The sequence below is a fragment of the Phocoena phocoena genome, chromosome 5 (genome assembly GCF_963924675.1).
Source record: "Phocoena phocoena chromosome 5, mPhoPho1.1, whole genome shotgun sequence".
In the NCBI taxonomy this organism is placed as follows: domain Eukaryota; kingdom Metazoa; phylum Chordata; class Mammalia; order Artiodactyla; family Phocoenidae; genus Phocoena; species Phocoena phocoena.
Window position 1 is genome coordinate 108,371,951 of NC_089223.1, and position 72,089 is coordinate 108,444,039.

Here is a 72,089-nt window from a genome sequence, read left to right on the forward strand (position 1 = left end):
GAGTGACAGATGATGGCCATAAACTGTCTCTTTTACTTGTGAAAAGTAGCATATCTTTAAGCTTTAGCTGACTGTTAACCTTGAGACAGCCTCTAGCTGCAACTGGGAAACAACAACGATCTTGCTGGCTTTCTGATCCAGTCTGTTTTGAGTTCTCATGTACTTACCGAGATGGTTTTAGCCAGTGGTATGCTGTTGTCTTCAGAAGTTCATGATGTACAGAACCTTGGAAGGCAATTCAAGTGTTCCCTGTTCCTCTTCCCAGGCAAGAACAGCTGTGTTATAGCAAATCCATCAGGCTTTGGATGGACCTCCAGGGTTGGCCTCTCTTTCCAAGCAAATTTGAGCCTTCTTTCTCCTCTTTGGCTATCTATGACTAAGGAGTGGGTTCAGAGCTGTGTGGTCCAGCAGGGATATTTTGTGCTTTGAAACTTACATTTGTATGCACCACAAGAAAGTTCCTGGGTAGAATTTGCTCGTCTGTGTTAAAAACATCAGCAGAGAGAGAGGTTGTGTCTAAAACACAGTGTGGAGCAGCGAGGCAGCTAAGAGTCTGAGATGCGTGACTTACCTTTATTGTTTAAGGTCTGACCTTAAAAATATCATGAAGACAGAAACCAAGAAACAAATGTCACATAGCTAATCTTCATTCCCAAGCAAATTAAATCTTCTCCTTTACCTTTCCTTTATCAGAGTGGTTCATGAGCAAAAACTTGGCAATTAAAGAAAAAGTAATGCTTTCTCTAAGTTTGTCATGTGAGATCACTTATTATATCATTTAGATTTGATTTCCTAGGGTGGAAATATTTGGCTGTGCAAGCATATACACACCAGGGCCAGTGGTAGGTCTCTGTGTTTAAATGATTTTAGTAGACGTGGCTTTTGGCCTCCAGAAGCATGAAATCTGTTTTCGTTTGGTTTGTATGCTAATATCCAGCAAATCCTTCTCTTCTCTCCTTGCATTTAGAAACTGTTGATGGAATTTGATTTGATGGCTGGGTCTCTTTCAATGTTGTATATATTTTTACTTAATGATGCAAAAAGTTGATTGATTAATCAGACTGCTTGAATGTTAGACTGAATAACTATTACCATTTTTAATCATTAAGGTTCACTTGTCCAGAAAATCCTTTTTGCTTCAACCCTTATAAATAGAATCATTTAAAAAATATATTGGTTGATCTTGGTTTGTTTTCTTAAAATGGGAGGTATAATTTTTGTTTAGTGTGTTACTGCTCTATTAAGGATATTGCAGGGTATGGGAACCAGATTCTAAACATATTTGGACATTGTACAGCATGGATTGAAGATTGGGATGGATATGTACTAATGTCCACTGTAGCTATTACTTTTTATTAAATGACTGATACTGCATCCTTTTTCCTGAAAGCCAAATGAAGAAGCTAATTCCAGTTAATTTATGGTTTCATTTCACTGAGTTCCACTTAAATGAGATATTACTGTAACATGGTCAATTATTATAAATAATGAGATTTGGGGCAAAGTTAACACTTGCAAGCAGGAAGAAAATTAATGTCTTCAAAACTTGAAAGATAAGGCTTCTTAGAACTTATTTTTCTGCATGCCACACAGGTCTACCTTTTTCTAGTGAAACCTAATTCCAAGCACCTCTTTTCATCTCTAAGAACTCTGGCTCTGATTGTGTCTTTGCTTTGGTGACACATTGGCGGCTTCTTTCTTTTGCTCAGAACTTGTCCCCAAAAATGCGGACCATCCTGACGAGCTCAGTCTCTCTCATCCATCTGTAGGTCAAGTCTCCCTCTCTGAAGAGTTCTTTTGATCCTTATGCCTCCTGCCCAAGGTGGTGGGCTTGACTTTGAAGCAGGACTTAATTTTGCTTCATTTTGAATTTAAAATTTTTCTCAGGTAGTGAAAAGCCACCAAAGAATAGTTTAATGCATAAGGAAAAACAAAGAGGGGCGGGGGTTGGGGGAGGGATGGAGTGGGAGGCTGGGGTGAGCAGATGTGAGCTATTATACATGGAATGCATAAACAGCGAGGTCCTACTGTATAGCACAGGGACTATATTCAATATCCTATGATAAACCGTATTGGAAAAGAATATTTTAAAAAAGTACATATATGTATAACTGAATTCCCTTGCTGTACAGCAGAAATTAACACAACATTGTAAATCAACTATACTTCCATTTTTAAAAAAAGAAAAAAAACAAATTAAGGGAAATGATCCGCCTGCTTGTAAATAACAGGTTCTCCTAAATGAGGTAGCTAATTCTACACAATTTCAGGCACTCCTTTAGTAAAAGCAAGAGAAATGAAAACATCCTAGGATTTCTTTGTCATGCTTAAAATTCTCCTCTGCTCCCATCGCCTAGTTTTTTAGAAGGGGTATTTGTTCTCTTTTATAATCTGGAAATGCATGTGCCTAATTGAAGTAAGATGTACTTCTTAAATGATGAAAATAAAAAGTGATCAAAATAGATTTTTGTTATCCTTTGGGCATTGGGAGTTTAAATGCAAACTGCATGGCTTGCAGTGTAGGGAATTAATTATTGGTAATTGAAGTTGTAAGCTTAATTCCCTGCTTGCTTCAATGAAAATGAATCCTTTTATTTAATACTGAAATAAGCACCACTAACCTCATGATCTCGGACAGCACACACATTCAGCTACTGAGCAATAGTGAATGCTAAGAAAAGCATTATCTTTTATTTATTTTTTTAAAAAGCTTTATCCTTTAAACACTGAATTGTGATTAAAACAAAACAAAACAAAAACATTGGGAGGTAGACACATTAGCAGAAAACATAATAGATGGTGTTGGGTATTCTTAATAGATCCTGTTCGTGTTCACCCATTAGAAAACCCATTTTGTAGTCTAATAAAAGTCTAAACAATTCAAAATATATATACACATATACCTTTTGAAAACTTGTCCTCAGTAAAATTTTTTCATTGAAATGTATTGTCATATTGAAGCTGGATGACCATTTAAACTGTTGAGCAAGTCAACTCCCTGCCTGATGTTTCTGCTGTAAGGGATTATTTTTATTTTTATTTTTTTTAGATGTTGGGGGTAGGAGTTTATTAATTAATTTATTTATTTTTGCTGTGTTGGGTCTTCGTTTCTGTGCGAGGGCTTTCTCTAGTTGCGGCAAGTGGGGGCCACTCTTCATCGTGGTGCGCGGGCCTCTCACTATCACGGCCTCTCTTCTTGCGGAACACAGGCTCCAGACGTGCAGGCTCAGTAGTTGTGGCTCATGGGCCTATTTGCTCCGTGGCATGTGGGATCCTCCCAGACCAGGGCTCGAACCCGTGTCCCCTGCATTAGCAGGCAGACTCCCAACCACTGCGCCACCAGGGAAGCCCAGGGGTTATTTTTTTTCTGAGGGAATATTGCAGCCAAACATGATGTGGACTTGGCTTTCTGCCCAGCCTCATCTCTGATCTCTCTCTGTCTCTGTCACCCTCTGTCACTAGGTTCTGGCCATCCAGAAGTGCCTCTGGGAATTTATTTATACTTACTGTTACTTAGGTCTGGTACTGCTTTCCCGGGCTCCCTACGTGTGCTCTTTGCCTAAGCAAGCATCTTTTACTCCTTTCAGATATCAGCTCAAATACTACACCTGGGCTTGGCGGGCGTCCTCCTCTTTTATATTCTTATCGCAGTAAGTCATGTTGTAGTCACTTGTTTCACACTTGTCCCTTCTGCCAGAGCATAGTTTCAAGAAGGCAGGGACAGTGTCTGCCTTGTTCATAGCTAGAGCTCCCGAAACAAGTTCAGAGCCCTGCACACACTGAGGATCAAGAAACATGTTTGAGGGAAGGAAGGAGAGGATAAAGGAAAAAAGGGAGACAGCTAAATGTTATTTAAGGTCAGCCAGAGAGGTTGTTGTCAAATTTCCCATTTCAGAGTGCTGAAGTATCCATAACAGTTATAATACAATTAATGATTTGTTTTTCTCATTTCTATGGGAAATGAATGGAATCAATATTTTCCAACTTTTTATTTATTATTGTACTACATACTAAGCCCCGAGTGCCCCTTCCCGGAAGACAATTTATCCATATTTCAATAATTAACACGTAATTGTGTGATAAGTAACACAAGAAAAGCTTCTTGTTCAGAAATTAAACTTGCATGCTATTTAATGTGTTTATATTAGAGGAAAATTGGACACTATATTTCCTTCAAATGAGACAGAATAGTTTGAATTTGCTCTCAGAGGAACCAACCATTTCTGACCTGGGAGAGGTAATAAAATGAATGCCTCTGTTCCTTAAGTAACCAGCTACTGTGTGCACAAAGTTTAGTCACGGGTTGTGGAAAAAGCCCTACGAGTCGGCTTCAAAGACCAAATGTGGTTGCTCAGACTGTTCAAACTTTCAAAACTAGTTTTCTCAACAGCAGAGAGCTTAAATGAATACGTACTTGTTCGATCTAAATATTGTTTCACCCTGTCACAGAAAGAGAATAAAGGAGACGGAAGAACCCCTTGATTGGTCTTTATCTCAATAACCTGCAACTTCTGCCTCATTGCTTATTTTAAAAGAAGCACAAGTGACGTAAATGGTTTTCTGGGTGAAGATGGCAGAGTAAACCACACCCCTAATTTCACTTCCCTGCAAAATTCCACTAAAACTAGAGTGAAGAGTTTCTTTAAAAGGCCTAAACCCACATGAACATGAAGACAAGAGAATACAAGAGCAGTGAAACTTTGGAATCCAGAAAGCAGATTGACAACTGGCAGCGCTCTGTACCTCTGCTTGGTTTCGAAGGTGTAAAGGGGAGGCTGAAATAACTAGGTGGCTAAAAAAGGGAGGACTCGGAGGAAGCTGTTCCACCAGGCTAGTTCTTTATCTCTGCCCACATTGCACACTGCTATAATATATATGGCATTTATATTAAATTATACACATATAAACCCTATAGTATAGTTTATTCTCAGAAGTAGGTACAGAAGGCCTCTGGATTATGAGACATTACACATAATTGAAGGTATGTTATTATTATCATACCAAACACAGAGAGATGTCATGACTGAATGCTGAGCACCAACAATATCTATCTCTTCCCTGACTTGGCTCCCAGAATGCCAGCAGCATGACCATTTCCCTCTAGGCGAGACAGTGGAAGATTCATTTCTGCTAAACATAACCAACCAAAGAGGAAAGATTTGAAAATACTGACATCAGGAGTTCACCAACAAACAGCCCATTCACATCACCTGACAGTGTCATTCAAAGGAAACCAGCTGCACAAAAGTAGTCAGAGAAACTAATTATATTTCAGCCCTTCATTCTTTTTTTTTTTTTCCAATCCCAATCTCCCAATTCATCCCACCACCACAACCGTCCCCACGCCGCCACCTTTCCGCCTTGGTGGCCATACGTTTATTCTCTACATCTGTGTCTCTATTTCTGCCCTGCAAACCGGTTCATCTGTATCCATTTTCTAGGTTCCACATACATGCATTAATATACGATTTTTGTTTTTCTCTTTCTTACTTCACTCTGTATGACAGTCTCTAGATCCATCCATGTCTCAACAAATGACCCAATTTCATTCCTTTTTATGGCTGAGTAATATTCCATTGTATATATGTACCACATCTTCTTTATCCATTCGTCTCTTGATGGGCATTTACGTTACTTCCATGACCTGGCTATTGTAAATAGTGCTGCAATGAACATTGGGGTGCATGTATCTTTTTGAATGATGGTTTTCTCTGGGTATACGCCCAGTAGGGGGATTACTGGGTCATACGGTATTCTATTTTTAGTTTTTTAAGGAACCTCCATACTGTTCTCCATAGTGGCTGTATCAATTTACATTCCCATCAACAGTGCAAGAGGGTTCCCTTTTCTCCACACCCTCTCCAGCATTTCTTGTTTGTAGATTTTATGATGATGCCCATTCTAACCAGTGTGAGGTGATATCTTATTAGAGTTTTGATTTGCATTTCTCTAATAATTAGTGATGTTGAGCAGCTTTTCATGTGCTTCTTGGCCATCCGTATGTCTTCTTTGGATAAATGTCTATTTAGGTCTTCTGCCCATTTTTGGATTGGGTTGTTTGTTTTTGTAATATTGAGCTGCATAACCTGTTTATATATTTTGGAGATTAATCCTTTGTCACTTGATTCATTTGCAAATATTTTCTCCCATTCTGAGGGCTGTCTTTTCATCTTGTTTATAGTTTCCTTTGCTGTGCAAAACTTTGAAGTTTCCTAAGGTCCCATTTGTTTATTTTTGTTTTTATTTCCATTACTCTAGGAGATGGATGAAAAAATATCTTGCTGTAATTTATGTCAAAGACGGTTCTTCCTATGTTTTCCTCTAAGACTTTTATAGTGTCTGGTCTTACATTTAGGTCTCTAATCCATTTTGAGTTTATTCTAGTGTATGGTGGTAGGGAGTGTTCTATTTTAATTCTTTTACATGTAGCTGTCCAGTTTTCCCAGCACCACTTATTGAAGAGACTGTCTTTTCTCCATTGTATATCCTTGCCTCCTTTGCCATAGATTAGTTGACCATAGGTGCATGGGTTTATCTCTGGGCTTTCTATCTTGTTCCATTGATCAATGTTTTTGTTTTCGTGCCAGTACCATATTGTCTTGATTACTGTAGCTTTGTAGTATATTCTGAAGTCAGGGCGTCTGATTCCTCCAGCTCCATTTATTTCCCTCAATACTACTTTTGCTATTCAGGGTCTTTTGTGTCTCCATAAAAATTTTAAGATTTTTTTGTTCTAGTTCTGTAAAAAGTGCCACTGGTAATTTGATAGGGATTGCACTGAATCTGTGGATTGCTTTGGGTAGTACAGTCATTTTCACAATATTGACTCTTCCAATCCAAGAACATGGTATATCTCTCCATCTGTTTGTATCATCTTTAATTTCTTTCATCAGTGTCTTACAGTTTTCTGCATACAAGTCTTTTGTCTCCCTAGGTAGGTTTATTCCTAGATATTTTAATCTTTCTGTTGCAATGGTAAACGGGAGTGTTTCCTTAATTTCTCTTTCAGATTTTCAGCAGTAGTGTATAGGAATGCAAGAGATTTCTGTGCATTAATTTTGTATCCTGCAACTTTACCAAATTCATTGATTAGCTCTAGTAGTTTTCTGGTGGCAACTTTAGGATTCTCTATGTATAGTATCATGTCATCTGCAAACAGTGACAGTTTTACTTCTTCTTTTCCAATTTGTATTCCTTTTATTTCTTTTTCTTCTCCAATGGCTGTGGCTAGGACTTCCAAAACTATGTTGAATAACAGTGGTGAGAGTGGACATCCTTGTCTTCTTCCTGATCTTAGAGGAAATTCTTTCAGTTTTTCACCATTGAGAATGATGTTTGCTGTGGGTTTGTCATACATGGCTTTATTATGTTGAAGTAGGTTCTCTGTATGCCCACTTTCTGGAGAGTTTTTATCATAAATGGGTGTTGAATTTTGTCAAAAGGTTTTTCTGCATCTATTGAGATGATCATATGGTTTTTATTCTTCAGTTTGTTAATATGGTATATCACATTGATTGATTTGCATATACTGAAGTATCCTTGCATCTCTGGGATGAATCCCACTTGATCATGGTGTATGATCCTTTTAATGTGTTGTTGGATTCTGTTTGCTAGTATTTTGTTGAGGATTTTTGTGTCTATATTCATCAGTGATATTGGTCTGCAATTTTCCTTTTTTGTAGTATCTTTGTCTGGTTTTGGTATCAGGGTGATGGTGGCCTCATACAATGAGTTTTGGAGTTTTCCTTCCTCTGCAATGTTTTGGAAGAGTTTGAGAAGGATGAGTATTAGCTCTTCTCTAAATGTTTGATACAATTCACCTGTGAAGCCATCTGGTCCTGGACTTTTGTTTGTTGCAAGATTTTAAATCATAGTTTCAATTTCATTACTTGTGATTGGTCTGTTCATATTTTCTATATCTTCCTGGTTCAGTCTTAGAAGGTTATACCTTTCTAAGAATTTGTCAGTTTCTTCCAGGTTGTCCATTTTATTGGCATAGAGTTGTTTGTAGTAGTCTCTTAGGATGCTTTGTATTTCTGCGGTGTCTGTTGTAACTTCTCCTTTTTCATTTCTAATTTTACTGATTTGAGTCCTCTCCCACTTTTTCTTGATCAGTCTGGCTAATGGTTTATCAATTTTGCTTATCTTCTCAAAGAGCCGGCTTTTAGTTTTATTGATCTTTGCCATTGTTTTCTTTGTTTCTATTTCATTTATTTCTGCTCTGATCTTGATGTATTCTTTCTTCTGCTAACTTTGGGCTTTGTTTGTTTTTCTTTCTGTAGTTCCTTTAGGTGTAACGTTAGATTATTTGAGATTTTTCTTGTTTCTTGAGGTAGGCTTCTATAGCTATAAACTTCTTGCTTAGAACTGCTTTTGCTGCATCCCATAGGTTTTAGATTGTCGTGTTTTCATTGTCATTTGTCTCTAGGTAATTTTTGATTTTCTCTTTGATTTCTTCAGTGATCTCTTGGTTATTTAGTAATGTATTGTTTAGCCCCCATGTGTTTGTATTTCTTAAGTTTTTTTCCCTATAATTGATTTCTAATCTCATAGCATTGTGGTCAGAAAAGATGCTTGATTTGATTTCAATTTTCTTAAATTTACTGAGGCTTGATTTGTGACCCAAGATGTGATCTATCCTGGAAAATGTTCCATGCGCACTTGAGAAGAAAGTGTAATCTGCTGTTTTTGGATGGAATGTCCTATAAATATCAATTAAATCTATCTGGTCTATTGTGTCATTTAAAGCTTCTGTTTCCTTATTTATTTTCATTTTGGATGACCTGTCCATTGCTGTAAGTGAGGTGTTAACATCCCCCACTATTATTGTGTTACTGTCAGTTTCCTCTTTTATAGCTGTTAGCAGTTACCTTATGTGTTGAGGTGCTCCTATGTTGGGTGTATATATATTTATAATTGTTATATCTTCTTCTTGGATTGATCCCTTGACCATTATATAGTGTCCTTCCTTGTTTCTTGTAACATTCTTTATTTTAAAGTCTATTTTATCTGATAGGAGTATTGCTACTCTAGCTTTCTTTTGATTTCCATTTGCATGTAATATCTTTTTCCAACCTTTCACTTTCAGTCTGTATGTGTCCCTAGGTCGGAAGTGGGTCTCTTGTAGACAGCATATAGATGGCTCTTCCTTTTTTATCCATTCAGCAAGCCTGTGTCTTTTGGTTGGAGCATTTAATCCATTCACGTTTAAGGTAATTATTGATTTGTATGTTCGTATTACCATTTTCTTAATTATTTTGGGTTTGTTACTGTAGATCCCTTTCTTCTCTTGTGTTTCCTACTTAGAGAAGTTCCTTTAGCATTTGTTGTAGAGCTGGTTTGGTGGTGCTGAATTCTCTTAGCTTTTGCTTGTCTGTAAAGCTTTTGATTTCTCCATCAAATCTGAATGAGATCCTTGCTGGGTAGAGTAATCTTGGTTGTAGGTTCTTCCCTTTCATCACTTTAGGTATATCATGCCACTCCCTTCTGGCTTGTAGAGTTTCTGCTGAGAAATCAGCTGTTAACCTTATGGGAGTTACCTTGTATGTTATTTGGCGTTTCTCCCTTGCTGCTTTCAATAATTTTTCTTTGTCTTTAATTTTTGCCAATGTGATTATTATGTGTCTCGGCATGTTTCTCCTTGGGTTTATCCTGTATGGGACTCTCTGCGCTTCCTGGACTTGGGTGGCTATTTCCCTTCCCATGTTAGGGAAGTTTTCGACTATAATCTATTCTAATATTTTCTCGGGTCCTTTCTCTGTCTCTTCTCCTTCTGGGACCCCTATAATGTGAATGTTGTTGCATTTAATGTTGTCCCAGAGGTCTCTTAGGCTGTTTTCATTTCTTTTCATTACTTTTTCTTTATTCTGTTCCACAGCATTGAATTCCACCATTCTGTCTTCCAGGTCACTTATCTGTTCTTCTGCCTCAGTTATTCTGCTATTGATTCCTTCTAGTGTAGTTTTCATTTCAGTTATTGTGTTGTTCAGCTCTGTTTGTTTGTTCTTTAATTCTTCTATATCTTCGTTATACATTTCTTGCATCTTCTCGATCTTTGCCCCCATTCTTTTGCCGAGGTCCTGGATCATCTTCACTATCATTATTCTGAATTCTTTTTCTGGAAGGTTGCCAATCTCCACTTCATTTAGTTGTTTTTCTGGGGTTTTATCTTGTTCCTTCAGCTGATACATAGCCCTCTGCCTTTTCATCTTGTCTATCTTTCTGTGAATGTGGTTTTTGTTCCACTGGCTACAGGATTGTACTTCTTTCTGCTTCTGCTGTCTGCCCTCTGGTGGATGAGGCTATCTAAGATGCTTGTGGAAGTTTCCTGATGGGAGGGACTGATGGTGGATAGAGCTGGCTGTTGCTCTGGTGGGCAGAGCTCAGTCAGCCCTTCATCCTTAATCATGAACATATAAGAGAGGACAACCAGATCCTTGTGGAAGACCTCTACCATAGAAGACAGAAGCCAAAACCAATGATCAAAAGAAGGTAACTTGGAGAAAACAGAGAGTATATAGAGAGAAGAACACTTCAACGAAACTACTAGTATCTTCTGAGAAATCAGAAGAAAAGATTACCCTTGTGAAAACTTAAAAAAAGAAAAAAAAAAGCACTACATAAAAGGAAAATTCAGAGAGTAAAAAGAGCTCTTGAAAATTACAAAATAGCTGAAATTTAAAAATTTCAATTGAAGAGTTGGAAGATAAAGTTGAAGTAAGATCTGAGAAAGCAGAGCAATAAGACAAAAGAGAAAAGAAAATAGGAGAAAAGATGTAAGAAAAATAAAAGGGCCCGACCTGAGGGTTCAACATCTTAATAATGGATATTTTTTTCCTAGAACAGAGCACAGATAAAACAAAATGGAAAAATCGTCATAAAATAAGTCAACAAAAATTTCTCAGAACTAAAGACATCAGTTGCCAGGTGAAAAGGGCCCACTGAGTGCCCCCTGCCAAAAAAGGTAGACTGGAGTAGATCTATATCAAGGTACATCATTGTGAAATTTCAGAACACTGGGGACCAAGAGAAGATCCTATAAGCTTTCAGAGAGGAAAACAGGTTATATACAAGGGATCAGGAATCAATATAACTTCAGACATCTCAATTGCAATAAGACAAGGGAGAAAGACCTTCCAAAATCCCGAGGAAAAGTGTTCCTACTGCAATTCTAGGTTCAGCCAAACTATCGAATACATATGAGGGGAACAAAGACGTTTTCAGGTATGCAAGATTTCAAAAACTTAATTCCTATGTACTTTTTCTCAAGAAGATAGTGAGGATATGCTCCCTCCAAAATAAAAAAGTCAAGAAAGGGGAAGACGTGGTGTGCTGAAGAGTGTTTCTGCACTCTAACCTGTCAGTGAGGCTGACCTTTATGCCCCATGGCTGTGTTCAGCCAGAAAGTCGCCAGCAAGAAACCTGGAAGATAGGAGGGCAAAGACAGCTTAGGGCCCTGATGGGATTAAGACACCTACAAGGTAACCACAGCACCCATTCTATCACTCATTTCTCATGGGTTGAAAATTAAATTTGTGGTGCAGATATTTTTTACTCTTTTATAGCCATCAAAGAATTTCAACTATATAAAAAAAAATGTGTTTCTAACATGACACATGGTGGTCCATTTCTATTAGGTTAAAAATCCAGATTTATTGGAACTTTTATAAAAGAGATTTCTGTTTCCCTTAATCCTTCGTTCAAAGTATAGAAATTGAAAGTATTTGTGCTCAGGTTTGTGAAGCAGACTCTATGAAAAGTGCTATGGGTGCAGCTGTTTAAAAGTCATTTGGAATATATGTACAAATGCTGTGAACAACTGCCAACTTATGGAACTTGTTCAAAGAAGTAGAAGACAATGATTTTAGTGATTTTTTTCAGTGCTCATTGCCAATGCCCATTGATAATAGTCATGGAAGGAATTAAGTCCAACTTAAAATTTTCCTGAAATGAAAGGGATGTATGTTAAATATTTGATAATCAAAGATAGAAAATAATGGTGTGGTTTTCATTTTCTTACAGGTATCAAACTAAATATGAACAAACTAAATTTAAAACTCCACAAAGAGGTAATTTTGACCTAACTAGACAGGTATAAGAATTTATGTTGCGATTGGAACTCTTTATAATACAAATCAATAATAATGACTTTACACATTTTTCTAACATGAATTAAAGTGCAGGAGATTTTATCAATGACATTATTTGATTGTAAAAAGAAAAAAACACAAGAAAAATTTGAAGACTGTTTTGTTAATATTGGTAAGTTTAGAGTTGCTTTTCAAATACAATACCCTTTTGAACTCAACATTTAATACTAAGTGACACAAGAGTTAGTGGGGGCTTCCCTGGTGGCACAGTGGTTGAGAGTCCACCTGCCGATGCAGGGGACATGGGTTCATGACCTGGTCCGGGAAGATCCCACATGCTGCGGAGTGGCTAGGCCCGTGAGCCATGGCCACTGTGCCTACACGTCCGTGCTCCACAATGGGAGAGGCCACAACAGTGAGAGGCCTGTGTACCACAAAAAAAAAAAAAAGAAAAAAGAGTTAGTGAATGTACTTACCTTGAATTAATTTAGTTTTAAAATTGATATGCTTTTGCTTCAAAGTCAAATCAATTCTTCTAAAAAAGATGAACAAGTTTTGTCAACATGGATAAATATTAAAGGAAAATATTTGGGGGGATTTAATATCTTTATTGGAAAATATTTAAGTATGTTGGAACAACTGGGGCATATTAGTCTACTTTTTATGAAATATAATATTTCCAATAAAAATGTATTGTCTAAATTGAAATGTGCTGCTAAGCGTAAAACATATACCAGATTACAAGTACTTAGTATAAAGTTTTTTAAAAACATCTCATTGAGATTAGGAACCAAGATGGCAGAGTAGAAGGACGTGCTCTCACTCTCTCTTGCAAGAACACCAGAATTACAACTAGCTGCTGGACAATCATCGACAGGAAGACACTGGAACTCACCAAAAAAGATACCCCACATCCAAAGACAAAAGAGAAGCCACAATGAGATGGTAGGAAGGGTGCAATCACAGTAAAATCAAATCCCATAACTGCTGGGTGGGTGACTCATACACTGGAGAACACTTATATCACAGAAGTCCATCCACTGGAGTGAAGGTTCTGAGCACATCAGGTTCACAACCTGGGGGTCCAGCAAGGGGAGGAGGAATTCCTAGAGAATCAGACTTTGAAGGCTAGTAGGATTTGATTGCAGGATTTCGACAGGACTGAGGGAAACAGACTCCATTCTTGGAGGGCACAAAGTAGTGTGCACATCGGGACTCAGGGGAAGGAGCAGTGACCCCATAGGAGACTGAACCAGACCTACCTGCTAGTGTTGGAGGGTCTACTGCACAGGCGGGTGGTGGCTGTGGCTCACACTGGCAGCAGAACTTCTGGGAAGTACTCCTTGGCGTGAGCCCTCCCAGATTCTGCCATTGGCCTCACCAAAGAGCCCAGGTAGGCTCCAGTGTTGGGTTGCCTCAGGCCAAACAACCAACAGGGAGGGAAGCCAGCCCCACCCATCAGCAGTCAAGTGGATTAAAGTTTTACTGAGCTCTGCCCACCACAGCAACAGTCAGCTCTACCCACCACCAGTCCCTCCCATCAGGAAACATGCACAAGCCTCTTAGATAGCCTCATCCACCAGAGGGCAACAGCAGAAGAAAGAAGAACTACAATCCTACAACCTCTGGACAAAAATCACAGAGAGATAGACAAGATGAAAAGGCAGAGGGCTATGTACCAGATGAAGGAACAAGATAAAACCGCAGAGCAACAACTGAATGAAGTGGAGATTGGCAACATTCCAGAAAAAGAATTCAGAATAATGATAGTGAAGATGATCCAGGACCTCGGGAAAAGAATGGAGGCAAAGTTCAAGAAGATGCAAGAAATGTTTAACAAAGACCTAGAAGAATTAAAGAACAAACGAACAGAGATGAACAATACAATATCTGAAATGAAAACTACACTAGAAGGAATCAATAGCAGAATAACTGAGGCAGAAGAACAGATAAGTGACCTGGAAGACAGAATGGTGGAATTCAATGCTGTGGAACAGAATAAAGAAAAAATAATGAAAAGAAACGAAAACAGCCTAAGAGACCTCTGGGACAATATTAAATGCAACAACATTCACATTATAGGGGTCCCAGAAGGAGAAGAGACAGAGAAAGGACCCGAGAAAATATTAGAATAGATTATAGTCGAAAACTTCCCTAACATGGGAAGGGAAATAGCCACCCAAGTCCAGGAAGTGCAGAGATACACCCATACAGGATAAACCCAAGGAGAAACATGCCGAGACACATAGCAATCAAATTGGCAAAAATTAAAGACAAAGAAAAATTATTGAAAGCAGCAAGGGAGAAACGCCAAATAACATACAAGGTAACTCCCATAAGGTTAACAGCTGATTTCTCAGCAGAAACTCTACAAGCCAGAAGGGAGTGGCATGATATACCTAAAGTGATGAAAGGGAAGAACCTACAACCAAGATTACTCTACCCAGCAAGGATCTCATTCAGATTTGATGGAGAAATCAAAAGCTTTACAGACAAGCAAAAGCTAAGAGAATTCAGCACCACCAAACCAGCTCTACAACAAATGCTAAAGGAACTTCTCTAAGTAGGAAACACAAGAGAAGAAAAGGACCTACAAAACAAACCAAAAACAATTAAGAAAATGATCATAGGAACATACATATTAATAATCACCTTAAACGTGAATGGATTAAATGCTCCAACAAAAAGACACAGGCCTGCTGAATGGATACAAAAAGAAGACCCATCTATATGCTGTCTACAAGAGACCAACTTCAGACCTAGCGACACATACAGACTGAAATTGAGGGGATGGGAAAAGATATTCTGTGTAAATGGAAATCAAAAAAAAGCTGGAGTAGCAATACTCCTATCAGATAAAATAGACTTTAAAATAAAGAATGTTACAAGAGGCAAGGAAGGACACTATATAATGATCAAGGGATCAATCCATGAAGAAGATATAACAATTATAAATATATATGCACCCAACATAGGAGCACCTCAATACATAAGGCAATGGCCAACAGCTGTAAAAGAGGAAACCGACAGTAACACAGTAATAGTGGGGGATGCTAACACCTCACTTACACCAATGAACAGATCATCCAAAATGAAAATAAATAAGGAAACAGAAGCTTTAAATGACACAATAGACCAGATAGATTTAATTGATATTTATAGGACATTCCATCCAAAAACAGCAGATTACACTTTATCTCAAGTGTGCATGGAACATTCTACAGGATAGATCATATCTTGGATCACAAATTAGGCCACAGCATATTTAAGAAAATTGAAATCATATCAAGTATCTTTTCTGACCACAATGCTATGAGATTAGAAATCAATTATAGGGAAAAAAGGTAAAAAACACAAACACATGGAGGCTAAACAATACGTTACTAAATAACCAAGAGATCACTGAAGAAATCAAAGAGAAAATCAAAAAATATCTAGAGACAAATGACAATGAAAACACGACAATCTAAAACCTATGGGATGCAGCAAAAGCAGTTCTAAGAGGGAATTTTATAGCTATAGAAGCCTACCTCAAGAAACAAGAAAAATCTCAAATAATCTAACGTTACACCTAAAGGAACTACAGAAAGAAAAACAAACAAAGCCCAAAGTTAGCAGAAGAAAGAATACATCAAGATCAGAGCAGAAATAAATGAAATAAAAACAAGAAAACAATGGCAAAGATCAATAAAACTAAAAGCTTGTTCTTTGAGAAGATAAGCAAAATTGATAAACCATTAGCCAGACTGATCAAGAAAAAGAGGAAGAGGACTCAAATCAATAAATTTAGAAATGAAAAAGGAGAAGTTACAACAGACACCGCAGAAATACAAAGCATCCTAAGAGACTACTACAAACAACTCTATGCCAATAAAATGGACAACCTGGAAGAAACTGACAAATTCTTAGAAAGGTATAACCTTCTAAGACTGAACCAGGAAGATATAGAAAATATGAACAGACCAATCACAAGTAATGAAATTGAAACTATGATTTAAAATCTTGCAACAAACAAAAGTCCAGGACCAGATGGCTTCACAGGTGAATTGTATCAAACATTTAGAGAAGAGCTAATACCCATCCTTTTCAAACTCTTCCAAAACATTGCAGAGGAAGGAAAACTCCAAAACTCATTGTATGAGGCCACCATCACCCTGATACCAAAACCAGACAAAGATACTACAAAAAAGGAAAATTGCAGACCAATATCACTGATGAATATAGACACAAAAATCCTCAACAAAATACTAGCAAACAGAATCCAACAACACATTAAAAGGATCATACACCATGATCAAGTGGGATTTATCCCAGAGATGCAAGGATACTTCAGTATATGCAAATCAATCAATGTGATATACCATATTAACAAACTGAAGAATAAAAACCATATGATCATCTCAATAGATGCAGAAAAACCTTTTGACAAAATTCAACACCCATTTATGATAAAAACTCTCCAGAAAGTGGGCATAGAGGGAACCTACCTCAACATAATAAAGACCATATATGACAAACCCACAGCAAACATCATTCTCAATGGTAAAAAACTGAAAGTATTTCCTCAAAGATCAGGAAGAAGACAAGGATGTCCACTCTCACCACTATTATTCAACATAGTTTTGGAAGTCCTAGCCACGGCAATCAGAGAAGAAAAAGAAATAAAAGGAATACAAATTGGAAAAGACGAAGTAAAACTCACTGCAGATGACATGATACTATACATAGAGAATCCTAAAGTTGCCACCAGAAACCTACTAGATCTAATCAATGAATTTGGTAAAGTTGCAGGATACAAAGTTAATGCACAGAAATATCTTGCATTCCTGTATACCAATGATGAAAAATCTGAAAGAGAAATTAAGGAAACATTCCCATTTACCGATGCAACAGATTAAAATATCTAGGAATAAACCTACCTAGGGAGACAAAAGACTTGTATGCAGAAAACTATAAGACGCTGATGAAAGAAATTAAAGATGATACCAACAGATGGAGAGATATACCATGTTCTTGGATTGGAAGAATCGATAATGTGAAAATGACTATACTACCCAAAGCAATCTACAGATTCAATGCAATCCCTATCAAATTACCAGTGTTAATTTTTACGGAGCTAGAACAAAAAATCTTAAAATTTTTATGGAGACATAAAAGATCCTGAAGAGCCAAAGCAGTCTTGAGGGAAAAAAATGGAGCTGGAGGAATCAGACTCCCTGACTTCAGACTATACTACAAAGATACAGTAAGCAAGACAATATGGTACTGGCACAAAAACAAAAACATTGATCAATGGAACAAGATAGAAAGCCCAGAGATAAACCCATGCACCTATGGTCAACTAATCTATGGCAAAGGAGGCAAGGATATACAATGGAGAAAAGACAGTCTCTTCAATAAGTGGTGCTGGGAAAACTGGACAGCTACATGTAAAAGAATTAAAATAGAACACTCCCTACCACCATACACTAGAATAAACTCAAAATGGATTAGAGACCTAAATGTAAGACCAGGCACTATAAAACTCTTAGAGGAAAACATAGGAAGAACACTGTTTGACATAAATCACAGCAAGATATTTTTGATCCGTCTCCTAGAGTAATGGAAATGAAAACAAAAATAAACAAATGGGACTAATGAAACTTCAAAGCTTTTGCACAGCAAAGGAAACTATAAACAAGACCAAAAGACAACCCTCAGAATGGGAGAAAATATTTGCAAATGAATCAACGGACAAAGGATTAATCTCCAAAATATATAAACAGGTCACACAGCTCAATATTACAAAAACAAACAACCCAATCCAAAAATGGGCAGAAGACCTAAATAGACATTTCTCCAAAGAAGACATACAGATGGCCACGAAGCACATGAAAAGCTGCTCAACATCACTAATTATTAGAGAAATGCAAATCAAAACTACAATAAGGTATCACCTCACACCAGTTAGAATGGGTATCATCAGAAAATCTACAAACAACAAATTCTGGAGAGGGTGTGGAGAAAAGGGAACCCTCTTGCACTGTTGGTGGGAATATAAATTGATACAGCCACTATGGAGAACAGTATGGAGGTTCCTTAAAAAACTAAAAATAGAATTACCGTATGACCCAGCAATCCCCGTACTGGGCATATACCCAGAGAAAACCATAATTCAAAAAGACACATGCACCCCAATGTTCATTGCAGCACTATTTACAATAGCCAGGTCTCAGAAGCAACCTAAATGCCCATCGACAGTTGAATGAATAAAGATGTGGCACGTATATACAATGGAATATTACTCAGCCATAAAAAGGAATGAAATTGGGTCATTTGTAGAGATGTGGATGGATCTAGAGACTGTCATACAGAGTGAAGTAAGTCAGAAAGAGAAAAACAAAAATCGTATATTAATGCATATATGTGGAACCTAGAAAAGTGGTATAGATGAAACAGTTTGCAGGGCAGAAATTGAGACACAGATGTAGAGAACAAACGTTATGGACACCAAGGTGGGGAAAGCAGCGGGGGTGGTGGGGGGATGGTGGTAGTGGTGGGATGAATTGGGCGAATGGGATTGACATGTATACACTGATGTGTATAAAATTGATGACTAATAAGGACCTGCTGTGTAAAAAAATAAATAAAATAAATTAAAAAAAATTTTTTTAAATCTCAATAATTTTCTTTTTGGAGTTCATGTTAAAATGCTAATATTTTGGGGAAATTGGGTAAAATACATTATTAAAACTAATTTCACTTTTTTATTTTTTAATGTGATTACTAGAATATTTTAAGTAATTTATGGGGTTCGCATTATATTTTTAATGGACAGCATTTATCTAGATATTAATCTGTTGTTAGTTTTCAATGCTGCAACTATTCTCTCTATCCGTTAACTTTGTTTTTCGTATCCTTCACTGAACAAAAAGTCTTAATTCTGATGCAGTTAAATCATCAATTTTTCAATCATGATTTGTGCTTTCATGGTTTAATAAACGTCACAAAGATATTCTTCTTTTTCGTCTACTGGCTCTGTAGTTTTACCTTTCTCACTTAGGGTTTTAATCCACTTAGAGTTCATCTTTGTATAGTGTTAAGTCAGAAGTTTAGCTTTTCTCCCGGTGAAGAGCCAGTTTTCTTAATATCATATACCACAACAAGGTATCCTTGTCCATCTTTTATGGTACACTTATATCAAATTCCCATAAACACAGATTTATTTCTGAACTCTCCATTCTGTTCCATTGGTCTGTTTCTACCCCAGAACCATACTGTAATATTTCTTAATAACTAATAATTTGAATCACTTCTCATTCCTATGCTGATATCGGTTATAAACATCCCACCAAATGAGGTTCTATATTCTCCCTTTGCTTTCTCTAGTCAGCTATAGGTTTTGACCATTTAAATATTATTAATACATACCGCCATTGGAACTCCCTTTGACTGCCTTTTCTTTTTTGTTTTTTTTTTAACATCTTTATTAGCGTATAATTGCTTTACAATGGTGTATTAGTTTCTGCTTTATAACAAAGTGTGACTGCCTTTTCTTTAAGGAGGTTGTTCTCAGTGAGTGTTTTAGAACTGTTAATGAGTAAAAATCTGCCTATCCATTCTAGACAGAGTTATCTGGTCTCATGAGCTGAACACGTTGGATAATACTTGAACAACATAACTCAGAACCCAGTAAAATAACCCTCTCAGTATAAGACTTGTATAGGGGCTTGACCAATATGAATGACTGGATCTTTAGGAATACCCTCCAGACTTCACTATTTCAAGTGGTGCAGCTCCCAGCTATTTGAAACTGTGGTTCCAAAGGTCAGTGAAAACAGTCTATGACCAATGAGTAAATTCAAAATTATTTCATTCACTGATAGACCATTCTGAGGCATGGAGCAGCTAGGGCTCATAATTCCTTATAAAGAATCTTTCATAAGCTGGACATTGGAGTTTCAAATATAAATGAAATGCATTTTATTTATATATTTATATCTTGCTTCTTTCCCCAGAGAGAACTTAAAGAAAATAAAGTTAATAAAATAACAACCATCCCTTTAAGGAGTTCACCATCTAGCAAGGAAAACATGTCAACACTATTACCTTAATACAGAGTAGAAGTATTACAATACACATATATCACTAACAAAGTAAGGGATATTTAATACATAAGGGGAAGAGATTAAAGTATCACATTTGATTGGAAGATTAAAAAAATAGTCAGTGGGGCCCTGGTGGCGCAGTGGTTGAGAGTCCGCCTGCCGATTCAGGGGACACGGGTTCGTGCCCCGGTCTGGGAAGATCCCACATGCCGCGGAGCGGCTGGGCCCGTGAGCTATGGCCGCTGAGCCTGCGCCTCTGGAGCCTGTGTACCGCAAAAAAAAAAAAAAAAAGATAGTGCATTATTCTATATGAAAAGTGACTAAAGAAACCCAGCAACCAAATACGAGTGAACAACTTTATTCGATCTTGTTTTTTAAAAACGATATAAAAGACATTCTTGAAACAATTGGATTAATTCAGTACGGAATTACTATTAATTTTCTGAGGCATAATAATGGAATTGTGTTATACAGGAGTATATCTTTATTCTTAGGAGTTGCATGGTGAGTGTTTAGCAGGGAATTTCATGATGTGAAATTTACTCTGAAAAAATATAATGCAAATACAGCAAAATGTTAACAGTTATTGACTCCAAGCAGAGGAGGTGTTTCATTTTATAGTTCTTTTAACTTTGATGTATGTGGAATTTTTTTCATAATAAAACTTAGAATAACTTGATTCTCTCCTTTGGGTGATATTAATGTTAAAAAAATTTTTTAAAAGAGTAGGCATTAAGCAAGCAGAGAAGGGGAGCAGGGAGGATGACATCCTAGGCGTACGGGAAAGCTTACATGAAGGCACAAAGGTAATATGCTTGTGTATTAAGAGACTAAGGACTTGTCCCTGAGAATGTGTAAAATTCAGATCTGAATCACCATGTGGATGATGAGCAAACCTCTACTGAGCACCTACTACTGTAACTGTCTTTCACATCACTTAGAGTTCTTTGGCTGCCAGTGATAAAAATCAGTTGAAGTAAAAGCTGAACAGCCAGGACTTAAGAAGAGCTAGAATGAACACAGCTCTGGGATATAGGATCAATAACCAGTCTTCCCAAGGAGAATGGACCGGCTCTAATCCTCTTCCCTTTTTGCGTTTCTCTACTTATGGGCCAATCCTTAGGAGAGAGAGTAAGATCTAGACCCAAGCAAGTCCTCTTAACACGGGCACTAAGGTATCAGTCTCTTACTGGGTGGCATTCTTGCTCACCTAAATTCAATTCTATTGAATTCTATCTTCTATTTTCTGGGCAACCCTTGAAGCCTTCTTCTCTTTTTGCTTGTTAGCCAGAGTTGGCTTGCCGCCAAAGAACCACAATACAATTTTGACTCTTTTTTATTCGTAGTTAGACTCCTGAACATTTCCCCATCATACACTCCGTGACACAATTTCTTGTGGTTTATTTTTGTCTGAATCTTTATGGTAGATATGAAATTAGGAGGTTTAAGTTAAAAAAATATTTTCCCCTCTACATTTGGGAAGGTATAGGGGTTAAGGATGGAGAGTACTGCCTAGGGGAAAATAAGTACATTAATGGCAATAATGTAAGATTGAAGATATCACATGGCAAGAAAGAGGTAAAACTAAACTGTGAGAGAAGCATCTGAAGGAGAATGCAGGTCTTGTTGAGTGAGAGAAGGTTACAATAGCCAGCACTGGGGATGTGATATTCGAAATACAACTTGAGGCGCTGGTAGAATTCTCAAAGGCATTTCAGGAAGAAGAAATAGCATAAACAAAAGCATGGAGCTGGAGAATGTAGGTTATGCCCAGGAGGCAGGTTCTGATCATATTAGGAAGAACTTGGATGCCCGGCTAAGGAATCTGCATTTAATTGTAGGTATAGGAAATCACTTAAGGTGTCTGAATGAGAGAGTTACATGGTTAAAAGCAATGTTTTTAAAGAAAATGAGTTTGTCAGAGTTTTGTAGGACCTTGCTGCTCAAAGTCTGGTCAAGGACCAGCAGCATGATTTCACCTGGGAACCTATGCAGAATCTCAGCCTCCCTTTCCCAGAGCCAGCGAATCTAAACCTGTAGAGTATCAAGAAACCCTCAAGTGATCTACTCGCACATTAAACTTTGGGAAGCACTGATGTCAAATACAGTGGAAGAGGAAGATTTGACTTGAGACCAGTCGGAAAACTAGGCCAGGGAGAGATGAACAAAGGTGAGAGCAGCAGACACACCAAGACTAATGAGATTGGCCAAAAAGGGAGAAGGCATGATGGCACAGAGCTTTTAGGCTGCTTCACTCATTTTCCTAATAGATTAATCCTCTTACCTTATTCATTAAAGTCATTGTTTCTTTTTAATACATTTTTCTTCTATTTGTTCTTTCTATTCATTAGCAAGCACTGCTTCTTTCTAATTGTTTCATAGGCCATAAAACAAATGAGAAAGTTTTTTGAGCCTAGTTTTTAAGGGATGCAGGTTGCAACTACTGCTGTGCCACATGCTGGAATAAAAAAAAAAAATCACATAAAGAGATTAGAAAGGAGAAATAAGAAGAGTGAAAATATCTCCTTTTGTATTTCAGGGTTTTCTTCCCTTCTGTGTTTAATATGAATCAAACAGGTGTGCATTCAAAGCGTGCAAGTGTGTCTTCATCGGCTTTTAATCATCAGCTTCAAGAAAATTCAGATCTCTCCGAAAGAGGGAAAAATAAACAGCTGAGCGGTGTGACTCATTTACACTTCAAATATACTTTGAATTGGTTTTTCCTCAATTAATCAAATAGCTGCTGTATCCCTAAAGTAGTATAAAGTGACACGCTGTGTGAAATCAATTTTTCTTTCCAAAATCATTAAATCCAGTAGCCTGTGACTACATCCCTACTAATCCTGGTACCAATCCTTTCATCCTCCATTAACTTTGGCACGCCTAACAGGCTGTCAAGAATAATTTCCCAGGACGTAAATAATTCAGAAATTAAAAATTAATAAATAATAACAGAGAACTACTGGGAGACAGGCTGGGTCAATTAGTGCTTTCTGCATTCTGTTTCTTCGCAGCAGGGGGGGCAGCCACATTCGTTACTTGAATCTTTCCTTCAATTCTGAGGTCTGATTTACAGCTCTTCATTACTGGATCCAGTCAGACACAATTACCTCCATCACTATCTCAGTTCCTAACTTCAAAGAAACGAACGTTTTCTTGTCTGCTTTTTTTCTCCTTGCAGCAGGCTCAGCTTGACATCCCTGGAATTTCTTCCACGCAGACTAATTAATAAGTCTTCGACTTATCGTATTCACTTCTCTTCTTTGATGTGCTACCTTAGTCAATCATCCCATTTAATTAGAATTTCAGTGATAACTTTACTTATCTTGTGGCGAGATGTAAATTAAAATAATAGGATTTTAATTCTCTTTTTTATGGGGTTATGACATTTTGGAAGAAAAAGTTTCAACACAAACATGATATTATGTATTCTCTATGCAGGGGTAGAGGAGCATTCTGCAAAACTATTTTCCTCTTGCTACAAAGTAGTATTGCTGTTAAGCAAGCAATAATGGAAATGGACTGTGTTTTTCTATAGCATCGTTTCATCAAGTCCTTCACAGAGAAAAAAATTACCTTGATTTGCATAAATAATTGGAACAAGGTACAGGTCATGTTGCCGGTAAAGGCACTGGCTATGTTTTGAAGAAAAAAGTATCTCCAGAAAGTCAAGGCTTTGATATACCAAACCTGTTAACTCTTTTTGCCCTTGCCTGTCAATCCATGCTAATTTCCATTTTAGTAAATTCTCTACTAGTTTCTTTAGACTTCTTCCCTAATATACCACAAGGAAATAAAAAGGTTCTCCCAAGAACACAACAGACATTAGCAAAGCACAAGATATAACACTGATGTGCAAAATTGGTTAATAAGGGAATGCAGAAAGCAGCATTTCATTCTAGAAAACAATACTAAGACCAATATTTATTAAGCTTCCACTGTGTACCAGCCTCAGTCTCATGCGTTACGTCTGTTAATTCTTCCAGCATACCCATAATAAAGGATTATTATTCCCATATTACAGATGAGACAGTGTCAGTGAGGTTAACCTGGCCTTCCTAAGGTCACAAAGGTAGCATATGAGGATGAAGAAATACAGAAGGCATAAGAAGAATAACGTTTAAGTCTCTGAGCATAGCATTTAAAGCCCTCCATGATCTGACTTCATACTGCCTGCCAAACTCGTGTTCTTTCTACTCTATTACATAAACTCATCCAAAATACATCTCCAGGCATTAACCCCGTGCCAGATTCTAGCATTATACCTTATTAATACATCATCAATGGTTACCTTAATGCTTATAGACATTGGCTGAAATTCAGTCATTGTAGTTATAAATAGTAATCTCAATCATCATAAATATATTATTTTAAATTAGCAAGTACAAACAGAAAAGCACATATATATATGCAAGTTTTAGAATAAGAAAATAATCTTTTCTCACATTTTCTTGTACTGTTTTACCCCAGGAGTGAAATGATTAGCTTTTTTGTTTGTGGCTTAAAAAAAAAAGTTACTAACAATAGAAACATCAATGGGAATTAGTCTATCCTTGATCTCTCAATCTTTCCCCTCCACTACGCTCAATAACAATGTCCAGTAAGACAACAAACAGAGGTTACGGTGACCAATAGAAATTTATTTCATTAGTTAGATCTGAAACCTGCATTAATGCCATTTTGAAGCTAACCTTTCAGGGATTTAATACAGTTGTTCTTTAACAATAGAACTTGGTTCATTTACTGCTTAAGACATGATTATTTAAATTAAAGTTAATTGGTTTCCTTACTCTCCTTTAGGGCTTTAGGCTTAGAACATTTCTATTAGAAAAGTCTAATTTGTCTCAAGTTCTTATTTCTAAATTTTAGAGTGGTTAAAATGCTCTCATATTTTAACTCTTTGTAGCAAAAATTATGTCTAAATTACAGCTCAAACTGGCAAAGCAATTAAAGATGCAGGTGACACAATTAACAAAAGGGCTCAATCGTAGTTCAGAAGACTTGGAGCTACAGGCCCTACAGTGTAAGGGCCTCTCACAGGTTGAGAAAAGCCTGAGGCTACTTTTCCTGAGGTTCCCAAGTATCAACTTAAAAATGAAGACATGCCAAAGCAAGATTACCAAAACCATCACATATTTTAAGTGTTTACATTGGACCAATTAATGTTTTAATACACAAAATATGGTGTAACAGAATTAGGCTATTCATAAATAATCACAGTACCAATAAAATGCATAAATTCGTGGAGCACTATAGGCTGTGACACCCAGTAAGGGGACAAAGTACACAAGTTCTACAATGAAAGTCTTTCAATCCCTTTCCTGTATCTCAATGACTGTAAATATAACCTCATCTGGAAAAAAATGTTCAATTCTTAACTTCAAGCTCTCTGGAACAGGAGGCTCGAGTTCAGATGCTCCCTCTCACCATTCCTTGATAAGCTCCAATCTCATACATTCACTCAAAAATTATTTTGAGTGCTTACTACATGCCAGGCACCACTCTAGGCATTAAAAATATATCAGTTCAAAAAAAATTCTTTTTAAAAGGACGAAACTCCCTACCACATGGAGCATATTTCTAATGGAGACAGATAACATATAATAAACACAATAAATAAATATATAGTATGTAGAAAATAAATGCAGGAAAAAATACAGAACAGGGTTCAGGGGATCTATAAGTGCCAATGAACGATAGAAATGTACGATTTATCAATATATAGGATAGTTAGGATAGGCCTCGCCAAAAAGTAACCTTAAGCAAACAAGTGAAGGAAGGAAGTAAGAGTAAGCCATGCAGACATCTTGGGGAAGAGCATTCCAGGCAGAGGAATGGCCATGGTGCCTTTGTGCAAACTAGAAAAAGTGTTGCCTCCCCCATTGATTTGAGGAGAAAATTTTAATTAGCATCTTAAAGGATACTGAAAAGAAAATTAACAAATTCAACACCCTTTCTTGACATGGCAAAAAAATCAAATAGATTAAGAAATAATAATCAATGGCTATCTCCTTAACACAACTTAGCAGAGAAACACTGGATGCTTTCCTGCTAATGTCAGGAATATGCAAAAAAAGTCCATTATCTACACTACTATTAAGTGTTGTGTTTGAAGTATCAGCCAATAGAATTGGACAAGAGGTATAAGAATTAGAAAGGAAGAGGTAATATACCTGGACACCCCTCCAAAATAAATTAAAAAATCAAATACCAATAACAAGTAAGGTAGTAGAATAGAAATTAATAAACAAAAATTCATAGACTTCCATAAAAAGAAAACAGTTAAATGGACTAATGGAAAAGAGAATGCCATTTATATTAGCAGCAAAACTGATAAAATACCTAGAAATAGACTTAATTAAAAGAATGCAGAAAAACTATATCAATAAAGCTTTAAAAATAGAGATGAATAAATAGAAAGACATTCCATGTTCTTGGATAGGATGATTCAACATCATAAAGAGGTCAATTCTCCCCAAGTTAACAGATAAATTCAATGTAATAAAAATGTCAACAAGTTGTTGTCTGGAGCTAAGCAAGTTGATTCTAAAATGTGTATGTGAGTAGATATGCAAGGCCTAAAATTATTTTAATTTTTCATATAAAATATCCTGAAATCAATAAAAAGCAATCAACCACATGAGATGACAAGACAACAAAAACCAAGAGAAATATCACACAATAGAAAGCCATGCTTGGGGGATTCAGAGAATGGAGTTATCAGTCACAAAACATTAAAATAATTCTGCTAAATATACTCAGGTACTCAAGGAAAGAAAAATCAAGGTTAAAAATTTTGCATAGAATGAGAAATATAAAAAGAGAAATAAATGGAAAGCTTAGAACTGAAATGAAAAGCCCACTGGAGTTATACTGAAAAGAGAATTAATGAACTGGAAGACAGGTGAAAACAAAACAGAACAAAGCATGGTAAAACAAAAGGATAGTAAATATTAAAGAGTGTAGGAAACTGTGGTATCTTTAAAATATAATCCTAGAATCATTGACACTCTATCCATCAAGAGGTGAGGATATATGTCCACTGCCTTTGAATCTGAGGGGCTCGTAACAGCTTTGACCAATAGAATATGGTGGAAATAATGCTATGTAACTTCCAAGGCTAGATCATAAAAGGCCATGCAGCTTCTACGGGTTCTCTTAGACTGCTTGCTTTCTAGATGCTCCCTCTCAAGATACACCCTCTCAGCTGCCATGTGTGAGAAGTCCAAGCCCCATGGAGAGGCCATGTAGAGGTGCTCTGATTAACAGTCTCAGGCTGAGACTGGCCTTTGAGGTATCCCAACCCAGGAATTAACTAAAAAAGTGTTCAGATGATTCCAGCCTCCAGCTGTTCAACTCACCCCCAGGTGAAGCACCCCCAGTCATCCCGTAGCAAGGACAAACCATTCCCACTACGCCATGAAGAAATTCCTGACCCATGTAATCCATAAGCATAATAAAATGGTGTTACTTTATGCCACTAAGTTTGAGGTGGTTTTGTTACAACAGCAACTGATAACCAGAAGAGGGCCTAGAAATACAGCGATAAGAATACAGTATATAACTGCATATATTTAGTAAGTGTACCCCAAATTAAAAAAGAGCTAAAAGGAGAAAGATTAATAAAAACAAGTGAGGTTCTTTGAAATGTTTACTAAGATTGCCACATCTCTGGCAAGTGTGATCAAGAAAAAATGCACACAGGTTGAAAGAGAAGAAAAGTCATGTTATAGAACTGGGTTATGCAGAACAAGGGAAAACTGTGACAGTGAGACTATTGTTTTTATCTACTGGGGTGGAGGTGGGCACAGAAATGTAGGTAAAGTACACTAAGTACACTACAGTGTACTAAGGGCTCCCATCTTCTGTTATACTCAACTGCCCAGCAACAGTCTCTCCAGAAATAGTGAGAATATATTCCAAGTAAATGCATTCTTTTGTTCATTCATTCAAAAACCACATTTGGCTCTCAACCCCAGCCTCCATCTCATACCTGGTACAGAGACAAAAGGAATTCCAGGGGACGGAAAGTAAAGAACTGGGAAGGAGAGAAGGAACTATGTCAAGGTCAGGGGAGAAGCAGCTATGTGAGAGTCAGCAAAGGGAGGGATATAACCAGGGCCTTCCATCTGGTGTGGTGACAAAGATGGCAGTGATGTGAGGCAAGATGGAATCAAAGGCCTCACAGTCTGAGGCAGATCTCTGTATGGACAGGGCATTTGCCCTCAGTCACTTGCCTGCTTTCTCACCACTATAATTGGACTGGAAAACCTGAAAGGGAACTTGAGTGGACACTGGGATACTCTACTCAAATCCTCTCTTCTGGGCCAAGGATATTAGCTGGGTCATTGGACGTTGCTCTCAGCTTCAGGAAACGGCGTCACCCTTGGTCAGGGAGCAGCCAGACCAAAGACTGGCTGATGTGGGCTGCAAAGGCCCAGCTTCCTTGCCAGTTTGGGATAACTATGAAGTGCCATCCCAATTCCAGAGCTTCCCATTGGAACAGCTGAGGCCTCAGTTGTAACAACACTGTGGGTCTCCTGATCCTATCTTCCTCACTCCCTTACAGGTGTATTTTTTAAGAACACTCCCCAGTACACCAGCATATAACTCTCTCAGTATGTTTCCAGGGAGCTTAATCTAAGATTAAAAATGTAAAGACCGTTTTTAGCGGTCTTCCTTAGAGCCCAGGGAAAGTGTTTACTTTTTTGGAAGTCATGAACCGCTTTGACCATATAGTGAAAACTAAGGACCCTCTTCTCAGAAAAATACACAGAAGCACTTAATGTAAACTTTCACATGCTATTTTAGAGAGGTCATTTTTTTTCTTCCTCATCTTTAAGGCCCTGTTAAAACTTTACCACCTATGTGAAGCCTCAAGAAACTCTTTGTACATAATCATAAGATTAACCACCATTTATTGAGCACTCACTCTCTACAAGAGGGGTCCGCAACCGGCCGTGGACCGGTACCGCTCAGCGGCCTGCTAGAAACCGGGCGCACAGCAGGAGGTGAAGAGCGGGCAAGCAAGCAAAGCTTCATCTGCGGCTTCCCAACACTCGCATTACCGCCTGAACCATCCCCCATATCCCCTCCCAACCGCCCCCCCCCCCCGAAAAAAACCGTCCTCCACGAAACCGGTCCTTGGTGCCAAAAGGGTTGGGGACCACTGCTCTACAAGACACCGTGCTGAGTGCTTTAACTTCATGATGCTTTTGATCACGACATAACTCTGCAAGGTTACTAATAGCTTCCTGTTCGAGATGTAAGGACTCACCCACATAACACAGCTAATAATTAGCAGATATTGGATTAAAATCCTAACGTGTAAAATCTGTGCTCTGAATGAAGGACAAGAAAAGAGAAGGGCCGGTTAAGGACAGTAACTCCTCAAAGTCAACTAGTGATAAGTGTCAGCATTGGGCTTTAAACTCAGGCCTAACCCCAAAAGTGGCGCTCTTTAAGTCAAATATGTCTTAGCGCCCTTGAGAACGGTAAAAGCCTGGTTTTGTCCCACCTCCGCCCTTCGTAGGTCCTTCGTCATTTGTATTTGTTTCTACAGCGATTCCCGAAAGACCTTCGTGCGGCGCTGTTGCGGAAGGCTGGGAGCATCCCGACCCACAGAGGGGCGGCACGTCGCTAGACGTACAACGCGGCGGTGCTATGAATCCCCGCCCACCGAGGGGAGCTGCGTGGCTTCCGTACAACATGGCTGCGTTCTTGCCGCCGCGCCTCTTCCTATGACGTATTTCCTATCACGCGCAGTCATATTTGACCCTTGAACTCGCTGGTGCTTTCTGCTTCCTCTTTCGGGGACGGTATCTAGAGGTATGGTTGCTTTTTCCTTGTCTTTATTGGTACTGCCTTTACAATCGGCCGCCATCCGGGGAGTTGCAGGAGACGGGGTCTCTTAGGCACAGTCTTTTGAGCTGGCGTGGGGGTAAGGGCTTAGGAGGAAGATTGGTAGTGAGCAGTTCCCCGGACTTTAGCTTTAGACACCTCTCGATCCCAACCTCCGCTCCGCAGCAGTGAGTGGCAGGAGCTCACCACCCCTGGCTTTACCGCCTTTGCAGTCCGGCGTTCGGAGACAAATGGGTTGTGAGTTCCGGCTGATGGAGACTGCGAAGTCGCCGGACGTTCTCATATCTTAGGCCATGCTTTAACCCCGCGCTTGTAGCTGTTCTCCAGGTTCTGGGAGGGTCGACGACCGGCACGTTCAGGTCATTTCAAAATGTGTTCTAAGACCAATAGCAAGTGAGATAAAACTTTTTAATAGGGAGTTTTCTGTCTTGGTTTTGGAGAGGCAAACGGCTGATTGGGTCACTCGCACCGGCCTTCCCTGTGGGTTTTGATGTCTGACAGTTCCAGTGTAATGGTAGTAAGGAGCTTGCAACACCAGATGCAGACTGTTGCCTTTTAAGTAACATGCTGTGACGAAATGGTTACAGAATTTGGGGAAAATTAGGTTGATTCAAGTTTGCCTATGTTTTATGGTATTTTGGGTAGTTCACTGAAAAAAGAAGAAAAACCAGTTGGATGCCATAATCCAGAAACACTTGATCCAGTACCAAAATTAGTATTAAATGGCACCCAACTTATCCCGGATGCTGCTTTGGGGGCAGAACACTGAACCCTGGGCAGCCACTAGGTTGGGACAGGATGCCTGCTGTCGTTTAATCCTAATGACAGTTGTGCAAAATAGTCAAAAATTATATTTTACAGATAAGTAAGCTGGCCTATGGAGCTTTATAGTCTCAGTAAATGGTATAGCTAAGGATTCAACTTACACATAGGTGTGGTCGTGTGCTCTTCCTTTAAAACCAGCGTTTCTCAAACTTGCCTGTTGGTAGCACTTTTCTGGATACTACTCCAAACAGAATCAGACTCTTTGAGAGAAAAGCCTGGTAATCAAAATTTTAACCAAGTGCCACGTTTGATTACCGTCAGGAAAACAAACATCGCCCCTTAGCATTCCTCCCAATCACCCTTAAATATAAGTATAGCTGTCCCTCAGTATTCTGGGGGATTGTTGCAGGATCCCCGAGGATACCAAAATCGCTGATGCTCAAGTCACTTGTGTAAAATCCTCCCATATACTTTAAATCGTCTCTAGATTTCTTATAACACGTAATGCAATGTAAATGACTATGTAAATAGTTGTGGGCACGCAGCAAATTCGAGTTTTGCTTTTTGGAACTTCGTGAAGTTTATTTTCCCTGGGTATTTTTGATCGGCGGTTCGTTGAATCTGCGGATGCAGAACCTGCGGGTACAAAGGGTCAGCAGTAGTTTATTTATTTATTTTGGTATACAAATGTGTTTATTTTAGGGGGATGTAATCGCCACTGCACAGTAGAACCTCAGGAAAAAGAGGAGCTCCAAGTTCCCCTTTGTTTTGCAGGGTCGGGGAGAAATGGTCAATAATCTTAAATAACCATCATATTCAGGATGGATCAACCTGCACTGGGTCCAGCCCTAGGTCCCAAAGACGAAGAGGATGCTAAGGGGCTTTCGGTGGGGGCATAAAGGACCAATGTTCCCTGTTCCTTCACCTGCTTAAATCACTGGCTTTGGCTCCCCTCCTCCGGGAAGCCCCCTGATTAAGCCAACCCAGGCAGCTAAAGCATCTTCTTTCTCCTTCCACCTTTAAGCTCTGGGCTGAGAGATTCTACTCTTTGTGGTTTGATTCAGTCTCCCCAGTTCATCCTCATGTAAATCATCAGCTGTAGTTTTAAAACATGGAATCCTTTTCATAAGATACCTTAAGATAAGGATATTATATGTAAGAACTTACATGGGTAATGTGTAAACTCTGTGATGCTGTTTTGTTTTAAGGTTTGAATTTTTCTACAATGCAATTCTATTTCTTCTTGATTTAGGCATTCAGGATGGTTCAGCGTTTGACGTACCGTCGTAGGCTGTCCTACAATACAGCCTCTAACAAAACCAGGCTGTAAGTATTTCCAAAATTAATATACGTATTGTCATTTATTCTGCAAAATGTTGAACTGTTGTCTATTCTCTCACTTTCTAGGTCCCGAACCCCTGGTAATAGAATTGTTTACCTTTATACCAAGAAAGTTGGGAAAGCACCAAAATCCGCATGTGGTGTGTGCCCAGGCCGACTTCGAGGAGTAAGTGATCCTTTTGCTGTGAATAACATAAGAAGGGTTGAGCATTAATTCCTTTGGTGAGTGAGTGAAGGAGAGGTCGCCACTAGGGGGGTTGAGAATTACTAAGCCTTCATGATCCATATCTATGAAGAATGTAGACTTTCTTTTAAAGCCTATATGGCAAATACAGTGAAATGCTTTCAGGTAGATCAGTGTACCATTTCCTTTTGTAACCTAGATGAATGTTTATACTTAATGCTCATCAGAAATCTAGGACAATTTCTGTTTCTGTTAAAGCATCACAAAATAATCTCAGCGTTTTCTTTATGCAGGTCCGTGCTGTGAGACCTAAAGTTCTTATGAGGTTGTCTAAAACGAAAAAACATGTTAGCCGGGCCTACGGTGGTTCCATGTGTGCTAAATGTGTCCGTGACAGGTAAGTAACTATGAAATCACATGGGCTATCTTAAGTGTGTCTGTGTCTGTTGCACTGCATGCTAATCATTATTAGAAGACTGGTGAAAAGATACCAAAAGTTGCATATTGTATCAGTAGAATCCTCCTTGACTAGGGATAATCGATGCTGAACAAACTAATAAATGATACTAGCTCCTATTCAGTTATGATGTTGGGACATCTTTATGCTAGATGTAGAAATTAAAAGGTTGGGTGGGGCAGGCAGGTAAGAAAGTCTCAGGCTGATGGAGAGTGGAAGGTCCTAAAAGTGTAGGAACAGAATCGCCATACGTAGTTCTAGTGTGGCTGGAGCAGAATGTTTTGGGAGATGATATACAGGAAAGGTAGAAACATCACAGGTAATGAAGGGCCTCATAGGACAGATTTTTTGGCTTGATTCTTTAAAATGTGGTAATTGATGGGGTTTGAGCAGGGCAGGGAAACCTTCGGTGTGCCAGAGACTAAGTATGCAGCGGGATGGATAGTGAAGTCATTCTTTCAGCAAAGGTGAGTGCTTGGAACGCTTTCTCTGCTTTGTCAAGGCACCTACGTGAAGACCGAAGGCTGGATTGGGGGTGAATGGGGTTATTGGGCGATGACTGGGTCTTGTGGATGTGCAAAAGGATTGGTAGTGGCATAGGTAGGAATAGAAGCAGTGGGCTTTATGGTGATAATATTTGCTCAGCATTTTTATGATAAGCTCTGCCAAAAGTCCATCTGGGAGGTATTTTTTATTTATTTATTTATTTTTTTGGTGGAGAAACCAAGGCTTGTTGCTTAAAGTTACATAGCTGGTAAGAGGATTCGTTCCACGTTTTACGGAGGCGCTTGCTCTTAATTAACCCTACTGGCTACATTAAGTTTTCTCCAGAGACCTAAGTGGAAAGATTTGAGAGGTGATTGGTCTTTATAAGAGAAGAAGTTGGTTCGGAGGAGTGGTTTGCCTTCAGTTTATTCAGCTTTTGTTCTATAAAGTGCTCTGGCTAAGTCTCTACACCAAATCTGGCATCAAACTTTGCAAGTTCATTCTGCCTTTCAGGAGTTAATTTGTAAGGGGAGGTTAGGCATGTTACATTAATACAAATACAAGCTAAATATAACTTCCATGAAATATAGGAGAACTTAACTATGGTTGAAGTTTGGAGGAGAAATGACTTTAAAGTAGCCGAGAATCTGGGAGTGGTATTCCAGGTGGAACCTGAGTGACGGGTAAATTTTAGACAAGAGGTCAAGCGGGCATTGCAGGCAGGGAATGAACATAGTTTGATCTGGCACATTGAGGGTATAAAAGGAATGAGAAATGAGATTGGAAAGGTAACGTTGGAGATGAATGAGTCATGAGTTGCAAGCTAGAGGAGTTTGGCTTTTTACCAGTCTTTGGTTCCCAGACTTTGCTAAACATAACCACATGAGCACATTTGTTAAAAAAAATTCTCAGGCCCTAGCTTCTGGAGATTTGGGTGTAGATCTATAGGGTAGCCTAAAGAATAGCATTTGCTGTGACACTGAGGGAGTCTGTGTAGTCTTTGCTCTGGGTAAGAGTGACATCAGCTCTATTTCTGTAATGTGGTTATGTCCAGGACATTTGAAGGAGTCAGAAATCCCAGGCTTTTGAGGGTAGATTATTAGATAACCAGGGGTACCAGAAGGACACCTTAAGCTGAAAGGGTCTGTCCATAGAATTTTTTCAGCTCTTAAGTTTTAAATCTGTACTTGTGTAGGTTTTGTTTACTTTTCTGGGTATCTTACCTGATTGCTTTACTCGGTTCTTTTATGACACTTTTCTTTCTTGTGTTAAATTGGTTTTTTTAAAACTGTATTTAACATTTTCTTTTCTAGGATCAAGCGCGCTTTCCTCATTGAGGAGCAGAAAATCGTTGTGAAAGTGTTGAAAGCACAAGCACAGAGTCAGAAAGCTAAATAGAAAAATAAAGCTTCTTTGAGTAATAAAAAAATCAAAAAGCCTTGTTCTGTTATTTCTATTGTGGTTTGTTAGTGTACACGTTTGGGTTCTGTAGTAACTAGAGGGCCCCCCAACACACACACACAATTTTTAGTTGATTACTTTTTCTAAAAGTAATTGGAGGTCAGTGATGGCTAAAATGTTTTGATGGTAGCTCTAGATAACATTAAAATACGGACTGTAATATATTTTCTCTTAGGAACTATGTTATGTGTTCCTGTTAAGTCTTAATAATGCAAAAGTATCTAAAGATTTTAATAATAGCTCCTTACAGCGCTTAGACCGTATCAAGCAGCCCTCCCAAGTATTCTACGTAAGGTCTTCTGAATTGTCTTCCAGGACGATTTCTTCAGGCCATGTCAAGCTTATTTCCCATCTCAAGGGAAAGTAGAGAGCAGATGCTGTTTTCACCAGCCAAGAATCTAGAAGCTGAAAGAGTGTCTGAATTCTGTAAAATTCGATCCTCCTCCATTTGGGCATTTACTGTTGCTGGCACGATGACACTTAAATGGCATATGCAGAGGAGTGTTTCCTTGATTAGAATAAAAGTACCCTTTTCTTCCGAAGGAAAAAGGCAGCAATCTTTCTGGCCTCTTAAAGCCTTCATTGTACCACAGCCAGCTAACTTGTTCTTGGTAGACAAAATTTTTAATTAACATTTTTGCAGAAGAGGAAAGGCAGCATAACTAAGTGGCTGGGTGGCACTTGAACTCAGGGCGCTTAAAAATTTATTAATGGTGGTACTTAATGGCATCTCCATAGCACTTAACATAGTCCTCCGGACAACCCTTTCATACCTATTTCTGTTTTACAAGTGAGGGCGTTGAGGTGCTCGGGTTGTATGTTACCCAGAGCCATTTGTGTTGGTAGGATTTTTGCAAGTGGTGTATTTACTGATTTGAGACTGAATGACTGGGCACCCCCAATAAACACTTTGGCACAAGAAATGATAGCTGAAGCCCTTTATTGTCAAAGTTCAGTCTCAAGACAACCATCAGTCTTCCCTGAACACCTGCAAATCCCAAGAATTGTTAAGCAACCAGGATAATACGATTATCTTATGTGATGTTTAATCACTTAAAATTTTTAATGGGGATGCAATTGAAAAGCATTGGATTCGGAGGTAGATTAAACATTTCCCTGTGACCTAGGTTGATGTATACTGCATGGACGTGTTTTGTGATCCTGTAGTATTGTGTTTGATATAAGGACTTAAAAGTTGGTACTTTTAAAATAACACAAAAACAATATGCTTTATTTAAATTCAATTACTTGATTGGCTTGTAACCTAAATCTACATTTTGAAAGTCTTGAGTTGAATATTTTAATAACAGCTGTGGAGGGGAAAGCCTCCACTTGCCAGCCCAGCATGAGCTCTTGCCTGTCAGGGCTCTTCTCTCCCTACTACGTGAAGTTCCGTGGAACAACTTGACTGAACACAGATGAACTGAGGACTATCAAGTTTCTGGAAAATAAGTGGGTTAACTTAGAAATTTGAGAAAGCTAAAGCATTAAAGTTTCATACTTTTAAAAGGATTCTTCATAATGTTAGATGGTTTAACCTTTTCTAAATTTGAAATGTCACTTGTCTTAAAAAAACTACAATTTGGAAAGTAGGGGAAAATAGGATGAAATCACCTTCAGTTTCAGTATGCAGACAATCATTTTTAGCAGTTTGATGTCTTTCCTCCCATTTTGTTTTCTAGGCATGAGGAAGACATTTTATTTCTTATTTTTTTAATTTATTCTTTTTTTTGGCCGTGCCGTGCAGCTTATGGGAGTTTAGTTCCCCGACCCGGGTCCCAGCAGGGTGCCGAGTCCTAACCACTGGACCACCAGGGAATTGCCAAGATAGACATTTTAAATAAAAATTGTAAGCATACTGTATGTGTAAAAATTCAACCCTTTTCCCCCCTTAACCCCTGTGAGCGTATTTTGAAAAAATTTAGTGGCTACGTATGTCATCAAATCTATGTGCCATAATTTAAATAGTCCCTTTCTTTTGAATATTTGGGCTGTATCCAATTTTTCTCTATTTTAACACTTGTGAGCATTTTTATACAGCTGATTATTTCATTTATGCTGATTGTTTTTTTTACATTCATAAGCTGGTACTGAAGTACAGTACAGTAGTCAAGTTTAATTATTGGGGTTACAATGATGTTTCCTAAGAGTCTTAGGTTGCTGTAACAAATTACCATACACTGGGTGATTTAAACATCAGATGTTTATTTCTCACATTTCTGGAGACTGGGAAGTCCAAAATCAAGGTGTTGGCAGAATGTTCTTGGTGAGGGTCCCCCACCCTTCCTGGTTTGCAGATGGCTGCCTTCTGCAAGCTCCCTTTTGTCTTTTTCTTTTGTAAAAAATTATTTATTTATTTGTTGGTTTGCTTTTGGCTACATTGGGTCTTCGTTGCTGCGCGCGGGCTTTCTCTAGTGGCGAGCGAGGGCTACTCTTCGTTGCGGTGCGTGGGCTTCTCATTGCAGTGGCTTCTCTTGTTGCGGGAGCATGGGCTCTAGAGCGCAGGCTCAGTAATTGTGGCTCACGGGCTGAGTTGCTCCACAGCATGTGGGATCTTCCGGGAGCAGGGCTCAAACCTGTGTCCCCTGCACTGGCAGATGGATTCTTAACCACTGCGCCACCAGGAAAGTCCCTCTTTTGTCTCTTCTTACAAGGGCATTCATGCCATGATGAGGGCTCCTTCCTCCTGATTACCTCCCAAAAGCCCCCACCTCCTAGTATCATCACACTGAGGACTCAGGTGTCAACTTACAAACTTGTGGGGAGCACAGACATGCAGTCCATAAGACAGGATATGAAATGTGACTGATCGGTGACCGTTTCTTCATCTATCTTAGTTTAGCCACTAAGTTTTTGACCACAGACCACACTTCTTCATGCTCCCTTTGCTAAGGCCTCTCCTCTTCACCTTACCCTCTCACACTGCCCGGTCCAATTCTTCCTCCCACTCCACCACTCCCAGGAGTGCAGACTTCGTCTTGTGATGTGTAGACACAGAAGAGCAAAGATTGGTGGGAACATAGTACCAACTCTGTCCAAACGACCAAAATGGATTCTGCACTGTTCTGGGTTTTGATTTTATAAAAAAAAAAAAAAAATAAATAAAGCTTTTATTGAATCCAGTTCTGTGTGTGTGACTTAAAGTATTCTTGACAGGTTCCTAAAAAGACATGTGAATGTAGTCAGTGGTTTCTTTTTAAAGTCTAGTATTTCTCCTTCCATTGAATTGCTTATAAATTCTATTAGAAGGACTGGGGGGAAGGGGAGTTCTTTCACCCTTAAAAGCAGAAAATCTCCATATGTTTAAATAAGTAAATCAAGTTTATTTTCAGCAGTGTAATAGTATACCTACAGTTTTTACCCTAATGACTTGGAGTTTGGGCTCCCAGAGTTTTGATAGTCAGGGCTATGTCTAGCTTTAACTGTAAACTATCTTATCACACCAACTAAAACCAAAACCATATACAATTCTTGTGGAGTAAGATTGTGAAGCACGGCTGAAGATTATGATTTTTTCTCTGAGTTAGATTACTTATCGCTGGTAAGAGTCCTATAATTATTATATGTAACCAATAGAATCCGTGGTGTGTGGATCCAGCTCATCCCGGCTGTGAGAGTCAACTGTGTTCCGTGATGTCAGTTTGGTACCTTGAAATTGGCATGGTAGGAGTATTTATTCCTGGGAAATCAGCGAATGCTACAAAATCCTTTCCCTGCCTGCCCACCCACCTGGGGAGCTTGATGTTTAATATTACCAGCAAGTCACTGGATATTATTCAAATTACAGTCTATTATCACAATTTAGGCATGAGGCTGTTGGTACCAGGAGCCCTCTCTCTATATATCTGGTGCATGTTTGATTATGATTTGCACTGAAAAATTTGTTGTAATAAATTCTTATTAATACTTTGAATCTATGAATATCCTGGAATTTGATTTTATAAAAGACAAAACAAAGATATTATTGAATCCAGTTCTGTGAATGTAGAGGAAAACAGAATTTAAAATCTTGCAAAAGTGAAAGTTTCGTCTCTTTTAACAATGATAAACATTGTATTCTAAACCCGGAATAGAAAAGTTAAGACTATCTCCATGAGTTTCCTTTCTAAAGGATAAGATCCACAATAATTCTGGATCAGGGACTTCCCTGGTGGTCCAGTGGATAAGACTCTGCGCTCCAAATGCAGGGGGCCTGGGTTCCAGCCCTGGTCCGGGAACTAGATCCCGCCTGCATGCTGCAACTAAGAGTTTGCATGCCACAACTAAGAAGTCCGCATGCCACACCTAAGATCCTACGTGCCACAACTAAGACCCAGCGCAGCCTAAATTAAATAACTATTTTAAAAAATAATAATTCTGGATGAAAAGATAGTTTATGGTTTCGAAAATATTAGCTAGTCAGTCTTAAATGTTTCTGGTTAATTTGAAGGATTATATAAATATTTTTGCCATACATTTACATTACTTTATAACTTGCTTTAGATTTCATTCATTCACTCAACAAATAGTTTTGATAAACTACTATGTTCCAGATAAATATTAATATGACAGTTAACAAAGCAGACTCTTCTCCTGTTCTCGTGGTACATGGGGGACCCTGTTAAGTGAGGATACAAATATGTTTTTAATTGCACACATTGGGGTAGGAATCACAAAGGAGGAGTACGCAGTGCTGTGAAACCGTGTAAGAAAGGAACCTCATTGGGCGTGAAGGCAGGCTTTTCTGAGGAAGCCATATTTAAGCTCTGAGCAAGGAGATGTTAGCTGGATGCCAAGCAGGGAGAACATTCCAGACATAAGAACCAACATGTACAAATCACCTAAGAAACAACTTGTATTAAAAAAATAAAAGCAATACATGCAACTCAATTCACTCTCAGTATTTAGAGTCCAGTAAATCTAATGTGTGTGAGCAAATTATTAATCACTGAGAAGGAGTATCCCTGTTAGCACATAGATTTTAGTCCACTTATGCGGCCCCAGAGCCAAAAGATCTGTGCCACCTTTTCCTTCCGAAGGGAGACCAGTGAAAGAAAAGCTTTCCTAAACCGTTTAGTTAGGAGCAAAGACACCCTTCTGCATTAGAGGATATTAAATTATGCAATCCCTTAGATAATTTAGGCATCAACCTATTATTAAGGAGGGACAGGATCAAAATTATTGACTCAATTCCCCTGATATTCATTCAGCTTCTATATTCCTTGGCCTGTGCAAACAGCCTCAGGACTATGCCCTCTTCTCTCTCTCTCTCTCTCTCTCTCTGGTTGGAAATAAGCTTACAAATTGACATGCCTACAAAACAAATGGTCTTAAAGGAAATTCAAATGTCTATTGCATCTTACCATAAGTTATATAAAGACTTTGTAAACCATATGGTCTCTGTTACAAGTACTCAGCTTTCCTGATAGAGTGTGGAAGCAGAAATAGACAATACCTATAGCTGATTCACTTTGTTATAAAGCAGAAACTAACACACCACTGTAAAGCAATTATACTCCAATAAAGATGATTAAAAAAAAAAAAGAGAAATAGACAATGCCTAAATGAATGGTCATGGCTGTGTTCCAATAGAGCTTTATTTACAAGACTGATGTTGGGTCACATTTGGCCTGCAAGTTGTAGTTTGTGGACCTCCCTGCTCTAGATGACTCCTGCTTCCAGCTACAGCTTCCGGCTGACCAACTGCATGAGAAACCTCGAGCAAGACCAGCAGCAAACTGCCTTGTTGAATCTAACCAACCCAAAGGACAGTGAGAAAAAATAAAATGGTTGTTTTATCCCACTGAATTTTGAGGAGGTTGGTTACATAGCAATATACCACTGAAACAGTGGTATAGTGCAATAGTCTTGAAAAAAATTTTTTTGCTTGCATATTCCTTAAAGAATTTTGAAAAGCTGTGTAGACCCTTGCAAATTTTTAGATTATCATCCAAAAATTTTCGTTATAAATTTAAATCATTGCAAAGGATATAATTTCCAGCATAGTAAAGATATGAATAATTTTTTTAAAAAACAGTTCTATCACTTTTTAAATATATCAAATAGAAGCTACATAGCAACCATTTAAAAAAAAAAGAAAGAAGCTCTCTTGACAGTTGGAAGTTTTATAGTCTTCCTTTTTTTTGACTCATGTTACCATTCCATTTCCTCTGTGGAATTTTAAACTATGTTTTTATGTTGGAAGTGTTTTCCTGACTGGTAATTCCCACGGTTCTATTTCTAAGAAAGGAAAACCAAACGAGAGAGGCCTGGAGTCTTGCCACCCATTTGTCCTCTGGATAAAATAAGGCATCACTGCTTTTTCAACCCTGTTCTCTTTGCTCTGCTTTTAAGGGACGCTTGCTCAAGAATGATTCATTTAACAATTTGGGGGAGATAAAAGAGGTGAGGACGTTAAATGAAAACGGTCATCATCTACATTCTACATTACGTCTGAGTTCAGGTCATCCCAATGTGGGCCAGGATATCCTGCTCCAATGTCTACCATTTCCCTCATGTTTAAGACAGTGAAAGACACAAAGGCTTATCACTGCTGTGCTTCAGCCACTGGATGGGGCTCTGAGGGTGAATATGATAACACTGGTGCTTTCCAGGAGCTTATAGTTTAGCTGTTTAGTTCAACCACTTATGACTCTTGGTAATTAGCTTAAATCAGTTGTTCAAGCTGGAGTGACACCTAGGAAGCATTTTGTTGAGGCACTGATGCTGCATATTCTGTAATGTACAGGACAGTCTGGCTCAGCAAGTTATCCTGAGTCCTGCATGACATTCCATACCCAACCAGATTTTCATGTAGGTGGGAAACCTGTTTACTATTATCTCAGCCTTGGTAAACACCGTTTGAATATAAACAAAAGAGTATTTTTGCATGACTTTAATAAATATTAAAATTTCTAAGAATGCGCTATGTAAAACCAGGGAGATTATATTTTTCTTCTGAACATTATCTGGAGAAATTCAACATTTTGGAATAAAGAAATAGCAAACCATAAAGTTTTGAAGTTCTGCAAGGTAATCTAAGATTCCCAATTTTTAGAATAAAGTATAAGTGTATGGGTGAATGTATTGATATATATATACTTTTTAAATTTATTTATTATTTATTTTTGGCTGTATTGGGTCTTCGTTGCTGCCCTCAGGCTTTCTCCAGTTGTGGCGAGCAGGGCCACTCTTTGCTGCAGTGCACGGGAGTCTCATTGCGGTGGCTTCCCTTGTTGCAGAGCACGGGGTCCAGGTGCGCAGGCTTCAGCAGTTGCGGCACACAGGCCCAGCAGTTGTGGCTCGCGGGGCTCTAGAGCACAGGCTCAGTAGTTGTGGCACACGGGCCTAGCTGCTCCGCAACATGTGGGATATTCCTGGACCAGGGCTGGACCATGTCCCCCGCATTGGCAGGTGGACTCCCAATCACTGAGCCACCAGGGAAGTACCTGATATATATTTTTTTCTTAAATCTTTAGTGCTGGATATTGTTTTGACAAAAAATCTGATTAACAATAAATTAATTTGTGGCTTAATATATAAATCTATCATGTTCTGAAAAGAGCACCATGATTTCTAAGTGCTTTGATTTCTGAACAAGTTACAGAACCCCTACTATGGGCAATCAGGAGACACCAAAGGGTTTTTTTATTTTTAAATTTTATTTATTTATTTATTTTACAGCAGGTTCTTATTAGTTATCTATTTTATACATATTAGTGTATATATGTCAATCCCAATCTCCCAGTTCATCCCACCACCCCCCCCACTGTCCCCCCTCGGTGTCCATACATTTGTTCTCTACATCTGTGTCTCTACTCCTGCCTTGCAAACTGGTTCATCTGTACCATTTCTCTAGATTCCACATATATGCATTAATATACAGCATTTATTTTTCTGTTTCTGACTTACTTCACTCTGTATGACAGTCTCTAGGTCCATCCACGTCTCCACAAATGACCCGATTTCGTACCTCTTTACGGCTGAGTAATATTCCATTGTGTATATATATATATATATATATATATATATATATATATATATACCACATCTTCTTTATACATTTGTCTGTCGGGCATTTAGGTTGCTTCCATGACCTGTCTATTGTAAATAGAGCTGCAATGAACATTGGGGTGCAGGTGTCTTTTTGAATTATGGTTTTCTCTGGGTATATGCCCAGTAGCAAAGGGTTTTAAGTACATTGGCATTTAGAAAGTTCTCTTTGATGGCATGAAGAATTAACATCAATTCATTCAACAAACATTAACTGTGCACTGGGTGTATGCCAAGCACTATGCTGGCACTTACCCTGGGAAGAATTTATGGAGTCTCCCATCTCCCTTCTTTGCCCCCTCTTTCCACGCATGTGGCTTGGTGTAGTGGACAAAGCATAGGCTCCACTACTGTTGTTATGTGGCCTTGAGAAGTTGCTTAAATTCTCTGATTCTCTGCTTTATGAATCCCCAAAATGGGTATAAAAATACTTATTTTAAAGTAAAATACTTACTTATTTTAAGATTTATAAAGATTAAGTGTGTCTGGCCCCTAGCAGGTACTTAACAAATGTTAGTTCTGGGTCCCCTTCCATCTCTCTCCAAAACCTAATCTCAGACCACGTCTGCCAACAGCCATTGTGTGAACAAGAGTCAGTGTTTTCCCTCTAGAACTATTTACATTTTAGCTTTATGATTTCTGACAGTGGGTTGAAAGACTGACTTCCGCTAAAGGAATTTCAAGCAGGTGAAGCTGGTAGTTCAACCTGTTGGGAGTCAAGGACCATGTACACTATTAAATATAAATACAAAGCTAACAGGTAATTCCAAGGACACGGTCAACGGTGAAGAGCGAGTTAGGATTGCCACCTCTTTACAGATAGACGTCAGGGGCTTGAAGGAGGATTTTCATATGAAACTTCCCTTTCTGTTTTAAAAATCTGAGCATTGCCATGTAGACAATGGTTCTCACACTCTAGAGTCACATAAGAATCTGCTGGGGAGTTTTTTTTTTTTTGGCTTAAATAAAGAACAAAAATGTATTATCTCACAGTTATGAAGCTAGAAAACTGAAATCAAGGTATTGGCAGGGTCCTGCTTCCTCTGAGACTGCACTGAACACGTCCTTGCCTCTTCCTCATTCCCAGTTGTTGCTGGCATTCCATGACATTCCTTGACTTGCAGCTGTGTCAGTCTAATCTCTGCCTCTGTCATCCAATGGCTGTCTTCACATAGTTCCTGTAAGAATCTGCTGGAGAGATTTTTTTAAATGCAGATGTCTGAGCCCCACGTAAGACTTCCTCAGTCAGAATCTCTGAAGGTCTGGCCAAGAACCTGCATTTTAACAAGATCACAGAGACGGATCTTGGCCTGCCCTTTCACAAGGTACGGTAGAAAGTATAGCTGACCCTGAACAGCACAGGTTTGAACTGTGCAGGTCCACTTATTCATGGATTTTTTTTTCAATAGTAAAAACGACAGTACTACAGGATCCGCAGTTGGTTGTATTTTCGGGTGCAGAACCGCAGATATTGAGAGCTGACTATAAGTTGTTCTCGGACTTTTTACTGCAGGGAGGGTCGCCACCCCTACCCGCTGTGTTGTTCAAGACTCAACTGTCTATACAATTTAGTGTTAGACGAATACGGGTTTAAATCTTAGAGTCCATCATTAACCACTTAGGTGACTTCGAGCAAGTTTCTTACGCCTTCTAGGTCTTAGTCACCTCACCTATAAAATGAAGGTAATATAACTTCAGAGGTTCTAACGGTTCAGTGAAATATCCTGTGTTATCCACACTACAGAATGCATGACCTTTTCCTGCTTCTGGTACAAAAACTGCCTTCTCATATACTTAAGGAGAAACAAACACAGGGCATCAAGATGGTCATGATGGAGACTTCTCATTCTTAATGATTAAAGACAAGCGATAATGTTGGAAATAAACCAAAAAGTCAAGTGATATCTTATCCTCCTCTATCATGTTTTACCAAGAATGATTTTTTTTCTCTTTGTAAGGAATTGCATACACACACACACACACACACACACACACACCCCGCCTGAAAGTGCCAAGCTGTATTTGATTAGTTCTGGGCAGAAGCATGTTAGGGCATCTGAAAACCACAACTGGAGACATCTATTCTGATGGGCCTAATGCTCTGGGTATTTCCTTTCAACCGAACTTGGGGGGGAAAGTACTTTGATATAATGTACATATGGAAATATTTTACAACATTCTTAAAAAGTTAGATATTTTATTTGGTATATATATAAAACATACTTTTCTCTTCCATGTGTGCAAACATGGATAAATCAATATCTTAAAGAGTCCCTTGTCATTCCCAAGCCAGAATTGTTTTGTTTTGTTTTGTTAAATCGACTTCAGTGTGTCTGAAAGGGCCAAATTGACAGCCCTGGAGACAGTGGTCTTTTCTCCAGGCTTCTGGCATACAGCAGGAGCAGCTGCTGTTCAAATGTACCCCAAATACTGTTCCTCTGGAAAGACCATTTCTGGAGGTGAGAAGGCACTTTGATTTCTCGTTCACTCTGAAAGGTGCTGGTGGGGCTCACGGTGGTGTGGTGAGTCACTTAGTCAGGCCTTTGGTTCTGAGGCCATTGCCGCATTTCACATGTGCAACCAAACTGCAGTCTGGGTTTTGGTTCAAATTCTTTTGAAAAGATTAAAGTCTGTTGTTGTAAATGCCACTCTTAATCATGGGATAAAACATTCCTAGGAAAATATTCTTCATCACAAGAATTTACTAATAGTGGTTAATTTTGGGGAAAACAACTAGGGAAGGGAAGGAGATGATAAGGGGGAGTTGCCATTTGATTTTCATATTTTTATCCTTTGTACTCCTGGAATTTTATAATTCTGGACAGGTGATCTTATTTTTTAAGAAACGGGAATCCTCTGTATGAGGGTGCTGTAGACCACTGTTGTTATTTATTCTTTAAAACTTTCTGTATTGAAAAATAAACTTTTTAAAGTTTACTTTAAAAAGCTTCACTACAAATTCTTCTTTTTAAGATTTAATAATGAAAACTTGCCAGACAAATACACATTTCTTTTTCTGCTTTTATATGTCTATATGATTTGCAAAGCAACTAGATAGAAAAGAAAATGTCCTGGGTTTGATATTTTATTCATCTGAAAATACTGCTTTCCACAAGATTTTTCTTTCATCATTAAACGAGTAAACTATCTGCATTTTAAAGATAGCCTTGACTGTGTGAGATCAGCCTTTTCCATTTGTGTAATGTTTCATTGCACTTATTGGATCACAACATTGAGGCCAATTTCTTTTAAATAAGTTTGCCTTTTCATTATGCTGGCAAATATAGTTTATAAGTCTCAAGGTGTGGAAAATACTTTTGGGCAAGGTTAAAATTATAGAGGACTGTGATTTTTATAAAAGAGAACTCCTGCCCTGCTGTGGCCACAGAAAGGAACTACATGTGGACAACTGTCAGAAAGACAAAGTTATTGAGTTGAATTGCAACAGCTCTGCAGGAAAGCTGAAAAATGTGCAGACTTACAGTTATTTTCCTTTAATAAATTTAATGTAAAATGAGTCTCTATATATATTACTTATATTAATGAAGATTATACATATATAATTAATTCTATATATTAATTAATTTTTAATACTTTCTTTTTAAAATTTAATTTAATTTATATTTTTACACAGCAGGTTCTCATTAGTCATCCATTTCATACACATCAGTGTATACATGTCAATCCCCATCTCCCAATTCATCACACCACCCGCCCCACCACCACCACTTCCCCCCCGCACTTGGTGTCCATATGTTTTTTCTCTACTTCTGTGTCTCAATCTCTCTCTGCAAACTGGTTCATCTGTACCATTTACTAGGTTCCACATATATGCATTAATATACGATATTTGTTTTTCTCTTTCTGACTTCACTCTGTATGACAGTCTCTAGATCCATCCACGTCTCTACAAATGACCCAATTTCGTTCCCTTTTATGGCTGAGTAAAATTCCATTGTATATATGTACCACATCTTCTTTATCCATTCGTCTGTTGATGGGCATTTAGGTTGCTTCCATGACCTGGCTATTGTAAATAGTGCTGCAATGAACATTGGGGTGCATGTGTCTTTTTGAACTATGGTTTTTTCTGGGTATGTGCCAGTAGTGGGATTGCTGGGTCATATGATAGCTCTTTTTTTAGTTTTTTAAGGAACCTCCATACTGTTCTCCATAGTGGCTGTATCAATTTACATTCCCACCAACGGTGCAAGAGGGTTCCATTTTCTCCACACCCTCTCCAGCATTTGTTGCCCGTAGATTTTCTGATGATGCCCATTCTAACTGGTGTGAGGTAATACCTCATTGTAGTTGTGATTTGTATTTCTCTAATAATTAGTGATGTTGAGCAGCTTTTCACGTGCCTCTTGGCCATCTGTATGTCTTCTTTGGAGAAATGTCTATTTAGGTCTTCTGCCCATTTTTGGATTGGGTTGTTTGTTTTTGTAATATTGAGCTGCGTGACCTGTTTATATATTTTGGAGATTAATCCTTTGTTCGTTGATTTGTTTGCAAATATTTTCTCCCATTCTGAGGGTTGTCTTTTCGTCTTGTTTATGGTTTCCTTTGCTGTGCAAAAGCTTTGAAGTTTCATTAGGTCCCATTTGTTTATTCTTGTTTTTATTTCCGTTACTCTAGGAGATGGATCAAAAATATCTTGCTGTGATTTATGTCAAAGAGTGTTCTTCCTATGCTTTCCTCTAAGAGTTTTATAGTGCCTGGTCTTACATTTAGGTCTCTAATCCATTTTGAGTTTAGTTTTGTGTATGGTGTTAGGGAGTGTTCTAATTTCATTTTTTTACATGTAGCTGTCCAGTTTTCCCAGTACCACTTATTGAAGAGACTGTCTTTTCTCCGTTGTATATCCTTGCCTCCTTTGTCATAGATTAGTTGACCATAGGTGCATGGGTTTATCTCTGGGCTTTCTATCTTGTTCCATTGATCTATATTTCTGTTTTTGTGCCAGTACCATATTATCTTGCTTACTGTATCTTTGTAGTATAGTCTGAAGTCAAGGAGCCTGATTCCTCCAGCTCCCTTTTTATCCCTCAAGACTGCTTTGGCTATTCGGGGTCTTTTGTGTCTCCATCCAAATTTTAAGAGTTTTTGTTCTACTTCTGTAAAATATGCCACTGGTAATTTGATAGGGATTGCATTGAATCTGTAGATTGCTTTGTGTAGTATAGTCATTTTCACAATATTGACTCTTCCATTCCAAGAACATGGTATATCTCTCCATCTGTTTGTATCATCTTTAATTTCTTTCATCAGTGTCTTATAGTTTTCTGCATACAAGTCTTTTGTCTCCCTAGGTAGGTTTATTCCTAGGTATTTTATTCTTTTTGTTGCAATGGTAAATGGGAGTGTTTCCTTAATTTTTCTTTCAGATTTTTCATCATTGGTATACAGGAATGCAAGATATTTCTGTGCATTAATTTTGTATCCTGGTACTTTACCAAATTCATTGTTTAGCTCTAGTAGTTTTCTGGTGGCATCTTTAGGATCCTCTACGTATAGGGTTATGTCATCTGCAAACAGTGACAGTTTTACTTCTTTTCGAATTTGTATTACTTTTATTTCTTTTTCTTCTCTGCTTGCCATGGCTAGGACTTCCAATACTATGTTGAATAATAGTGGTGAGAGTGGACATCCTTGTCTTGTACTTGATCTTAGAGGAAATGCTTTCAGTTTTTCACCATTGAGAATGATGTTTGCTGTGGGTTTGTCATATATGGCCTTTATTATGATGAGGTAGGTTTCCTCTGTGCCCACTTTCTGGAGAGTTTTTATCATAAATGGGTGTTGAATTTTGTCAAAAGGTTTTTCTGCATCTATTGAGATGAGCATATGCTTTTTATTCTTCAGTTTGTTAATATGGTGTATCACATTGATTGATTTGCATATATTGAAGAATCCTTGCATCTCTGGGATAAATCCCACTTGATCATCGTGTATGATCCTTTTAGTGTGTTGTTGGATTCTGTTTGCTAGTATTTTGTTGAGGATTTTTGCATCAATATTCATCAGTGATATTGGTCTGTAATTTTTTTTTTTTGTAGTATCTTTGTCTGGTTTTGGTATCAGGGTGATGGTGGCCTCATACAATGAGTTTGGGAGTGTTCCTTCCTCTGCAATATTTTGGAAGAGTTTGAGAAGGATGGGTGTCAGCTCTTCTCGAAATGTTTGATAGAATTCACCTGTGATGCCATCTGGTCCTGGACTTTTGTTTGTTGCAAGATTTTAAATCACAGATTCAATGTCATTACTTGTGATTGGTCTGTTCATATTTTCTATTTCTTCCTGGTTCAGTCTTGGAAGGTTATACCTTTCTAAGAATTTGCCCAGGTTGTCTTCCAGGTTGTCCATTTTATTGGCATAGAGTTGCTTGTAGTAGTCTCTTAGGATGCTTTGTATTTCTGCGGTGTCTGTTGTAACTTTGCCTTTTTCATTTTTAATTTTATTGATTTGAGTCCTCTCCCACTTTTTCTTGATCAGTCTGGCTAATGGTTTATCAATTTTTTTATCTTCTCAAAGAGCCGGCTTTTAGTTTTATTGATCTTTGCTATTGTTTTCTTTGTTTCTATTTCATTTATTTCTGCTCTGATCTTGATGATTTCTTTCCTTCTGCTAAGTTTCGGTTTTGTTTTTTCTTCTTTCTCTAGCTCCTTTAAGTGTAAGGGTAGATTGTTTACTTGAGATTTTTCTTGTTTCTTGTGGTAGGCTTGTATAGCTATAAACTTCCCTCTTAGAACTGCTTTTGCTGCATCCCATAGGTTTTTTGTTTTTTTGTTTTTGTTTTTGCGGTACATGGGCCTCTCACTGCTGTGGCCTCTCCCGTTGCGGAGCACAGGCTCCTGACGCACAGGCTCAGCGGCCATGCGTCACGGGCCTAGCCGCTCCGCGGCATGTGGGATCTTCCCGGACCGGGGCACGAACCCGTGTCCCCTGCATCGTCAGGCAGACTCTCAACCACTGCGCCACCAGGGAAGCCCTGCATTCCATAGGTTTTGGATCATTGTGTTTTCATTGTCATTTGTCTCTAGGTATTTTTTGATTTCCTCTTTGATTTCTTCAGTGATCTCTTGGTTATTTAGTAATGTATTGTTTAGCCTCCATGTGTTTCTGTTTTTTACGTTTTTTTACCTGTAATTCATTTCTAATCTCATAGCATTGTGGTCAGAAAAGATGCTTGATATGATTTCAATTTTCTTAAATTTACTGAGGCTTGATCTGTGACTCATGATATGGTCTATCCTGAAGAATGTTCCGTGCACACTTGAGAAGAAAATATAATCTGCTGTTTTTGGATGGAATGTCCTATATATATCAATTAAATCTATCTGGTCTATTGTGTCATTTAAAGCTTCTGTTTCCTTATTAATTTTCTGTTTGGATGATCTGTCCATTGGTGTAAGTGAGGTTTTAAAGTGCCCCACTATTGTGCTACAGTCGATTTCATCTTTTAGAGCTGTTAGCAGTTACCTTATGTATTGAGGTGCTCCTATGTTGGGTGCATATATATTTATAATTGTTATATCTTCTTCTTGGATTGATCCCTTGATCATTATGTAGTGTCTTTCCTTGTCTCTTGTAACATTCTTTATTTTAAAGTCTATTTTATCTGATATGAGTATTACTACTCCAGGTTTCTTTTTTTAAAAAATAAATTTATTTATTTATTTTTGGCTGTGTTGGGTCTTCGTTTCTGTGCGAGGGCTTTCTCTAGGTGCGGCAAGCAGGGGCCACTCTTCATTACGGTGTGTGGGCCTCTCACTGTCGTGGCCCTCTTGTTGCGGAGAACAGGCTCCAGACACGCAAGCTCAGTAGTTGTGGCTCACGGGCATAGTTGCTCCATGGCATGTGGGATCTTCCCAGACCAGGACTCAAACCCATGTCCCCTGCATTGGCAGGCAGATTCTCAAGAACTGCACCACCAAGGAAGCCCATCTCCAGCTTTCTTTTGATTTCCATTAGCATGGAATATCTTTTTCCATCCCCTGACTTTCAGTCTGTGTGTGTCCCTAGGTCTGAAGTGGGTCTCTTGTAGACAGCATATAGATGGGTCTTGTTTTTGTATCCATTCAGCAAGCCTGTGTCTTTTGGTTGGAGCATTTAATCCATTCATGTTGAAGGTAATTATCGGTATGTATGTTCCTATTACCATTTTCTTAATTGTTTTGAGTTTGTTTTTGTAGGTCCTTTTCTTCTCTTGTGTTTCCCACTTAGAGAAGTTCCTTTAGCATTTGTTTTAGAGCTGGTTTGGTGGTGCTGAATTCTCTTAGCTTTTGCTTGTCTGTAAAGCTTTTGATTTCTCCATCAAATCTGAATGAGATCCTTGCCAGGTAGCGTAATCTTGGTTGTAGGTTCTTCCCTTTCATCACTTTAAGTATATCATGCCACTCCCTTCTGGCTTGTAGAGTTTCTGCTGAGAAATCAGCTGTTAACCTTATGGCCGTTCCCTGGTATATTATTTGTCATTTTTCCCTTGCTGCTTTCAATAATTTTTCTTTGTCTTTAATTTTTGCCAATTTGATTACTATGTGTCTCAGCGTGTTTCTCCTTGGGTTTATCGTATATGTGACTTGCTGCACTTCCTGGATTTGGGTGGCTATTTCCCTTCCCATGTTAGGGAAGTTTTTGATTATAATCTCTTCTAATATTTTCTCGGGTCCTTTCTCTGTCTCTTCTCCTTCTGGGATCCCTATAATGCCAATGTTGTTGCATTTAATGTGGCCCCAGAGGTCTCTGAGGCTGTCTTCATTTCTTTGCATTCTTTTTCCTTTATTCTGTTCTGCAGCAGTAAATTCCACCATTCTGTCTTCCAGGTCAATTATCCATTCTTCTGCCTCAGTTATTCTGCTATTGATTCCTTCTAGTGTAGTTTTCATTTCAGGTATTGTATTGTTCATCTCTGTGTGTTTGTTCTTTAATTCTCCTAGATCTTTGTTAAACATTTCTTGCATCTTCTTGATCTTTGCCTCCATTCTTTTTCCAAAGTCCTAGATCATCTTCACTATCATTATTCTGAATTCTTTTTCTGGAAGTTTGCCTGTCTACCTTTCATTTAGTTGTTTTTCTGGGGTTTTATCTTGTTCCTTCATCTGGTACCTAGCCCTCTGCCTTTTCATCTTGTCTATCTTTCTGTGAATGTGGTTTTTGTTCCACAGGCTGCAGGATTGTCATTCTTCTTGCTTCTGCTGTTTGCCCTCTGGTGGATGAGGTTATCTTATGTTAATTAATTTTTTAAAAAATCTGGATACCTATGCCACAATGTAATCCACTCTTCACAATGGCTGTCTCAAAGTCTTTGCCTCTCTCCTCAACCCAACACTCACTCCAAGTGGTCTAATAATATCTGAAAGTATGGAAACCATGAGGCATGAACTTCTGCAGCTCCCTTTCCCTCTTTGGCACCTCCAAACTTTAATATACATAAAATTGTGGGCTTTGTAATCAGCAGAACAGGGCTCTGTCACTTTCGGATTATGTCATGTTGAACATGTTGTCAATGTCTGTAAACCTAAGTTTCCTCATTTGAAAAAAATGGAATTAATAAACCAGTTGGGTGGTTTAAAGAAGACAGCTTAATAGGACACTAAGTGTTGGTTTCTTTATGCCTTTAATCTTCTTTCTGCTCTCTTTCTCTAGAAGATGGCTCAAGGGGGACTTCCCTGGTGACACAGTGGTTAAGAATCCGCCTGCCAATGCAGGGGACACGGGTTCAATCCCTGGTCCAGGAAGATCCCACATTCTGCGGAGGAACTAGGCCCATGAGCCACAACCACTGAGTCTGTGTTCTGCAACTACTGAAGCCCACGCACCTGGATCCCATGCTCTGCAACAAGAGAAGCCACCGCAATGAGAAGGCCATGCACCACAATGAAGAGTAGCCCCAGCTCACTGCAACTAGAGAAAGCCCACAGGCAACAACAAAGACCAAACACAGCCAAAAATAAAAAAAATTTTTTTAAAAAAAGATGGTTCCAGGGACTTCCCTGGCAGTCCAGTGTTTAAGACTCTGTTCCCAATGCAGTGGGCATGGGTTCGATCCCTGGTTGGGGGACTAAGATCCCACATGCTGCACATGGCCAAAAAAAAAAAAAAAAGGCTCAAATCTTTTCCAAGGTAAACTTCACCCTGGTGGGCTCCATTCACACACTCTGACCATGGCCCTAATTTTGCTGTTATTTACCCCCCTCTCCTCCTTCTGCCACCTTCAGTCCCTCCCTCTCCACAATTTTCTTCCCCTATCTTATACAAATGTGCCCAAGTCCCAGCATCTTTAAAAACCCCTCTCAGCTACCACCTCAGCCCTCTTCTTCCTTTCATACCCAGCTGTGTTGGGAGGGATAAATCCTATACTAATTCTCTACTATTATTTTTTTAATTCCCATTCACTCCCTCCCTCTGCAATCTGGCTTCTCCTGCCACCACGGTACTGAAATTAATGAATTACTTCACCAAATATATATGGGCGTTGATCATGATACCATGTTCTAGGACGATGTCTGGTAGTAGAGTCAGATCTGCACTCAAGTCACCATAATATTGTGCACTTAAAATATTTACTGGACAAATGTTACCAATGACCAATTGTCAAATCCAGTGGCTTCTGTTCAGTTTCACTGCACGTGACTTGCTGGAAGCTCCCCCTCCTGAGCTTTCTCTGCTCCTGCTCTCCCATGGCCCTTTGACCTTGCTATATCTCCTTTGTAGTATCCTCTTAAGTATGTGGGTGATTCCGTAGGCATCGTCTCCAACTCTCTTCCCTCTCACTCTTTTAACTTTACTCTATGAACTTCCTATAATTATAGCCACATTCAGTGGGTGTGTGTGGGCACTTTTCTGGGAAGAGAGCTCATAGCTTTTATCAGTTCCATAAGGAGATCCATGATCCCTCCAAACAAAAGCCCTGCCTGCTCCATCTCTTATTTTGGCAGTTCATCCACCGATATGACTCCCACTATCACCCAGATGCTGCTGACTCCTGGATCTCTAACCCTGGCCTCTTTCCCAATCCTACCAAGGTCCACTCCCGGAGGGTCCTTCTAGAACAATAGTTCTCACGAGGCAGATGGCATGACCTCAGCATGCTGTTCCTTGTATCTCCCTCCGAGAGGCCTTGTGTGGGTTGGAGGTGATGGGCCGGGTGTGTACCTATAATCAAAGTCCCTGGGGGGACATGCTCCGACCTGGCTCTTGTATCCACCGAAGCCCTGAGTGACACTGGCCATTTCCCCAGGCTCCTTCTCCTCCGGCTCCAGGAAAGACCTTCTTCTTTGGTCCAGCTGTTGGACAAAGCTGCAGAGTTGCCTGGGGTCATAATTCACAGTTCACTTTCACCAGAGCCTTCTCTCTCCAGAGTAACCAGGCCTCATATCTATTTGTTGATCAAATTCAACTGCTTCCACCAGTGAAAGATCTTCTGTAATCTTTCCATCACCATCAACCTCCCTGCTCTCCTCATTCCCCCTGTCTATCGCAGACACTCATCGTCTCCCATATAGACTCCCACATGAAGGTCCTAAAAGTTCTCTCTGCCTCACATCTTCCTGCTATTCATCCATCTTCCAAACACACAATTGACTATTTCATTTAAAAAATAATCCTTCAACAGTTTTTTATTGCCTACATAATAAAATCTAAATGCATCATGAAAGACCCTCTACATTTTTTTTTTTTTGCAGTACGCGGGCCTCTCACTGTTGTGGCCTCTCCCATTGCGGAGCACAGGCTCCAGACGCGCAGGCTCAGCGGCCATGGCTCACGGGCCCAGCCGCTCCACGGCATGTGGGATCTTCCCGGACCGGGGCACGAACCCGTGTCCCCTGCATCGGCAGACGGACTCTCAACCACTGCACCACCAGGGAAGCCCCTCTTTCCTTTTTGAGTCATATCTCCAGCCATTCTTCCTTTACTCTCTGTTGTACACAACCACTCAGCTTCTTTTGGACTCTCCCACTTCTCTGCCTTTGCATAGGCTGGTCCTCATTCTTGAAAAGCTTTTTCCTGACTCTTAAGGAATCCAGCTCTTCCTTCGGTGCTCAGCTCAAAAGCGAGCTCCTCTGTAAACCTGCCTTTTCCTACTTGAGATAATGAATCACTCCAGGATTCTCAAAACAATTGGTGCAAACCTCCAATGAGCATGCCCTTCTCAGACAGCTCTGCCATTAATTGTGTGTGTGTTTCTCCTCTGATTAGAATGACAGTTTCCTGGAGGCAGGAATCAGATACCCCCACTGCATAGAACAGTGCTTGTCTCTGCTACACGCTCCACAAACGCTTGATGAATAAAGGAGGAAAGAAATGGTGAACATTATCATGACCAGCCCTACTGCTTGCCATTTTTGGTCCCCATCTCTTCTGAAGAGAAGGCAGATGCTTTCAGAGTATACCCACAATTTCCACAAAACAGATATTAAAATATGGAAGGGAGCTATGAGATAGAAAAGAAAGAAGATAGTAACGAATAAAAACAGTCCAAATTTGGCTTCTGATCCAACTTACTTCTCTCTAGTTAGCAGTAAGTTTGTCGTCTTGATTGGCATTTTGAGATTTTTTTTCAATTTCTTAGAAAAAGCATCTTAGCTGCAATGTGAAGAGAACTGGGGCAAGAGATGATGTGAGTCTGGACTAACACGTTGTGGGGAAGATGGAGAGGTGGGAACAAACTAAAGAAACATTGGGACTTCCTTGGTGGCGCAGTGGTTAAGAATCCACCTGCCAGTGCAGGGGATGTGGGTTCGATCCCTGGTCCGGGAACTATGATCCCACATGCCATGGAGCAAATAAGCCTGCGCACCACAACTACTGAAGCCCGAGCGCCTAGAGCCCGTGCTCTGCAACAAGGGAAACCACCACAATGAGAAATCCATGCACCCCAACGAAGAGTAGCCCCCGCTCGCCGCATCTAGAGAAAGCCCACGCACAGCAACGAAGACCCAACGCAGCCAAAAATAAATAATAAGTAAATAAATAACTTTATATTTTTAAAAAACGAAATAAACATTAAGGAAGTGCAATTGTTGAGATGACACATTGAAGGATCAAAGAGATGGAAGAGCCAAGGGTCTGTTTGTTCATTGATTCATTCAACTAATATTTAATGAGTCCTGCTACGTGTCAGCACTGTGAGAGGTGCAGGAAAGTCAGTGGTGAAAAACGTGTTGACCCAGACTTCAAGATGCTGAGTTTCTGATACTGCAGCTGACTATCTGATGGTGCATAGTAATAAACATCCAACCACTCTTACTTAGAATGGAAGCAAATTTGGGAAGCATTATTATTTATCCCTTACAGAATACAGCAGTGAGCGATACCTGGGTAGAGAGACAGATATGCCAATGAAACACCAGAAAGAAGATATCTGCTGTGTTCCAACAAAACGCTATTAAAAGTTTGAATCCTAATTACAAAAGTAATACATGTTTATTATAGAAAAATTGGAAAATACATACAGTTTCAAAGAAGGGGAAAAGATCTATAATTTCATCACATAGCTATTAATAACCTTTATGTCCCTTCAGACTTTTTTCAACATATAGTGCCCAGAAAATGCATACAATATCAACTGGGCCAATACCCTAAATACAATTTTGTGGTCTGATTTTCATAATTTTAAATTTGTTATGAACATCTGTCCATTTCAGAAGATAAAATTCTACAGTATCATTTTTAATGGCTGTGTAGTATTCTACCATATGGATGCTTCATAATTCATTTAGCTAATGTGTTATTTTCAATTGAATATTCTAAATGTTTCATAAGGAACTGATAATTAGGTGGAAATTTATCACTAGCTTAAAAAGTGTCTAAAAAATAATAGTGTCACTTGGGGATCACACTAATTCAGAACTACACAGTAAAGGGATTCTGGGAAATATAGTTCCAGCTTAGCTAAATTGATATGATACAAATCCACCACAGTCTATCCCTTGTCAGCTTGGCATCCATGTTTACCTTTTTGAACTGTATTTAACTTAATTTTCAAATAAGAGAAATAGTAACAATTTGCTTCTTCCTAACATAATGCAACTATCCCTCATACAACTCTCACATGGTCTCTCCAAAGAGAAAAAAAAGTCCTTTTATCCATTTGGGGGTGATAATCATCTATCTTCTAGATAAGTCATGTTCCTTCTTTGATATCCAGTAACTTAAATACTGAGAGGTTAAATACCATCAGCAAGTATTCTATACATGGTAGGAGAATGGGAGGGAAAAAAGAGAAAAATGGTGAATACACATATAAATATATTCGTATCGAAATAAAGAAAACTCCTCATAACTCTTACGGTGCTTATTCCTACAACTGCTCACACGGGCATAGCTGGTATTTATAACTACAGTCTGCCACTACTCATTCCATAGTCCCCTTGCCCTCAGCAAGAAACTTCAGCTAGTTGTGGTTTCTTGTCTGCCAGAGTGACCTAAACCTTAATTCCTGAAAGGTCTGAGCCATTAAGAGCCCTGCCCCTATGCGGTTGTTAAGTTTTCCATAGACTTTCATCACAGAAAACGGAGGTACTGAGAGGCATCTCAGGGGACCTCCTGCATTCTAGACACACTCTTCCTTACTGCCGTTTTGTGGTGGCAATATAACTGGTTGTCAGGGTCAACCTGCCCTAGTTAATACAGTACCCCCTACTTGCCTTTTTTTTTTTTTTGCGGTACGCAGGCCTCTCACTGTTGTGGCCTCTCCCGTTACGGAGCACAGGCTCTGGACACGCAGGCTCAGTGGCCATGGCTCACGGGCCCAGCAGCTCCGTGGCATGTGGGATCTTCCTGGACTGGGGCACGAACCCGTGTCCCCTGCATCGGCAGGCGGACTCTCCACCACTGCGCCACCAGGGAAGCCCCCACTTGCTTTTTGATTCAATGGCATGAGACACTGAGGGGCAGGTGACAGTCTCATTTCTGTTTAATGGAACCGTTGAAGTGTCGCTTGGTGGAAGTATTCCTCACTTAAGACTAAAACTTCTAGACTAGCAGAGCCCAAAGTTGTAGGGAATGGGAAGCAAAAAATTCACTAGTGGATCACTAAAAGTAACCGTGAGAGGAGTCATTCCCAGCTTTGACACTTGATTCCTGGACTTGGTGAATCCTGGCTCTAAAAGCAATAGCATCATATATCGATCACTTATTTACAGCACATGCTGCATCTTAGAAGACATTGTCCTAGTCCCAGAAGGTGCTGACATTAATCTGGCATCATAACTGACTTTTCAAAAGCCCATTCCGACATTCCACACAGCTGCTTCAAGGTGATGGCGCACACGCTAAAACCAGTGAATTCCATGAACGTGAGACAAACGCTGCAATTCATCTGCTGTCAAACAAGTTTCTTGGCCAGAAGCAGTGCTGTGTGGTTTAACGTGATGCTGAATAAGGCATTCCTCAAGTCCACACAATAGTGATTTTGGTAGCCGCGTTGTGAGCAAGGGAGGAAAATTTGTTTCCAGTGTAAATATCTGTTTCAGTAAGAACCAAGTGCCTACTGGAAGTGTTCCTATGTAATTAACCCACTAATAAGTGGGTGGCTCATCTTCCGGGAGAATGGTGCCAGACTGGGACTCATTGTTGATTTCTACTGTTGGCAGGTTGGGCACTTAGCAGTGGCTCTAGCCAGATCAGCCTTGATGAGTGAAAGTCCGTGCATAACCTGCATCCCTGCTGCCAGGGCCCTTTGTTTGTGGACTTGCTGGGCGAGGACAGGAGTGACTGGGGAAAGAGGGTGACTGATGTCCACAGGATGGGTCTCTTATCCACCTGATTATGAATGTCATTCCCTACATAGGCTGCTCTTTGGTGCATAGTCACATGGGGTACAAATATCTTCACACTTCATACCTATGTAGAGAGGTTTATCCATATGCCTCTCCTCCAGACATCCTTAATAACTTTCCAATTGTATTCCTTCTAATTCCCTGGCCATGCATTCAGCCAAGTGATTAGCCACTGCCCGTGAATCACTACAGAACTGCAACTCTGGCCATCACTCCTATCTGTAAAACAGTCCCCAGTGTTTTCTTCTTCAGTTAACTGCTCATAAGGCACTCTCCATAACGCCATGTGTACAGGCTGAGAGAGAAGAGGCAATGTGGCAGGAATGTGGGTCATGTGGATCTTAGAATGTTTCTCATGCAACTTACATGCACCTTCAGGACCTACTCAAGCCTGATCTCCTGCATAGCACTTTCATTTGTTGATTGAGTGCTGCTGTGGGTACCCACATTTATAAGTTGATAGTTCAGACAATGCCAAATTGGTGATGGCTGGTTCAGGTTTTATGGTGGCTTGTTGCCCATGGTCAATAGCTTAGTCTCCACTAACGCCCAGTGGCAAACCAGAATCTATTTCTCAAAGTAAATTATTTATCTGCGGAGGCTGGCATAAGTTTATTCTAAAACTCTTAGCTCTCCATTCTGTGATGCATCTCAAGGGGCGTGTCAAAAGCTTCATAGAGCATCCCTATGTGTCACAGACATCACAAATGATATTGGATCTGCTGTGTCATATGGCCCAAGTGACAGAGCATTTTGCTTGGCTGACTGGGTTTGTTGCATAGCCTTTGCCGGTTCTGGGTCCTACTCAAAACTAGCAACTTATTGGATTACTCACTAAATAAACTGGAATAACATGACCAAATGAGGTATATGTTGTCTCCAAAATCCTAAGTAGCTCCCTAAGCATTCATGGTGCATCTTTCTTAGTGGAAGGAGGAATCAATGTAGCAACTATCTTTTACCTTGGAAGGAATATCTCACATGCTATAAATTACTAGACCCTTAGAAATTTCAGTGAGAAGCCCCTGATGTTTTATTGTGCTTGTTTTCCATTCTTTATCATGCATGTGTCTTACCAACGTATCTAGTGTTGTTGCTACTTAGATCACTAGGTCCAATCATCATATCATCAATGCAATGGCATATAGCCTGCAAATGAAAAGGCAATATAAAAAAGTTCCTGAAAATCAGATTAGGACATAGGGTTGGAAATTTGACATGGTCCTGAGATAGGACTGTGAATGTGTATTGCTGACCCTCCCAGTTGAAAACAAACTTCTTCTGATGGTCTTTACCAATGTACAGATCAAAAAACATTTGACAGATCAATAGCCACCTAACAGGTGTCAGGGGGTGTGACGTGCTCCAGCAATGAAACCCCATGTGGAACAGCAGCTGCAGTTGGAGGCACCGCATGATTCAGTTTACATTCATTCATTGTTGTTCTCCAAGATTCATCCTTCCTTAAAAGGGCCAAATTGGCTAACTGAATGTAATGTGCTAGGAATTCCCACTCTGCATCTTTCAAGTCCTTGATGGTGACATCGATCTCTGCAGTCACTTCTGATTTATTGTTTTGGAAGGTAAAGGCAGTTCTATTGGTTCCACTTCGCCTTTCCTACCATTAGAGCCCTCACTCTCTGGGTCAGAAACCAAGGTGGGGATTCTTCCAGACCTGAGTACATTTACTCTAATTGTGCATTCCAGAACTAATTCCAGGGGCCTCACTACCTCTGGAAGGAAAACTAAAATGAGAGCAGTGATGAAAGGAAATTGTTCCATGTGTGTCTCTGTTGTTACAGTGGGCATGTACCTATGTTTTATTTGCAAATTTTGATTTTCAAAGTTTAAAACAATGACAGAAATAACAAAATCCACAATTTCATATCACATTAGAAAGAGTTTGTATAGATCATGAGACATAATAATGCCTCACACAGTGACTGGTATAGAGTTATCACTCAATAAATACTTGCCGAGCTGGGGAAATAAATATACCCTTGCATATGCGGAACCCAGAGGGAAAGAGCATAGTTCAAAGGTATTGTCATCTTGCAAAATGTCCTTGGAAATAAATCTAGGATAAAATTGTGTATTATTATCTGACAGAAACAAAGCTACTAATTTCCTCTCTAGTACATATTTAAATAAACTGAAGTCACACCGAAGTCAGTAGTATTAATAGCCTTGGTAGCTCTGGTTTGTTTAGAATTTAGTTTAAAACTTATTTGTAGGGTTTCCCTTCTCTTTTGACTGGCAGAGCCATTCCTGACTTCAAGGCTTTTTAGTATGACTTTCTACGTTAAACATGCTCCTTTTTTCCTTGAGTTTAGATTTGATTGTGCACAGTAAAAATTTGTCAGTTTTGCTTTTATATGCAGCTTAAAATGATAGGCTCTACTGTACATAATGGTCTTTTCTTTTCTTTTCTTTTTAATTTTATTTTATTTTTGGCTGTGTCGGGTCTTAGTTGTGGGATCTTCGTTGCTGCATGCGGAAATTTTCGTTGCAGCGCGAAGGCTTCTCTCTAGTTGTGGTGCGCGGATTTTCTCTCTCCAGTTGTGGTGCGTGGGCTCTGTAGCTTGTGGCGCACGGGCTCAGTAGTTGTGGTGCGCGGGCTTAATTGCCCTGCGGCACGTGGGATCTTACTTCCTGGACAAGGGATCGAACCCACGTCCCCTGCATTGGAAGGCGGATTCTTAACCACTGGACCACCAGGGAAGTCCCCATAAAGTTTTAAGTATTTGTTTCTTCCAACATTTGTCCTTTCTTCATTTACATACAATAGCCCCCCCCCCCGCCGCCGCTGAATAAGATTCTGCTTATTTAAGGGTATACTCTAATGCCCATGCTGCTTATATTCATTATTTGTTTGGTTTTCAGTTACAAAGTTTATGATGTGTTTAAACAAAACATTTTCTATAGGAAGGTTGTTGGTTAGGACACAGATGGTAACAGATGTGCAAATTTTACTCATGAAAGATTTCTTTTTTACCTGGCTTGTATAACATTACAAACTCAAGTTGGAAAATACTTGAAAGTTTAAGATGTTAAAAAAAATAGTGAATTGGTTCCTGGAACAAACTTACCTTTCAGAACAGAGTAAAGAAGTAACAGTAATAATTCGATATATAGATGAATGTGATATGCTCTGACTTGGCAGTTTTATTTTGTATTAGTAAATTTATATATTTTTAAAACTTCTGTGTTTTTTCTATAATGTATATGGAATTATTTGGTCCCAGAATATATAAGAGGAAGGATAACTATATAAATTTGTCTCATCTTAAACAGCTTAAATCTGTTTTTTATTTAGGGCAATTGGCTTTAGTTCTCATCCAATCACAGAATATACTTTTTGAGTTCGTTTTACTTTCCAAGCCTCAGTTTTGTCATATGTAAAGTGGTGACATTAGTAATTACCTAATAGAATTGTCATGAAGAATAAATAAGAACTAACATAAATGACAACATAATATATCTGCCAAGAGGTGGTTAATTAATGTTCGTTTCCGGGGCTTCCCTGGTGGTGCAGTGGTTAAGAATCTGCCTGCCAGTGCAGGGGACACGGGTTCGAGCCATGGCCCAGGAAGATCTCACATGCCCCAGAGCAACTAAGTCCGTGCGCCAAAACTACTGAGCCTGTGCTCTAGAGCCCGCGAGCCACAACTACTGAAGCCCGCACGCCTAGAGCCCGGGCTCCGCAACAAGAGAAGCCACCGCAATGAGAAGCCCGTGCACTGCAACAAGGACACAGCGCAGCCAAAAATAAAATAAAATAAATACATTAAAAAAAAGAATAATTAAAAAACTGTTAGTTTCCTTTCTGAAGATATAAAGGAAGCTTAAAAACTTTTTTTATAAATGTATTTATTTTATTTTATTTATTTTTGGCTGCATTGGGTCTTCATTGCTGTGCGCGGGCTTTCTCTAGTTGGGGTGAGCGGGGGCTACTCTTCGTTGTGGTGCGCAAGCTTCTCATTGTGGTGGCTTCTCTTGTGGCAGAGCATGGACTCTAGGTGCACAGGCTTCAGTAGTTGTGGATCGTGGGCTCAGTAGTTGTGGCTTGCGGGCTTAGTTGCTCCGTGGCATGTGGGGTCTTCCCGGAACAGGGCTCGAACCCGTGTCCCCTGCATTGGCAGGCAGATTCTTAACCACTGCACCACCATGGAAGTCCCAGGAAGCTTAAAAACTTTTAATTTCTATGTTTTTCCTTATTTTCTCAAGGCAACATATTTTTAATTGTTCCAAAGTTTTCCTTGTTTATATAACTATGGGAATTTCAGAAACATTCTGCTTTATAGTCCCCAGAAAAACTTACTATGTGTAAATGCTGGCTGTGGTGTAAACACCCTTTATTACTGGTTTTATTAGTGACCCTCTCATAATCTAAGATTAACATCCCTTCCCTAATACACACTGAGTAAGACTCAGGGGAGACTCTCAGTATTTTTTTTTTTTCTACATCTTTATTGGAGTATAATTGCTTTACAATGGTGTGTTAGTTTCTGCTTTATAACAAAGTGAATCAGTTATACATATACATATGTTCCCATATCTCTTCCCTCTTGCATCTCCCTCCCTCCCACCCTCCCTTTCCCACCCCTCCAGGCGGTCACAAAGCACCGAGCTGATCTCCCTGTGCTATGCAGCTGCTTCCCGAGACTCTCACTATTAAACAATAAGAGCAGCAAGCCTCATCTGTATTTAGAGTTAGATGCTGCAATGTTTTAGAAATATTTTTACTACTGTGGTATTTAAACAATTTCTCAGTAATCGAGTCACTAAAGTGCAGAACCAATGCATACCATCCTGTAAAACACCATGAGCTCAGTAACAAACAAAAACCATAAAAATATTGGCTCAATTATAAAGATATCAGTCTCTCCTGGATTTATATAATCAGTCACTTTGAACTCTTACTCCAAAAGAAAACAGGTATTAGCAGTATCTTAAGAGAGTATATAAAAAACAAAAACTAAACAGAAAACAAACAAAAATGTTTAGGCCGTCTAGTCCATCCCCAAAGACAAATTTTCCATCAAATATTTTCATCCACTTGGGTTGTAAACATAGCCCAGGCAAGAGATGATGGTGGCTTCCACTAGGGTGGTAAATATGGAATGGAGAAAAGTGGATGAATTAAAGATATTTTTGATAGTACAACCAAAAAGATCTGCTAATATTTTGGATACGGAGGTTTAAAAAAGAGAGAAATCAGGACGATTTCAAGATTTTCGGGCTGAAATATTTTAGCATTTACGAAAATAGCAGAGGACACTGGTTATTTAAAAGAGCATTTTAGGGGCTTCCCTGGTGGCGCAGTGGTTGGGAGTTCGCCTGCTGATGCAGGGGACGCGAGTTCGTGCCCCGGTCTGGGAGGATCCCACGTGCCGCGGAGCGGCAGGGCCTGTGAGCCATGGCCGCTGGGCCTGCGTGTCCGGAGCCTGTGCTCCGGGACGGGAAAGGCCACGGCGGTGAGAGGCCCGCGTACCGCAAAAAAACAAACAAACAAAAAAATAGTATTTTGGTCACGTCAAGGTATCCGCTTTAGACATCTTGTGGAGATGTCCTCTTGACCTTTGTGATAGATCTAAACTAGATATGTATTTTTAATTTTATAATACATTAATTTAACAATTATTAGTAACAATTATTACTACTGTCACCACTGCTACATCAGGAAGTAAAAGCTCAGCAACGTAGGACTTTCTCAAGCTCTTGAAAAACCCGCTAATAAAAAAGGCAGAGCTTTCCAAACGTCCCCCATTCATTCTCTGGCTCTGGGAACTTAGAGCGTCCTGCGTCCAATCAGCTTCCAAATCCCCAGCATCAGCAAGTGGGAGGGGCTCAGATCGATCCTGGTCCTTCTGCTGCTCCAGCTTGGCCACGTCTGAAGGCCTGCAGGTCCTGGAAGGTACAGAAATCACATGTTTATTCATTGGTTATAACTGAGCTTCTTACTAAAATTTATGCTTCACAAGATTAAATAATACATACTTTTAATTCGTGTCACTTATCCGTTTTTATAGTTTCTTCTTTTCTTCTATGGGCGTAAACTCTGCCTCCGAGCGTTGCGGACCTGCCGTTCCCTTCCCCGCGCACGCGCCGGGGGAAGAGCGGGCGGGCCTGTTGCCGGGGGGCGTGTGGGACTGGCGGCTGACCGCTGCTCGTGCCGCCACCGACATGGAGAGTTTGTACCGAGTCCCGTTCTTAGTGCTCGAATGTCCCAACCTGAAGCTGAAGAAGCCGCCCTGGGTGCACATGCCGTCGGCCATGACGGTGTACGCTCTGGTGGTGGTGTCTTACTTCCTCATCACCGGAGGTAACTCGTTCTGCCTGGGGCCCGAGAGGCGCTGAGGCGCGGGGAGCCGGCCCGCCCTCGGGGCGCGTCTGTTCCGCTCTCAGCCCGGGAAAGCATCGCTCTCCTCTCGATCTTTTCCGAGGGTGGAGGGAAACTCTGGGGTCCCGAGTGTTAAGGGCCCAAAGGTTTATTTGCCCTCACGCCCTGTCCTGTATCTTGAGGGGACTCCTGTTCTCGCTCCCATTGCCTTCCGTCTCCTGACCTCTTAGGCAGGCGGTCCGAGCCGAATAATATATTTTTCAAACCCAGATTGTTGCTCCTTTTATTGAATGCCGTGAGTTATTTGACAAAGGCCCTGGGAAAATCTCTTTTGGCCCATTCTAGTTCCACGGTTGGTCAGGAGGGTGTGGGACTGTTACCTTCTCTTTGTCTACCGCCCCTGGAACTTTGGAAGAGACTTGACAGCCTTTAGGTTTGTTAGCTCAAACCTAAGGGTTCGGTGTTGCTTTTGCCCCGATCAACAATAAATATGAATGTAATCTTTCGAAACCACAGTTTTGGTAAATATTTGAGATTGGAGATAGATTTGCAGAAGATATCGCGTATTTGAGAGATCGGAAGTTGAAAATTTAAAGAATAAGGAAAATAGCATTACCGTTGAACACTGCATTGTCATTTTATCCTGTCCTTTGCAAAAGGGGCGTCGCTTTGTATAGTGGTGAGTTGGCAATCCGGCTACAGTCTTTTCATAGCTACCACCCTTTCAAGCCGCAGTTCCATGATTTACTCAACACTGCTACTGCACTTTTAGATTTTGGGAAGTGGGGTACTTAATTTGGAAATGATAAAATTAAAGCTCCACAGATTAGGGACAGCAAGAGCAGCTGGTTCTGTTTTTAAGGGAATAGTCAGACATCTTCATTTCATAGATGTCTTGTGAAAATAGTTGGCGCTGAGGAGGGAAGTATCTGAAATCATGCAGGCTTAGTTCTAGAATGAACCTTTGGATTTACCCTCCTCCCAAATCTAGAACAGTGGCAGTTAACTTATGTTCATTTAAATAAATTACGTTTAAAATATTTTTTATGTTGGTAAGATACTGTCCTAACATTGCATTAGCGTTCACATTTGCTCAGCACATTAATAGGTGCTGGATTGAATAAACAAAATTTAAAATGCATGTGGCATTTTTTTTTTTTTTTTTTTAGTAAGTCTTCATCTGCTAGAAATCTTTCCTGTAACCCTTACCTCCCTTGGAGCCAGGGCCTTTGCTGGAAGCCTCACAGTTTTCACTCTGGGCACTTTTTCCGTGTTTGTAATGGGGAGATTCTTTGCCCTAATTTCTGGGGGAAAGTGAAAGGACACCTTTTAGTGGCCAAGGCCATGAGCTGTCTCATACAAGGAATCGGTTTTGCCACTGGAAAGGAGTCTTCTAGAAACTGAGTGTACCTTTATAAATAAACAATATTTATTGCTGAGAAATATTCATCAAATAATGTATTGAGTTCCTGTTAAGTTCCAGGCATTAGGTACTGGAGGCAACAATGAATGAAACAGATAAGGGCCCTGCCCTCCTGAAGCTTATAATGTCATTGGTTGAGATACGTTAAATATCACATAAATCTTTCTCCATTACATTAGTTTTTCCACTGCAAATTGCCATGAGTGCATTGAAGGAAAAGAACAAGAGGTTATGTAAAAACAGTCAGAGTTAGGAACATCATTTACATTCGAATGTGGTTTCTGAGAAAATGACATGTTAGCCAAAATTTGAAAGATTGGGGAAAAGCGTATCTAGGCAGAGGGGAAAGTATGGACAAGTGCGGGACTGAGATACCAGTTAGGTGGGTTTTGTAGTTGACTTAGAGTAGACAAGGTTGGTGGCACTAGAGATGGAGGAATGTATAATGAAAGATATTTTGGAAGTAGATTCAGTGGATCTTGATGATGATTGATTGGATGTGGGGGGAGAATGACATGTGAAGGAAGTTTCCTGGTGTCTAGTTTGAGCACCAAGTAGGTGGAAGTGTCATTTTCTGAGACTAGAGAAATGAAGTTTTTTTGGTTGGGAATGGTGAACCCAGAGGTCACTTTGGGATAAATAATAGTTGGACATAACCAAATATAATTAGTTGGATATGTCAAGTTTGCAGATAGGAGTCTAGAACTGAGAAAAGAGGTTTGTGTTGAAATTAGTCAATAACAGATGTTTTCTGAACTCCTCCCATGAGCCAGATATTGAAGAACATAGAGTTTCTATTCTTAGGGAGCTTATATCTAATTTTAATAGTGCTAACATGATTCGGTAGGTGTTGGCACATTGAGAATCATTAGCATAGTAAAGCCCTGGGAAGGGATAAGTTCAGTTGGAGAGAGAAGGTAGGAAAAGAAGAGCATAGTGGATCGAGCCCTAAGGAACTCCGAACGTTGAGTGGTTTTATAGCAGATGAGGCTCAGCTAGAGAGGTAGCAAGAAAACATGGACAGGAGTGTCATGGAAGCCATGAGAAGCCATCTTTTTACCCCAAGAAAATGGATTTAGTAAACTGGATCAAGCACTGTTAGGAGACCTCCTAATAAGAGAACTGAAAAGTGTCCTTTGAATTTGACAACATGGAGGCCATTAGCCTCCATGAGCAAGAGTAATATCAGTGGTGGCAGAAGCCAGATCGGAGTGAGCTGAAAAATGGATGAGTGAGGAAGTGGAGACAAGAGAGTTAACCTTTTTTTTTTTTTTCCTCCAGAAGGAAGCCTGGCCCCCTTTCAAAAAGGAAGCATAGAAGTAGAATGTTAGCTAGGAGGATCTGGTGTCAAGGGAAAGTTGATGTAGGGAACAAGAGGTTGAAAATACAGGAAAGAGAAGCGGTAGCCCATGGAACAAAGTCTCTGAAATGGCAAGGGGGACGGGGTCCTTATTGCAAAAGGGATCCCATGGTGATAGGAGGGGCTCTTCCTCTGTTGTAGCTGGAGGTGAGGATGGATGCAGGTTCCAGTTTGTAGATTTGGTTTGGGGGGTGGGGGTGAGTTAGGGAATTCCCAGTGATTGTTTTGTTAGTCAAAGGTGAGGGAGACAGTCTTGCTGTGCTTAAGAAAAGCTGGAGGTGGGGATGATGGAAAACAGTGAAGACAAAGAGTAGACGTTGACAGTGGGAGATTTGAGAAACAGTGTTGATGGACATTAGCATAAATGATCATGATGACATTATGACATAATGATGGATATTAACATTAATGATTGTGAATCTCTAGTATTGCCAGTCTGCCTAGTGGTGTGATTTTAAAACGTCTCATTTTACTTTCAAGCAAGAAAATTTCTCTAGTTACCTCTTAATTTAAAGAAACAAATCCAAGTATATGTGGAACATTTTCTTGAACTAAAAATAGCCTTTAATGTTAAATCTGCTTTATTGTGGAGTCATTCTTGAGTTTGAAACAATACTGAATGAATTTCTTTTATGTCTTGCAAGTCATTCTAAACTACTGAGTTGAATTTCTGAAGATAAATTCTGGTTTATCTGAAGTTTAGGAAGTAAGCTGGGCCTCATTTGATTATAATAATACATCAGAGCAGTCCTATTTAAATATAAATGAACCTTTAGAGACCGATAAAAACTCTAAATCTATTTTAAAATTAGGAATCCAATCTAATCTATGTTGTTGTCTTTTATTTAGGAATCATTTATGATGTTATCGTTGAACCTCCAAGTGTCGGCTCCATGACTGATGAACATGGGCATCAGAGACCAGTAGCTTTCTTGGCCTACAGGTAGAAGATATCATTTCGAATGATTTGCTGGTGGGAAGGAAGATTGCTGAGGCATGCCTGCTTATTTGAAAATACAGTGCAACCTATTGGGGGCATCTGTATTTAGACACTAGCTGTTTTAAAATGCTAACTTCAGAGATTGCAGGAAGTGGACAAGAACAAGAGTAGAAGTATATTATTTATGTATTCACTTATTAGGAAATAAAATGTTTCACAGTGATCGACATGTTCACTTATTTAAAGGAGGGTATCAGTTTAAAATTCATTTATAGGCTGTTCTGGGGTCAGCAAACCACAGGTACCTGTTTATTTGTACGTAAAGCTTTATTGGAATTAGGCACACCCATTTGTTTCTGTACTATCTATGGCTGCTTTCAGGCTACTGTGTTGTGTTATACAAAGCATATGGCCGGCAAGCCTAAGATATATACAATCTGGTCATTTAAGAGAAAATCTTTGGACCCCTGGATATACTATTACATAGGAAAACTAATTTTTGAGACTTGGGAGTTCCATGTAGGCAATGAACACCAAAACAGTGTGGTTTGTTTCACCTGAGCAGTGCTTCTTGTATTGCCTTATACAAGCCACTTGGTAACTATCTACCTAAACATAGCTATATGTTTGTATTTACACTTACGTTAGTGGTATTCCATGCATAGAATATTCCTGGAAAGATTACTGTGATCTCTGTGGAGGGGATATGGATGACAGGAGATCTTGATGGCAGGGAGAAGTTTCACTGTCTCGTCACCTGAGTTTGAATTTTGAAACCGCTGCATGTATTGCGTTTTCAATTAAAACAATTAGTTTAGCAAAAATGTATATACCTTCTTTATATGTGCCTATGTATAAATCATATCTTTAACAGAGAAATTTGCCTTTTGGGGTCCGTGAGCTTTCAGAACTTGAAAGTTCTTCATCCCTAGAAAAATCAGATACGTGTATATACAAAAATTTAAGGGTTTATAGATTGCTGGACATCTTTGTGGGGTTCATGAAGCCTAAGTTAAGAACTTGCTTGCTTTTAAAAAGTTCACTTTGAAACAAGAGATTTATTAATTATTAAAACTCAGGAAACATTAACCAATTCAAAATTAATTTGAAATTGATAGTAGAAATTTAAATAACATAATTTTCAAAAACTAAAGTTCTGGGTAAAGTGTTCATGTACATATATTAGTTGGCTTTTTAAGCTAATAATTAAAATATATGAGTATTGGGAATTCCCTGGTGGTCCATTTGTTAGGACTCTGTGCTCTCACTGCTGAGGGCCCGGGTTCAATCCCTGGTTGGGAACGAAAATCCCACAAGCTGTGCGGCGTGGCCAAAAAATATATATATATATGTATATATGTGAGTATTGATTTTACATAGGCAGTTGTGTTAGTTGAAGTTTGAAAGGTTTTTTTGAGCATAAGCTCCATGAAGACAAAGATTTGTGTCTGTTTTGTTCATTGTTGTGTCCCCAGAACCTAAATAGTGCTTGGTACATAATAGGCTCTCAATAAATATTTATTGAAATGAATAGCCAGAAATATGGTAAAATAGTTGTAAGGGTAATAATAAAAAAGTAAGCACAACAGTATTTTAGCAGAAATAGGAATTTCAGTCTAAGGAAAAAGTTTTTTATTTTCCTGGGAATTTTCATTTATTGTTTGCTCTGGTCTTTCTTTTTCAGAGTAAATGGACAGTATATTATGGAAGGACTCGCATCCAGCTTCCTGTTTACAATGGGAGGTTTAGGTTTCATAATCCTGGACCGATCCAATGCACCAAACATTCCGAAGCTCAATAGATTTCTCCTTTTATTCATTGGATTCGTCTGTGTCCTATTGAGTTTTTTCATGGCTAGAGTATTCATGAGAATGAAACTGCCGTAAGTTATTAAGTACTTCGTATAATCAGCACCTTAACTTGCAAACTGGTAAAATAATTACCTGGATCTCATAAAATCATAGGAGATTTAATTTAAACCTTATTTAAACAGATGAAAATTTCGAGAACCAGAGAAATTTGTGACTTGCTCAAGGTTATAGCTATAATTAGTAGCAAAATTGAGACGAATAGGTCTTCCTGACTGTTATCTCCATACATGTTCATGAGAAAATCCTGTTATTTTGCTGTAGCATCAGTGACCACTGACTGGAGACATTTCTCTAAAGGGCTTTTTGGTTAATCTGTAACATATGGAATTCCCACAGTAATAATAACAGTAAGGAATACTTTTGAGCCATTAATTGCTGCTGCTCTTTGAATATTGATATGAGGAAAATCCACTAAGCATTGGACAGGAAAGGAGAGTTACTGCCTCTCCAAAAAGATGGGGAAAGGATTTCATATATGTATATTAGATTATTTTGATTCAGAAAACGAACACTATCTCTAGAACAAAAATAAATTGGTTTTATGGCAACTTTCATAATTCTGTTTGAGATCTTTCATTTTAAATGTAGATGAGTCTGATCACATTTCCCTATATTCTGAATCCACCTATGGATACATTAGTAACTACAGGAACTTTGGGCAAACATACCGTACAAAGATTAGTTCTTAGAAAATTCATTTTTTAGGGAATATGTTAAACATCAAGTGTCAACTGTACTGATTTCTTAAAACTGATATTTTCTGATTTTATTATGAGACAGTAGAAGGGAAAATAGGAATGTGTTTGAATTACACAAGTTCACTTGTTCTGTGGCTTAACCTGTCCGTATCTATAACACATCTGGGGTAGAATGGACAGACTTTCTAGAAAGTCACAAATACTTATCCTGCACTCATGTTCCCATCTTAACCCTGCAATATGGGAAAAGAGAGCAGTGTTCTTTGTCAGCTGAATATCTTTGTGGCCATGTAGCTCCATCAGACTGCCAATGGCTCTTATTTTTGTCCTGAGAAAAATTTGGGGCATTTGTTAAATTGTACGAGGACAGAGACTCCAGCCTCCTCTTTTTTTTTTTTTTTTTTTTTTTTTGCGGTACAACAGGCCTCTCACTGCTGTGGCCTCTCCCGTTGCGGAGCACAGGCTCCGGACGTGCAGGCTCAGCGGCCATGGCTCACGGGCCCAGCCGCTCTGCGGCATGTGGGACCTTCCCAGACCTGGGCACGAACCCATGTCCCCTGCATCGGCAGGCAGACTTTCAACCACTGCGCCACCAGGGAAGCCCCAGCCTCCTCTTTTTGTTCCTCTTTGTTCTACCCTTGTTGCCAAAGGTATACCAATAGAAGAGTCTGAAGTTTTTCATAGCAAAACAGGAAAAGAGGAGGCTCCCAGAGAGGATAAAGAGGCTATTAAAAATTAATAATGAAAACAGAAAGAACCTTTGGAGGCATATAACAGAACAGAAGCAGTGAGCTGGTTTTGTCCATAGAACCAGATTTGTTCTCATTCTGCTTAAGCTTCCCATTCTTCCTTAAGGTTTTAGGTCTTCTCCTTAGGCTGTGTGTTTTTCTTTTAGCTTGAGCATTTG

At 39.3% G+C, this 72,089-nt stretch overlaps 2 protein-coding genes across 3 annotated transcripts in view; both read left to right on the forward strand.

Moving 5' to 3' along the window:
• The first annotated feature begins 29,986 nt into the window (after positions 1 to 29,986).
• Positions 29,987 to 34,705, forward strand: RPL34 (ribosomal protein L34). The gene is made up of 5 exons (XM_065877679.1): positions 29,987 to 30,004; positions 32,055 to 32,128; positions 32,210 to 32,309; positions 32,621 to 32,724; positions 34,584 to 34,705. Exons 2-5 carry the CDS (start codon positions 32,064 to 32,066, stop codon positions 34,666 to 34,668), a joined length of 354 nt encoding a protein of 117 aa, XP_065733751.1. The 5' UTR covers positions 29,987 to 30,004; positions 32,055 to 32,063; the 3' UTR covers positions 34,669 to 34,705.
• A 29,980-nt stretch (positions 34,706 to 64,685) lies between these two features.
• Positions 64,686 to 72,089, forward strand: part of OSTC (oligosaccharyltransferase complex non-catalytic subunit) — an 11,386-nt gene continuing 3,982 nt past the window's right edge. The window contains exons 1-3 of one of the 2 annotated variants that reach the window (XM_065877737.1): positions 64,686 to 64,872; positions 68,523 to 68,616; positions 70,298 to 70,495. In XM_065877737.1, the coding sequence (XP_065733809.1) occupies positions 64,734 to 64,872; positions 68,523 to 68,616; positions 70,298 to 70,495 (431 nt within the window). In that variant the 5' untranslated portion in view covers positions 64,686 to 64,733. The remainder of the gene's footprint in view (positions 64,873 to 68,522; positions 68,617 to 70,297; positions 70,496 to 72,089) is intronic. The other variant, XM_065877738.1, reaches the window with a different exon arrangement.

Excerpts from the sequence above, each read along its gene's own strand:
- RPL34 (XM_065877679.1), top strand. The coding sequence starts at position 32,064 with ATGGTTCAGCGTTTGACGTACCGTCGTAGGCTGTCCTACAATACAGCC. Across the intron at positions 32,310-32,620 it reads GCCCAGGCCGACTTCGAGGA|GTCCGTGCTGTGAGACCTAA; the intron begins GTAAGTGATCCT and ends TTCTTTATGCAG. Across the intron at positions 32,725-34,583 it reads GCTAAATGTGTCCGTGACAG|GATCAAGCGCGCTTTCCTCA; the intron begins GTAAGTAACTAT and ends TTTCTTTTCTAG.